Below are 72,089 nucleotides of genomic sequence, written 5' to 3'. Positions count from 1 at the left end.
AGGAAGCACCAAAGAACTAGAGGAAAGTTGTGTGTTTCATCAGTGCTATACTGCACCCTGACTGGCTCATCTCTTCCTTGTGACCCTTCTGTGAGGGGATGTCCAATTGTCTACAGATGGGCATTGGGTCTTCACTCCATGCACCCACCCCGCATTCACATTGGATATGATTTTGTTCTGAGTCTTAGATGCCTGATACCTGATCCCATCGATACCTCATGATCACACAGGCTGGTGTGTTGATAGCCAGGTACCATCAGCTTTCTTTACCATATTTGCTTATGCATCCATTTTGTCTTTGGCAGTTGTGTCAGGAAGGCGAGTGTCACAGAAGGCTGGATTGTTAGAACAAAGTGTTCTTGTGTTGAGGGAGTACTTGAGTTGAGGTCCAATGTCCATCTGAAACCTTTATTCTTAACAAACAGGTATGAGTACATAGTCCTAGTCCCCTCTTAATATGTGTATATATATATATTTACATATGTATATGCCTATATTTAGACATCTATAAATGTGGGATTGGACTCTTCTGACAACATGTTCAAAGTATGCAAAAATAAATATCACCACCCTTACCTCTCAGAGCATCCTGGCCATAATTTAGTCAATGGCATGACATTTTAAATTTTTTAATGGTATAGAATTTAAAACACTGTTGAGAAAAGGAAATTATACAACTATAGGTTAGCTTTTGAGACCAAAATACATAAATCATTGATTTGTACAGATTTAACTCTTAAGTGACTGGAAACTATCTACATGAACAATGGGGGCAGTAGTGATTGGGCAATACTTTCAATAATATTCATTCACAATGGCAGAACCATGTTTATCAGATTAATACATGTCACAAGAAATCAGGAAGGACTTTAAAATAGTAAATACATGGTAGTTCCCTGTCACCATTCATTTTGCACCCTCAAAGCAAGAAATCTGAACCAAAGTCCAATTCCAAATCCTTTGGATAGCCATCAACTGCTTCTTCTCACAGGAGGGCATTTCAGTCTTAATTTGAAGGGAGTATGCCAGTTCCTTAAGTCTGCTACAAACAAATTTGAGGTAAGGACTAGTTTGCTTAGTGGGGTTTCCACATCAAATCCTTCTGGTGTAGCTTATGTAGCTGTGTGCCTCTAAAGGACAGAGTCTAAAGTCCCAATTGTCTGTAGCACATGGCCTGGTCATCAAGGGCTAAATAGACACTAAATCAAAAGTGTTCAATTAATCAATCTAGAGCAGAAAACAATGGGTCCGATGGTTCTGAGGGGAGATGAGTGAGGGGGAAGTAGGGGGAAGGAAGGGGTGTTGATAAACCCAGGGACAAGGGAACAACAAGTGATCCAAAATCGGTGGTGAGGAGGATGTAGGAGGCCTGGTAAAGCTTGATCAAGGGTAATGTAACCGAGAGGAATTACTGAAACCCAAATGAAGGCTGAGTATGATAGTGGGACAAGAGGAAAGTAAAAGGAAATAGAGGAAAGAGCTAGGAGGCAAAGGGCATTTATGGAGGTCTAAATCAGGCATGTAAATATGTAAATATATTTATATATGATGATCTATGTACATGTATTTATAGGTTTGATAGTAGGGTAGCTGATGGACATTGGGCCTCCACTCAAGTACTCACTCAATACAAGAATACTTGTTCTATTAAACTGGCATTCTGTGATGCTCACCTTTCACCATCAGCTTTCTTCACCACGTTTGCTTAGGGACCATCTAGCTCAGAAGCAACAAAGCCCATATAGAAGAAGCACACCAGCCTATGTGATCACGAGGTGTCAAAGGGATCAGGATCAGGCATCAAAGAACAAATATCATATTGTTATAATGAGGGGGAGTGCAGAGTAGAGACCCAAAGCCCATCTGAGGCAACTGGACATCTCCTTACAGTAGGTTTGTGGGGAAGAGACAAGCCAGTCAGGGTGCAGTATAGCAATGATGAAAAATACAACTTTCCTCTAGTTCTTTAATGCTTCTTATACTCCCGCTATCATGATCCCAATTCTACCTTACAAATCTGGCTAGACCAGAGGACGTACACTGGTACAGATAGGAACTGGAAGCACAGGGAATCCAGGACAGATGATCCCTCCAGGACCAGTGATGAGTGTGGCGATACCAGAGGGTGGAGGGAAGGTGGGGTAGAAAGGGGGAACCGATTATAAGGATCTACCTATAACCACCTCCCTGGGGGACACACAACAGAAAAGTACGTGAAGGGAGGGAGATGTTGGACAGTGTGATGAGACATGACAAAATAATAATTTATAAATTTTCAGTGTTTCATGAGCACTGAGGGGGGGGGAATGAGCTAATACCAAGGGCTAAAGTGAAGAGCAAATGGTTTGAGAATGATGAGGGCAATCAAATGTACAATGTGCTTCACACAATGGATGTATGTATGGATTGTGATAAGATGTGTATGAGCCCCCAATAAAATGATTAACAACAACAAAAAGAATGCAGGGGTGGAGTTTAGGCTGTCAATTAGGTCACAGTTTGAGAACCTCAGTTGGAGGCGCTAAGGAGATAAATAGCTCACTGGAGGCAGGACACACATTCACTCACTCCCTGGGAGACATTGCAGCTGACAAGACACATGGAGCTATGCTAGTACCCTGAGCTGAAGGAGCCACGTGGAGACCCCTGCCAGCACTGAGATGCTTATACTGCCACTGAATCTACAAGACTTTCCACACACTGCCCTGTGATCTTCCTGCATTTGGCATCATTGCATGTGTTTTTGAGTCTGAAGAGGACTTTATAGATTGGTATCGGACATAATGGACTAATATCAGACTTATGGACTTGATATGGTCTGGACTGTGACGTTTTTCTCAATATTCAATTGCTCTTGTATATAAAGCTCTTCCCTACACACATATGAGTGCCTATGAATGTTTCTTTAGTCAACCATCTAAAGATGATAGAAGCAAATCTGGAGAGTGCATACTAAAATTTTACAAAACCAGTGACTTGTTTATAGAAAATGCCTTTTCAACAACACAAAAGGTGACTATGCACACGTACTTCTCTAGACAGAATACACAGAAATTAAATTGATTTTATCTGTGGGAAGAAATTATGAGAAGCTTCATATCAGCAGCTAAAACTAGGGCGAGGGGATGACTGTAAAACAGGCCATCAATTGGTCATATGTAAGTCCAGAATAAAGCTGAATAAAATTAAAACAAATCCATCACATCCAAAATACAACGTTGAGTCTATGCCATCTGAATTACAAGAATGTCTAACAAACAGATTTGATGCATTGAGCCTCAGTACGGAAGACCTGATGAGCTGCAGGAGGATGCCAAAACATAAGTCACGAAAAAAGCAAAAGTTCACTAAAGACAGGAAAGAAAGAAAAGATGTGGATAGAGATGCAGTGTGGAGTCTTTGACAGACCGCTATTGGTGAATCACAGCATAGACTGTTGGGATTTTGGAGTAAGTCCTGCCATCCTCTTCAGACAGCCACCTCACTTTGAAAAACAGATGGACACTAACTTCAACAACGGGCTCCAGCAAAGCAACAACTGTGGGGATGCTGAAGGACTGGGAAGTGTTTCATTCTGTTGTGCATAGAGTCACTATGGTAGGAACTGAATCATGGTACCTAAAAGCAACAACGTAAGGCCTCCTATTTTATTCTTTTTGATACATTGCTTGCTGATCTTGGCCCTCTTCCCTCTCCAAATGAAGTTAGGATTTGGATTGGAATTGCAATCTATGTGTAGATTGCTTCTGTAGTATTGACATTTCACAACATTAAATCTTCATTCTGAACATAAGATTTTCTTCCATTTGTGTTGGTTTCTTGAATAATATTCTATAGTTTTCTTTGTACAGGTGTTTTTTCCATTTAATTAGATTTATTCCTATTTAGTTCATCTTTTGTTTGGATATTTTCAAATGATGTTTTTTTTTTTAACACTCTTCACTGGTGTATAGGAATCAGACTGATTCCTGTTTGTTACTTTTGTATCCTTCTATTTTCCCAGATCCTTCAATTATTTCTGACCGTGTTTTTGTGGCGTCCTTGGGGTTCTCTGTATAAAATCATGTCACGTGCAAATAGCGAGAGTTTCACTTATTCTTCTAAGACCTCCAACATGATGTTGACTAAGAGTGGTGATAGTGCATCTTTGTCTGTTTCCCTTTCTCAGGGGAAATGGTTTCAGTTTTCCCCCATTGAGCATGATCCTGACCATTGGCTTTTAAGATAAGACCTTTACTATATGGAGGACTTTCCCATGTGTTGCTATTTTATGGAATTTTTTTCATAAAAAATGAGTATGGGAGGCTGACAAATGCGTTTTCTGCATCTATTGATATGATCATTTGGGTCTTATTCTTTGTTTCATTTACATGGTGGATTATATGAAAGATTTGTAAAATGTTGACCCATCCCTGTTGCATCCCGGGTATAAATCCCACTTGGTCATGATGAATCATTTTCATCATGTTCTTTGACACTATTGGCCAGAATTTTGTTGAGAGTTTTTGCATATAAGTTCATGAGGGTCTGTAATTTTCTCTCTGTGGAGTCTTTGCCTGAGTTTGGTATCAGTGTTATCCTGGCTTCAGAGAATGAGTTTGGGAGTTTACGGTCCTTTTCTATATTCTGGAAGAGTCTGTAGAATTGGCGATAGCTTTTGTCCGCATACTGAGTAGAATTCCCACATGAAGTCATGTGTCCGGAGATTTTCCTTTGTTGGAAGTTTCTTGATGACTGTGTCTCTTTCTTCTTTTATTATGGGTGTGTGGAGATTTCCTACCTCCATCTATGTTAATTTGGGAAAAATGATATATTTCTAGGTACTTGTTCATTTCTTTTGGATTATCGAACTTGTTGGAGTACAGCCTTTTTTCATACTGTTATTATGCTTTTTATTTGATTTGGATTTTTTATGACGTTACCTTTTCTATCTCTAATAGTAGATATATGCATATTCCCTTTCTTTTGCTTTGCTAAGTTTGCCCACTGTTTGTCAATTTTGTTAATCCTTTAAAAAACCCAACTTCTTTTTTTTGTTTCCAGTTAATTTATTTCCACTCCAAATTTAATGATTTTTTCCCCTGTTGTTGGAGAGTTTATGTTATTGCTTTTTTTCTAGTTATTGGAGGTGTTTTGCTAAGGTATTGGTTTAGGATATCTCCTCTTTTTCAAGCATGTGTTAAATGCTATAAATTGCCCTCTGCTTTTGTTGTGTCCCCAGGTTCTGGTATGATATGTTATCATTCTCATATCAAGGTATCTCTTAATTTCATCCGATATTTCATCTGTTACCCAGTTGTTCAGTATGTTGTTCAGTCTTCAGGTGTTTGCCTTTATGGTCCTGTATTTTTAATTGCTTATTTCCAGTTTTAGAGTATTGTGATATAAGAAAATGGATGGTAGGATCTCAATGTTGAGGCTTGCATTGTGGCCTAACATGTGATATATTTGAAGGAATGTACCATGTGTTCTGGAGAAGAATGTTTACTGTGCTGTGTTAAGTGGAGTGTTTTGTATATATTTAGGAGATAGAGATTGAGCTGGTAGATTGTGTTGTTTAGCGTTTTCTTTTTTCTTCTATAATTATTTTCTTTCCTGATGATCTGTTTTTCCTCCAAATGGTGTCTTGAAGTCCTATTATTGTTGAACTGTTTATTTCTGTTTTCACATCTGTGAGACTTTGGTCGATATATTTTTGAGGGCTTTGCTTGGATGTATATATGTTTATTAAGGTTATGTATCCCTGTTAAATTGTTCCTTTAATCATTATGTAGTGTTTTGTCTAATCTATTATTGTATTCACCTTGAAGTGTATTTTATCAGAGATTAGTATTTCGACTCCCACCTTTAAAAAAATCATTTTATTGGGGGCTCTTAGAATTCTTTTCACAATCCATACATCCATCCATTGTGTAAAGCACATTTCTACATTGGTTGCCACCATCATTCACAAAACATTTGCTTTCGACTTCAGTCCTTGGTATCAGCTCCTCAATTTTTCTCCTCCCTCCCTGCTCCCCTTGATAATTTATAAATTATTATTATTTTGTCACATTGCTATCTTTTGATAGCTGAGCACCATTGGCTTTCTTCATTTCTTTTGCTTATGCACCCATTTGTCTTCAGAAATCATATTGGGAAGGTGAGCACACAATGGTATAATTTTTTGTTCTTTGGTGTCTGATACCTGATCCCTTTGACTCCAGCCTTTTTATAGTTGCCATCAGTTTGGTAGACTTTATTTTTTGCCATACCTTTATTTTTAGTCTGTTTTTGTCTTTGAATTCAAGGTGTGTCTCTTGTAGGCAGCATATAGATGGGTCTTCCTTTCTATTTTAAAAAAATGTTTTATTAAGTGTTCATACTACTCTTATCACAATTCATACATACATCGTGTAAAGCACATCTGTACATTGATTGCCCTCATTATTCTTAAAACATTTGCTCTCCACTTAAGCCCTTGGCATCAGGTCCTCATGTTTCCCCCTCCCTCCCCCTCCCCCCTCCCTCATGAACCTTTGATAATTTATAAATTATCATTTTGTCATATCTTGCCCTGTCCGACATCTCCCTTCACCCACTTTTCTGTTGTCCATCCCCCAGGAGGAGGTCACATGTAGATCCTTGTAATTGGTTCCCTCTTTCCAACCCACTCTACCTTTACCCTCCCAGTATCGCTACTCACACTGCTGGTCCTGAAGGTATCATCTGCCCTGGATTCCTTGTGTTTCCAATTCCTGTCTGTACCAGTGTATATCCTCTGGTCTAGCCAGACTTGCAAAGGAGAATTCGGATCACGATAGTGGGGGGTGGGGAGGGGGGAGGAAGCATCTAGGAAGTAGAGGAAAGTTGTATTTTTCATTGTTGCTACATCACCCCTTGACTGGCTCATCTCCTCCTCTAGATCCCTCTGCAAGGGAATCTTCAGTGGCTGACAAATGGGCTTTGGATCTCCATTCTGTACTCCCCACTCAATCACTATGGTAAGATATTTTTTGTTCTGATGATGCCTTATACCTGATCCCTTTGACACCTCGTGGTCACACAGACTGGTATGCTTCTTCCATGTGGGCTTTGTTGCTTCTGAGCTAGATGGCCGCTTGTTTATCTTCAAGCCTTTAAGACCCCAGATGCTATACTTTTTGATAGCTGGGTACCATCATTTTCTTTGCCACATTTTCTTATGCACCCATTTGTCCTCAGTGATCTTATCATGGAGGTGTGCACCCAGTGATATGATTTTTTGTTCTTTGATACCTGATCCCTTCAAAACCTGTGATCACACAGGCTGGTGTGTTCTTCCATGTGGGCTTTGTTGCTTCTGAGCTAGATGGCCACTCATTTACTCTCAAGCTTTTAAGACCTCAGACGCTATATCTTTTGATAGCCGGGTACCATCAGCTTTCTTCACCACATTTGCTTATTCACTCACTTTGTCTTCAGCGGTTGTGTAGGGAAGGTGAGCATCATAGAATGCCAATTTAATAGAAGAAAGTATTCTTGCATTGAGGGAGTACGTGGGTGAAGGTCCAATGTCTTTCTGCCACCTTAATACTAAACCTATAAATATAGGCACATAGATCTATTTCCCCATCCTCATGTATAAATATATTTGCATATGTATATGTCTTTATCTAGACCTCTAGAAATGCTCTTTGCCTCCCAGCTCTTTCTTCTATTTCCCTTGACTTTCCTCCTGTCCAACTATCATGCTCCATTCACACCAGGGTTTCAGCAATAGCTCTTCATTACATTACCCTTGATCATACCCTACCAGGCCTCCCATACCCACCTCACCACCAATTTGGATCACTTGTTGTTCCCTTGTCCCTGGGTTTGTTAACATCACTTCCTTTTCCTCCACCTTCCCTTATCCCGTCTCCCTGGAACTGTCGGCCCCATTGTTTTCTCCTCGAGATTGTTCATCTAGCTTATTTTATTAGACCTGCGGAGATAATAACATGCACAAAAACAAGACAGAGCAAAACCAAGCAACAATATACAACAAAACAACAACAACAACAAACCACTGACAAATAACAAAACAATACACATCAAGAAACAAAAGCTTGTAGTTAGTTCAAGGATTGTTTGTTGGCCTTTAGGATTGTTTTCCAGTCTAGTCTGTTGGGGCACCACGCCCTGGCCCCAAAATCCACCTTCAGCATTCCCTGGGGACCTTGCTGCTCCATTCCCTTGCTGTTCCGCTGCACCGTCCCAGTGCTTTGGCTCGCTGAGTCGTGATCAGGTCCGGCCCAATTCCCTCACTGTGTCTCTGGTGCTGCCCCCCGCAGGGCTATTAGTCAGTGAGGGCCGTCATGTCTCATAGGACGGCTGGTCCTCTCTGTGGACTGGCTCCTCTAATTGGGGTCATTTTCCTCAAGGCCTGGTGGGCGAGGATGTGCTCCACTCTCTCCTACTCCCCATTCATCTGCTCCCATGTGCAATGATCAGATATGTCCCTCTCCCACAGCTGAAGATTCAATGCTGGCCTTTGAAATAAATTCTTCTGGGGGGAGGGGCAGGTGTCCACTCTGTATTTGGTACTGGGCCAGCCCCCCAGGCCTCTCCACTGGTTCCCTACTCCACACCGGAATGTTGCATTCGCATCTTGGGGCACTGGGTTGAAGTCTGCTTCTTTCCCTGTGGAGATATAAACAATAACCTCCCCTTGGGTGTGTTAGCGCTCCGTGACCCGCCACCTATTTATTCATTTTAATTATTTTTTTTCTTTCCCCACCTCCTCCCGAGTTGTCTACTATGTGCATCCCTGAATTTGACCTGCTCCCTGCCATACTACATGGTCCTCACCCCAAGAGTGTTTGTATATAGTAGCTTTTTCCCTATGCCCCTTTTGCATTTTTTTAAATGCTTACCTTAGCGGACTCATGTTGTACTTGTCCTTTTGTGTCTGTCTTACTTCACTTAGCATGATTTCCTCCAGTTCTTCCCATGCAGCCATGTGCTTCCTACGTTCATCAATGCTTTTTAGCTCTGCAAGGTACTGCATTGTATGTATATACCAGTTTTTTAATCCAATCATCAGTTGATGGAAATTTGGGTTGCCTCCAGCTCCTTGCAATTGTGAACTGTGCCGCAATGAACATCGGAGCACAGATGTCTGGCCTTGGTTTGTTTCTTGCCTCTTCTGGGTATATGCCCAGTAGGGGGATTGCTGGGCTGTATGGTAACTCGATTTCCATCTGCTGAAGATATCATCAGATCGATTCCATAGTGCTCAGACATACTTACAATTCCACCAGCAGTGGATGAGAGTTCCTGTCTCCCCACAGCCCCTCCAACACTTGTTGCTTTCTGACTTTTTGAATTGGGCTACCTTTGAGGGTGTTAGGTGGTACCTCAGTGTTGTTTTAATTTGCATTTCTCTTATGGCTAAAGTTCGGGAACATTTTCTCATATGTTTGTTGGCCATTCGGATTTCTGCCCCTGGGAAACTTCTGCTCAAGTCCTTTGCCCACCTCTCAAGTGGGCAAGTAGTTTTTTTATTTTTGAAAGTTGCCGAGTATTGTAAATTTTAGTAATAAGGACTCTGTCTGATGTGTCACTGCTAAAGATGTTTTCCCAGTCTGTGGACTCTCTTATTATCTCTTGGTGAATTCTTTCAATGTACACAAGTGTTTTATCTTCAGTATATTCCATTTGTCAATTTGTGCCTCCTCTGTGTGCGTGTCCTTCCCTATTTCTGATATCCTGTGTATTCCCTGTGCCAAAGTTCTCAAGTTGGTCCCAATTCCCTCATTGATGGCCCTAATACTTTGGGGTTTAACTTCAAGGTATGTGATCCACCTTGAGTTTATTCTTGTGCATGGAGTGAGATAAGGATCTTGCTTCAATTTTCTGCAGGTAAATATCCATTTTTTCCAGCACCACTTGTTAAAGAGGGCACCTGCTTCCCAATTTGATATTTTTCAGGCCCTTATCAAAGATCAGTTGTCTGTATGATGATGACTTTATTTCTGGGTTTTCAGTTCTTTCCCATTGGTCTGAGTATCTGTCATTGTACCAATACCATGCAGTTTTGAGAACTGTGGCTGTATAGTATGTGCTAAAGTCAGGTAAAGCAAGCCCTCCCATGGTGTCCTTCTTGAGGAGTTCTCTGTTAATTCTGGGATTCTTCCCTCTCAACATGAAGTTGGTAATCAGTTTTTCCATTTCTTTGAAGAAAGATGATGGTAATTGTATCGGGATGGCATTAAACTTATATAGTGCTTTTGGCAAAACTGACATCTTAATTATATTGAGTCTTTGAATCCACGAGCATAGGATATTCTTCCATTTGTTGAGGTTGCTCTTGGTTTCTTGTAATAGTGTTCTATAGTTTTCCCTGTATAGATCTTTTATTTTTTCAGTCAGGTATATCCCTAGATATTTCAATTTGTATTTGGCTATTGTGAAGGGTACCACCTTTTTGATTTCTTCTTCTGTGGTCTTATCCAATGTGTATAACAGTCTGATGGACTTCTGTTTGTTGATCTTGTATCCTGCCACTCTGCCAAACTCCTCTATTGTTTTCAGTACTCCCCTTGTGGAACTTTTGGGATCTTCCATATATAAAATCATATCATCTGCAAATAACAATAGTTTCACCTCTTCCTTCCCCAGACAAATACTTTTGATGTCATTTCTTTGCCTTATGCTGTTAGCGAAAACCTCCAGCAAAATATTAAATAAGAGTGGGGACAAGGGGCATCCTTGTCTGGTCCCCTTTTTCAGTGAGATTGTGTTAGTCTTTTCTCCATTGACTACCACATTGGCTGTTGATTTTCATATATAGTTTGTATTGTCTTGAGAAACTTTCCTTCCATTCCTATCTTCTCAAGTGTCTTCAACAGGAATTGGTGTTGGATGTTGTCAAATGCTTTTTTTGCATCTATCGATATTATCATGTGTTTCTTATAGTTTTTCATGTCAATGTGATGAATAATACTAATGGTCTTTCGTATGTTGAACCATCCCTGCATCCCTGGTATGAATCCCACTTGGTCATGGTGAATTATTTGTTTTATATACTTTTGTATTCTGTTGGCTAGTATTTTGTTAAGGATTTTTGCATCGATGTTCATTAGGGATATTGGTCTGTAGTTTTCGATTCTTGTGGGATCCTTGCCCAGTTTTGGTATCAGAGTTATACTCGCTTCATAGAAGGAGCTCGGGAGTTTGCCATCTTTTTCTATGTTATGGATGAGTTGGTGTAGGATTGGTGTCAGTTCTTCCCTAAATTCTTGGTAGAATTCTCCTGTGAAGCCATTTGGTCCAGGAGATTTTCTGTTGGTAATCCCTTGATATAACCTTTTCTATTTCTTCTATTGCTACGGGTCTGTTGAGATTCTTGACACCCACCGAGGATAGTCCAGGGAGGGATTGTTTTCCCAAGAATTTGTCCATGTCTTCCAAATTTTTGAATTCATTGGAGTACAATCCTTCATAATACTGTGTAACTATCCTTCTGATTTTATTAGGGTCTCTTATAATGTCCCCTCTTTCATCCCTTATTCTTGCTATTGAAATTTGTTCCCTCCTTTCTTTGGTTAGGTTTTCCAGTGGTCTATCGATTCTGTTTATCCTTTCAAAGAACCAACTTTTAGCAGCATTATTTTCCCCCCATAATTTTCTTATTTTCCATCTCCTGAATCTCAGCCCTTATTTTTATCATTTCTTTTCTGTTGCTATTAGTAGGATTGTCCTGCTGACTCTGCTCTAGTTTTTGTAAATTTTGTGCCAGCATATCAATCATGAGTCTCTTTTCCTTTCTCAGGTGTGCATGTATTGCTATGAAATGTCCTCTGATGACTGCCTTTGCTGTGTCCCATAAGTTTTGGTACGTTGTGTGCTCATTCTCGTTGGTTTCTAGAAATTTCCTAATTTCATCTCTGATCTGCATCAGTACGCACTACTTTTGCAGTAGAGAGTTATTCATCCTCCAATTGTTTGCTCTTATTTTCTTTGTTTTCCTTTTGTTGATTTCCAGCCTTATGGCACAGTGGTCAGAGAGTGAGGTCTGTATGATTTTGATGTGCTTAAATTTATGTAGATTCGCCTTATGCCCCAGCATGTGGTCTATCTTTGAATAGGTGCCATTTCAACTTGAAAAGAATGTGAATTTCTTTGTATTTGAATGAAAAGCTATGTAAATATCTATCAGGTGAAATTAATGTTTAATTGTGGTGTTTAGGTCTCTAGCCTTCTTGTTAAGTTTCTTTCCCTGTGATCTATCTTTCTCAGAGAGTGGTGTATTGAAGTCACCCACTATAATTGTTGAGGCTGTGATTTCTTTTTTAATCCTTTGGAGTGTTTGGTTGATGTATTCAGCAGATCTCTCATTCAGGGAGTATATGTTTACAATGCCTAGTAGTTCTTTGTCTACCATTCCCTTGAGCATTATATAGTGTCCCTCCTTATCTCTTTTTATGGTTTGCACTTTGAGGTCAATCTTATCCGAGATTAGGATTGCAACCCCTGCTTTTCTTGTATTGCTCTTTGCTTGGTTTGATTTTCTCCAGCTTTTGAGTCTCAGCCTATTTTTGTCTGTAGCCTTGAGATGTGTCTCCTGTAGGCAGCAGATTGATGGTTTGTGTTTTTTAAGCCATTCTGCTAGTTTCAGTCTTTTAATGCCTGAGTTCAGGCCATTGATATTCAGGGTTATTATCTCCATCTGTGGACTCTGTGATGTCATCTTATACCTTTTGTGTTGGGAGTTTTCCTACTTTCCTTTCTCATGAGTGTGTTGCACATGTGTGTGCATCATTCTTGACTTCTTTCCATCCTTAAGCTAATGCTATCTTGGGATCTGTTTTCTCTTTGTTGTCCTTTGGATGAGGTTGTTCTATGTGGTGGTCTCTTATTTCTGCTTGGTAAGTGTTGTTTTTCTGCCCCATACTGAATCGGCAAAGATCTTTGTAGGGCTGGGTTTCTTCTAACATATTCTTTGAATTTTTCCTTGCATGGGAAGACTCTTACTTCTCCATCTATCATGATTGATAATTTGGCTGAGTAGAGTATTCTTGGGTTTGTGTTGTTTTCCTTCAATTTTTGGAATATGTTACTCCATTCTCTCCTTTTCTTCATAGTTTCTGCTCATAGGTCTGAGCATATTGTTATTTGGGAACCTTTATATGTCATTACTTGTTTTTCCCTAGCTGCTCTCATGATTTTCTCCTTTTCCTCAAAGTTGAATAGTTTAACTATTATGTGCCTTGGTGACATCTTCTTGGGATTTAGTCTAGTTGGTGTTCTTTCAGCCTCCTGAATGGTTGCCTGGGTTTCATTCATTACGCTGGGGAAGTTTTCCTCCAAGAATTCTCTCACTATTGTTGCCGATGACTTCTTTGTTGTGTCTTCCTCTGGCAAGCCAATAATTCTAATGTTGTTCCATTTCATAGCATCAGACATAGCTCTTAGGTTTTCTTCAGCTTCTCTGATGATCTTGTTAGATTTTTGTTCACGTTTGTTAAAGTCTGCTTGGCTGTCCTCCAAGTCACTGATGCAGTTCTCTGATTCCTCCAGTTGATTCTCAAGGTCTGTGTTTTTGGTACTGGTTTTTGTTATCCTCCCTAAGCTCCTGTATTTCCCTCTGGTGTATGGCCTTTAACTCCTCTACCATTTCATCCTTTTTCTGTATTGTTTCCCTCATATCCTGTATGACTCCAAGCAGCATTTTGAAAATTTCTTTCTGTGGCAACTCAATGTCTACTATGTATGTTCTTCTATGTATGTTCTGAACATCTTCTGCCATTGACTTTTGTTTCTCCTGTTTTTTAGTTTTGGTCATTGGGGCTGATTGCTGTTTGAGTTGCGTTGTTTTAGAGGAGCCAGGTGCCATTTTCCAGGGAGTCAAAGAACACTGGCTCTCTTTGGGAGACTTGTATAAGTGCTTCTTCGAACTTCCTGCAGCTATTTTACTATGGGATTAACCTACCTCTTTATCCTCCTGTGACTTCTCTATCTGTAAAGTGCCCCAGAAGGCTGGTGGGTTGCCTGCTTTATTGTTTCGGAGGTTGGGCAGAGGTTCCTGCAACAGCTTGGAATGTTGATGAGTGTTGGCTGAGCTGCCTTATGCCCCCAGGTACACATGGAAAAATTCCTCAGTGAGAAGTTGGGCAGAGTATCCCCTGGAGGGAAAGCAGGGCTTTTTCTAGCCTTGGGCTAGCTACACAGGGTAGAGCTCACCTAGCTGTGTGTGGTGAAGGTGTAAATGCCCTAGCCTAAGGGGAATGGTCTGGAGGTCAGCAGTGGAGCGTGAGAGAACAGAAAGTGACAAAGAGGATGAAAAAATTATAAAGTAAGACCATTTAGACTGTTCTGGAATATAGGGAAGAGAGGGAAACAAAAGCAACTATGTAGCTGAGTTCCTTCCCAACCCCCTGCCTGTGGAGCTGCAAAGGTTTAGTCCCTGCCCTTAGGCAGCGGAGGTAAGCCCCAGCAGAGCTAAGAAAAAGCCCCTGCACAACCCAAGCTGTGGCTGTCCTGAGAAAAAGCCCCTGCACAGCCTTCCAGGGCTGTGGGGGAACAGAGAGCAGAGATGTAAACAGAAGCAACAATGTAGCTGAACCCCGATCCCTGCCCATGGAGTTGTAAGGGTCCTGTCCCTGTCCTGAGGCAGGCAGGGGCAAACTGTGGCTGTGTTGAGACCAAGCCCCCCTATGGGCTCTAAATGTTCCCCACTCCGGGGAGATAGTGGCAGGGCCAAGGTCAAGCCCCAGCCAGCTTCCACTGAGGTAAACCAAAAGCCCCCAGACCCTCAACACCCCATGGGTCTGTGCCTACTTATCTTTATGATACTCCTCCTGTGTTCCAGCAGTGTTGAATTTCCCTCTAAGAAGCTCTCCTGGGCTGGATTCTGCGTAGTCCCTCTGGTATGTGTCACTCCGTTGCCATCTTCCAGGAAGATCCGGGTCTTGTTTTCTAATCTAATTTACTACACTTCTTCTTTAGATTAATGCATTTAATGCATGACATTCTTTTTTTTTAATATGTCAGTTTGTTGTTGCCATGTTGCCTAGTTTATGTTTGTTTTCTTTTTTCCCCTTTGTTGTGGTTATGTTGGTGTCTTTTTTTCCTCCTATATTTTTATGTTGTTTTGAGTATTGTTTTCGTTGTACTGGTTTCTGGGTGGTGGTTTGTTGTGTGATGTTCTCAGGGTTGTCTGCTGTCATTTTTGATTATCTGACCATAGTGATCCAGTTATTATATTTTAAAGTATTGGCCTTATTTTCATGAATTCCTTTTATTCTGGTCTGGAAATACCTTTATTTACTCCTCAGATTTGTGTAGTGGTTTTGCTGAATATAGGATTCTTGGTTAGCAGTTTTTTCTTTCAGAATTTTGTATATTTCACTCCATTGTATTCTTGCTTGCATAGTTTCTACTGAGAAGTCTAGGCTTCTCCTTATTGAATTTCCCTAGCTGCCCTAAGAATTCTTTCCTTTTCCTTGAAATTTGAGTTGGACTACAATATGCTGTATTGTGTCGTTTTACTTTTGGGATTGATCCTATTTGGGGCTCTCTCAGATTCTTGAGTATTTATTTTATCCTTATTTGTGATGTTGACGGAATTTTCTTCCCTGATTTCTTGTACCATTTTCTCTGTAGTATTTTAAAATTTAGTCTTGTTCCAGGATCCCAATGAGACATAGATTGTCTCTTTTGAAAGTGTCCCACACCAGTTTTAGGCTTTCTTTGTATTCCTTCACTTCTTTGTTGCCGATTATTTCTCTTGTTGGTTATAGTCAGAGTGATTTTTTTGAACTCACTGATTCAATCTTCGTTTTCTATCATTCTGTTCCTCTAGTTTTTAACTATATCCCAATTTTATTATTTCATCGTTTATCTTCTGGGATTCCATTTGGTTTACGTATCTTATTTTTTTTCAGTTTTTAAAAATATTATTATTCTCATGAGTGTTCCTCAAAGTTCTTGAAGGGATCTAAGAATCGTTCTTCTGAATTATGTTTCTTATAGTTCCAGGGTCTCTTCTTCAGAGGCCTCTTACTCCATTGTATTTAGATTGTTTTCAGTTGTTTGTGTTTTTATCGACTTTTTGTCAAGACTCTGCTTGACTACTATTTCCACAGCATTTTAGTGCATGCATTAGTTGTGTGTGAGTTTCTGGGTCATGTAGAGGCACTTTTAGGATTATCTAGCTACGTCAGATGACATGGTCGAGGTTTAATAAGAGTCTAAAAACATGTGACAGTGAAATAGAAAAAGGGGGAAATAGATGGATATGTTCAGAAAGTGGAGAGAAGAGAGAGCGAACAAAATAAAAGTAATGATATTAGGAATAAATGGCTTTCTGGATAGGTAAAACTAATGGCAAAATATTTTAAATGGCATAATAAATATTAATAAGTTTCATTGACATGCATTTTATGAAAAAAAGAGAGCATAATGTGATAATACAAGGTAGGAGCAGTTTATGCAAATATTCAGACTAGAAGGAAAGGATATGTGTGTGTGTATAAGTATAACTGATGAAAATAAGAGAGAGAAGGAAAGAAGTAGAAGGAAAAGAAAATAAAATAGAAGAAAAATACAAGGAGAAAACATGGACAAAAATGTGTCGATGTACAAAGAAAAGAAGGAATGTGGTTTGGGTGTGGGTGCTGTAGTTCTATTGCTGTGAAAGTTTGCATGGGTGGATTTGTATATTCAGAGGGAGAAAAATACAGTCTTTGTTTGGAAAGGTTTGTCTGAATTAGCAGGCTTGCCTGTTTAGGCTTAGAAGGAATGAGTATTCTCTGGAGGGTGTATTTACGCCAGAAGAGGAAGTGAGAGAGAGGGAACTAGAAAAAAAAATCATGAAAGTACTGTAATAGAATAAAATCACAAAGCTGAATAAAATAAATTAAAAAGTTAAACCACTTAGTGTGTAGGTATTTCTGCCCCTCTGGTAGTGTTATTGTGTGTGTGTATGTCTGTACCACACAGGTGAAGGGAGGGTGTGTTGCGCAGGTTGACTAAGGAAACAAATCCAGCAATACTCATATTTGTAAGAAAGAGCTTTATTCAAAGAGCAATTGTACATTGAGAAAACATCCCAGCCTAGTCCAGAAGTCTAATTTGCTCCATAAGTCCAATACTAGTCCATGAATCCCTCTTCAGACTTATGTAGTCACAAGCAATGATGCAGGAGGCTCAAAGGCCAGTAGGTGAGAAGTTTGTGGATCCAATGGCAGTGAAGCATCTTGACATTGGCATGGGTTTCCACATGGCTCCTACAGCTCCATGTGTGGGTCTTCAACATGAAGGTGAAGCAGAGAGAGAGATGCTCTCATAGAGCTTAGCAAGTCTCTGTGGCTTGTCAATAGGAGGGTTAAAGAAGAGAGAAAGAGGAAGTTCCAAGAATCCTTATGAGAAGGTCAAACCCACAATGAGACATCGTCAGGCTGTGAGCTGATTGATAGGCTAAACTCCACTCCTTCATCTTATTTATCAAGTTGACATGGAATTATGTAACCACCACAGAGGGGCACTTGGATGAGGATGGCATGAGGGAAAAGTTAGGAAAGAAGGAGGAAGAAAAAAAATTGGGTAAAATAGTGCTTGGGTACCGAGAATGTCTCCATCAAGCTGTCCACACAGTCTGCTATCCATGGAGGGTCCCTAAAGGCCACCAAAGTAAGAGATTTGGCTAACTGGGTTTTCTCAGAGGCTATGAAAAATAGGCTGTCCTGGGGAGGAACCAGGTGCACAGAAGTGATTAGTATCACAGGGCACTGGTAAAGGGGAATCTTTCAGCAGGTGTTGCTTCCGACTTTAAGAAACTTTGACCTATTTAGCTTTTAAGTCGACTTCTCTGGAAGCCCGGTGATGGGTAGTGTAGGACAGCTTGCCTAGTAGAGTCTCTCCAGCAATTGCTGTGGCGATCTTACAGGGTTTGTAATCTGGTGGCCATATTCTCCCATACTTGACCTCTGTTGTATTTTTTTCCTATATAATTTTATTTAAATCATTTCATTGGATGCTCTTACAGCTCTTATAGCATTCCATACATCAATTGTATCAACCATATTTGTACATATGTTGCCATCATCATTTCCAAATATTTTCTATCCCCCTCCCCATGATATTGCCACTCCTACTACTGTTCCTGGGGGATTCATCTGTCCTGAATTCCATGCATCAAAAGCTCTCATCTGTTCTAATGTTTGTTCTCCAGTCTAGCCAGATTTGTAAGGTAGAACTGGGTCATGATAGTGGTGGGGAGGAAGCACCTAGGAACTAGAGCAATGATGTGCGTTTCTTCATGATGTATGTTTCAGCTAGAGGAATGATGTATGCTATACTGCACCTTGGTTGAAGCATCCCTTCCTTATAACCTTTCTGTCAGGGGATATCCAATCGTCTACAGATGGGCTTTGGGTCTCCACCCTAAACCCTCACATTTGCACTGATATAGTTGTTTGTTTTGGATCTTTTGGTACTGGATACCTGATCCTGTTGACACCTCATGATCACACAGGCTGGTGTGCTTCTTCTATGTGGGCTTATTTGCTTCCCTGCTGGTTGTCTGCTTGTTTAACTTCAAGCCTTTAAAATCCCAGATGCTATATCTTTTGATAACTAGGCACCATCAGCTCTCTTCACCATATTTGCTTATGCACCCATTTTGTCTTCAGTAATCATGTCGGGAGGGTAAGAATCACAGAATGCAAGGTTATTAGAAGAAAGTGTCCTTGTGGTAAGGGAGACCTTGAGTAGAGATCCAAAGTTCATCTACTATGTTAATACTTAACATATAAATATTTGTACATTGGTCTTGATGCCTGATTTTTGATAAAACACCTTAAGTGGGGAAGAGACAGCCTTTAAAAAATGGTGCGGGAAAATTTGAATCTCCACCTGAAAAAGAGTGAAGCAAGGTCTATACCCCAAACCATATTAAAAATGAATTCAAGATATATTAAACACCTAAATAGAGGGATCATCAATGAAAAAACACAGACAAACTTGAGGGTCTTAATACAAGGCTGTAATATACTACCAAACAGAATAAAAACACATGACGGAAGCCAAAATAGAGGACTGGGATTATCTGAAAATTCAGCATTTTTGTACATAAAAAGACTTCATCAAGGGAGTAAAATAGAATCCACAGATTGGGGAAAAATACTTGACAATGATATATCTAATAAAGGGCTAATTTCAAAAATCTCTAGCAAACTGAAACATCTGAATAAGAAAAACACAAATAAGTAAAAAATGGACATAAGATATGAATAGGAAATTTACTATGGATGACATCCTTGGGGCCAATAATCATATGCAGAAATGTTTGCATTTACTAGCTCTCAGGAGAAATAGAAATGGAACCAATAATGAGGTACTACATCACACAGAAACTCTTAGCAAACTTAAAAATAAAAACAACCCAGAAAATAATGAATGTTTGTTGGAGAGGATGTAGAGAGATTGGAACACTCAAACATTGCTAGTGGGATTGCAGAATAGGGCAGCCACTAGAGACAATAGTATGGATCTTTCTTAAACAAATACAAATACCGTATGATCCTGCAATACCTCTACTAGGAATATAACTGTGGCAACTACATAATCTCCTCTCAAATTGTCAATAAGGTCACAGCTTGATGACCTCATTTGGAGGCTCAAAGAATTTCACTGGAGGCCAGATACACTCTTTGCCTCGTCTTCCTGCTGACAAGACACAAGGAGCTATGCTAGAGCCCTGGAGCTGGAAGAGTCACAGTGGAGACCCATGGCAGCACTGTGATGCTTCCACACCACTGATCCACAAGACTTTACACCCACTGGCCTGTGATCTTCCTGCATTCAGTGTCATTGCATGTGTTTCATGAGTCTGAAGAGGAATTTATAGACTGGTATCAGACATATGGGCTAATATCAGACTTATGGACTTGATCTTGACTGGGCTGGAATGTTTTCTTAGTATACAATTGCTGTAATTAGAGGGCAAATGTTTTGAGAATTATGAGGGCAATGAATGTACAAATGTGCTTTACACAATTGATGTATGTATGGATTGTGATAAGAATTGCATGAGCCCCTAAAATGATTAAAAAGAGAAAGTGGAAAACATGATAAAATATATAAAAATCTTTCTTTAAAAAATATGACACATATGAGTGCCTATGAATTTGTTTTTCTAGTCAACCCAGACAATAAACTTAAAGAAATAAAGGACAAAATACAAACAGATAGGCACACCCATATTTATGCCAGCAATATCTATAATAGCAAAAGGATAGAAACACACAAAAAAACCTGTCTGTGGAGTAGTGGGTAAAGGTAAACAAACTCTGGTACCCACACACAATGAAGTATTATGCATCCTTAAACACAGTGATGAGTCTGTCAGACAAAATTAGAGGACATTATGCTCAGCAAAGTCGGTTAGTTGCATAAGGATAAATATTTCATGATACCATTATTGTAAAGGGATAAAATGGCTTCATCCTGAGGGAAAAGTTTTGAAGACTGTAGGCCAGAGATGGAGGCTCCGGGGAGAGGGAAAGGGTAGAATGGTCAGAGGAAAGGGTGGGTGGGATAAGTAAGGAAGGGCAGAAGTGTCAAAACTGCATGCATGGGAGGTTTACTGGAACATGCGTGGGCTTGCCATGATGGGCTGTGCCAACTACATACAATACGTTCTTCTTTGTATTACATTCCACAAGTAAAGGGTGTGTGTGTGTGTGTCTTCATGAATAAAACCAACTTAATTTCAAAAAGAGAGAGAAAGGTGACAGTCTGAAAAACCATCCAGATTCCTCACCTATCATACCTGAACCCTGATCTGAGTGGTGATGGAAAGAGAAAATGTAAGATCAAAACAGACTAAAATTTTTTTGTGACACACAAATTAGTTTCAAATGAAATGAAAAATAAATGGTTTAGAGTTATGAATGAGTACTTGAGATTAGAGAAAACAAAAAAATATTAACATGATATCCTTGTTTAATCTCATTGATTAAACAGCCTTACTGATCAGAATTCCTCTTGCTTCACTGACAAGCTTAGTTAAGAGAATGCACCTGTCTTGGCTCTATGTGGGCTTTCATATAGAGTTGGGAGCTGGGAACCTGTGAGGTTAGTGCCACATGAATGTGCTCACTCTGATGTTTTTAGGGTTATTTTGCTTACATTTATTATCTGAGATCAAACCTAACACCAGAAGACAAATATGCTTTCCGACGTTCCCACACACTCCTCCTCCTCCTGCTCCTCCTCCCAAGAGGGGGAAACTGCAATAGTCCTGGGGCATGGGGCGACTACCTCTGGGTTCTGCGACCCCACCTGAAGGTACTTACCGCTTTCTGTAGTACAGAGAAGTTTTCATAGGAAAGAGGGCAACTAGGGATTAGAGAAAATCCATCTGCTAAAACCCACTGCGGCATCCACAGCAACATCGGTCTATGCTGTCCTCTGGTGGCCATGTATATTACTACACTCAGCTCGCATTTGTAATATTAAAATTATTTCCTTAGTAGTCCAACACCTTTTTCTATTACATGACACGAAGATCTAGAGAGATGGTGAGTTGATACAGGTATTTCAAGGACAAAGAGAGCAACTATGTATCTTCTAAAGCTTCCCTTGGAGTTGAAGATTAATCTTTTAATGTGGAAGCCACTCAGTCTTTATTTGGTACTCGTACTCCTCACTACGACCTAGTTGATGTGGACTCTCAGCGACCTTACAGGACAGGGTAGACCACCCCTGTGAGTTTCTGAGATTCTAATTCTTTACGTGAGCAGAAAGCTTCATTTTTTCTCCCGCAGAATGGCTGGTGGTCTTGAACTGCTGATCCTGTGGTGGGCAGCGCAATAGGTAACGTTATGCTACAGGGTTCTGGGTCGTTATCTGGTAGTGAGTACAAATTACTTATAGATAGCATATGTATAAAACCAACAAACTTAATAGACTTAAATGGTCTTTTAAAATTAGAGGGGTTCAAATTGACCACAGCAACTTGAAAGCTTAGGAGGTTGTAATTTTATCTTAATGGTGGTGAAATAATCAAGGAAAGGTAAGCAAGAATTACTGTATAGCTTGAAGAATGCAATCATTACCATTGAATTGTACATATGGGAATTGTTGAATTGGTGTACGAGGGGTACCCCCCCAAACCAGGATTTTTTCAAAGCTATGTTATACACACACACACACACACACACACACACACACACACACACACACACACAAAACAACCTTATCACCTTTGAAGTACTTTCTATTACACTTAATACATTTGTAAGATCTGTGATTCTATTCTTGGAGCTATTTTTCAAACTCATCTGTTTAGATGGTTGACAGCACTTCCCTTGTTTATTCTTCACCTCTTCCATGTCATCAAATGCTGTCCTTTCATGTCCCTCTTCATTTGTGGAAACAAAAAGAAGTAGCATGGAGTGAGGTCAGGTGAGTAAATTTTGCAGGGCAGGAGAGGCATGCTGTTTTAGGCCAAAAATTGGCCCACTGAGATGGTTGTATGAGCAGGTGCCACAAATCTGGCTTTTTTTAGTCATATACTGTTATGCTATATTTTCAGAACCTCTAAATAGAAAGTTTCTTTAATAGTCTGACCTGGTAGAATGAATTTTAAATGTGCTGTGAGTCAACCTTTTTGTCCGTTTGGGAAGTTGGACATCCAGAACGAGGTTTGTCATTAATTAACATTTCATCTGTTTTGAAAGGAGAAAACTACTCATACACTTGAGTGTTTCTCATAGTGCTGTCCTTGTAATCTGTATTCAATGTCTCAATAGTTTCTGTGGTATTTTTCGTTACCAGGAAACAAAATTTTATAGCCATACGCTATTCTCTTAAACCAGCCATCACAAAAACAAGGTTCGAAGGAAACTGCTTTTATGAAAAAATTCACTGTGACTAGAGAAAACCTTCTCAGGTGATGTCACTAGTGCACTAACTCAGAGAAAGTTGCTTGATGGTTGCCTAGCAGGATAAATGTATACTAAGAAAGTTCCACCCAGCAGAGATTTTTAGGTTTTTTTTTTTTTATTCCTTAGCATGTTTACTGTGTCATCAGAAAAAAATGTTAGAATTCTATTTATTTAATATATTTTGACTTTTGATAAAGCTTGTTTTAAGGTTTCACCCCACTACCACCACTCACCTTCACAACAGTTTGGGCGACAGAGGAAGAGAATGATAGGTTTTTGTTCTTGTTTCATGTGCATAGAAATGGATGCAGGGGAGTAAAACCTCATCAGCATCAGTAGAAGACTTGTTTCAGATGTCTAGTTCAAAAGTAAAAAGTCAGATGTGTTGAAGGCATTGTGGAGCAGCGCTGGAGTGCTTTACTTTTGGAGTAGTGTTTTTTCATGTCTCGTCTCTTTCTCCAAAGATGGCAAGCATACTAGGGACCTTTCCAGTCATCTGTGTTTGCTGTGCCGGGCATTCCAAATATGTTTCTGGAAGTGGTCAGAGCTGTTCTCTATTAAACGTGAAGGCAAAATGCAATGTTTGTAGTAATTGAGCTCCTAAAACCATAGCACCCATTAAGAGGGTATCACAGAGAAAAGATTGACTAAGGTAGCTGCTGGTTTTTTAAACAGTCAAAGATGAGGAAAGAGAGATGCTGCCTAATTGGCTAGGCTCTATTGCTGTTTTGTGACCTTTCATCAGTTTTAACTCCTCAAAACCCCACAGAACAAAGTGGAACTACCCTATAAAATTTCCTAGATTGCAATCATTATTGGAGGACATTGATAGGTGTTTGTCCCCATGGAGATGCTTGTGGGTTCACACTGTTCACACTGTGGACCACTGCACCACCAGAAAGCCATTGGCTGTTGTTAGTGTTAGAAGCCATTGAGTCGATTCTGACTCAGTGACTCTATGCACAACAGAATGAAACACTGCCCCATTCTATGCCATTCTCACCATTGTTCTGTTTGAGCTCATTGTTATTGCCATTGGGTCCATCCATTTCTGTGAGGGTCTGCTTTCTCACTATCCCTCTACTTTACCAAGCAACATGTCTGTGTCTAGAAACTGGTCTCTACTGCTAATATGTCCCAAGTACATGAGATGAAGTCTCGCCATCCTTGCCTCTAGGGAGCATGCTGACTTTAATTCTTCCAAGACAGATATGTTTGTTCTTGTGGTAATCCATGGCATTTTCAATGTTTTTTTTTCTGTGTGCCAACACTGTAATTCAAGTGCATCAATTCTTCTTTTTTCTTCCTTATTCATTGTCCAGCTTTCACATGCATAGAAGATGATTGAAAATGTAATGGCATGGGTCAGATCCACCTTAGTCCTCAAAGTGACATCCTTGCCTTTCAACACGTTTAAGAGGTCTTGTGTAGTAGATTTGTCCAATGCACAACTTCAGTTGATTTCTTTCTTTCTTATCTTTTTTTTGCAAAAGGCATTTTATTGAATATAGGAACAAACCATTCTCTCTGACATTAATTTACTAGTGAAGTAGGATTTCTTGCCATGCGATTATAGAAGAAAATGAAATAGAGATAAATATTGGAGCAGACATGACAAAATAACCATTACTTAAAATGATAGGAATATCTGGATAGAAAATCTCACAGAATCAACTTAAAGCTATTAGATGTAGTCCATGAGAGTCTACCACTTGGGATGCAGTATATTTCTTTTATTTGTTTATTATTCTTAAAAAATACTTTTATTGGGGGTTCTTACGTCTCTTATCACAATCCATACATTCCTCCAGTGTGTCGAGCACATTTGCACATATGCCACCATCATCATTTTCAAAGCCTTCTCTTTCCACTTGAGCCCCTGATTCTGCTCCCCATTTCTTCCCCTTCCCTCCCCATCCACCCTCCTTCCGGAACCCTTGATAAGTTATAGATTATATTTTCCATATCTTACATTGTCCTCCATCGCCCCTCATCCACTTTTCCATTATTCATCCCCCTTGGAGGGAATTCTAGGTTGATACTTGTGATCTGTTCCCCCTTTTCTCCCTCCACCATCCCCTAATCCTCCTGGTATCTCTATTCTCCTTGCTATCCTGGATTCCCTATGTTGCGGGCGCTTATCTGTAGCAGTGTGCATGTTTCTGGTCTAATCTGATTTGTAAAGTAGAATTGAGGTCATGATAGTGGGGGGAAGGAAGCACCAAAGAACTAGAGGAAAGTTGTGTGCTTCATTGGTGCTATACGGCACCATGACTAGCTCATCTCTTCCCTGTGACCACTCTGTGAGGGGATGTCCAATTGGATCTCCACTCCATTGCCCCCACCCTATTCACATCGGATATGATTTTATTATGGGTATTAGATGTCTGATATCTGATCCCATTGACACCTCATGATCACACAGGCTGGTGTGCTTCTTCCATGTGGGCTTTGTTGCATCTGAGCTAGGTGGCCGCTTCCTTATCTTCAAACTTTTAAGACCCCAGACGCTATATCTTTTGATAGTGGGCACCATCAGCTTTCTTCACCACATTTGCTTATGCACTCATTTGTCTTCAGTGATCATGTTGGGAAGGTGACCACCTAGAATGCCGGATTGTTAGAACAAAGTGTTCTGATGTTAAGGGAGTACTTGAGTTGAAGCCCAATGTCCATCTGTTACCTTAATTCTTAACATATAGATATGAGTACATAGTTCTATTCCCCTCTTTACATATGTACATGCCTGTATTTAGGCCTCTATAAATGTCCTTTGCCTCCTGGTTCTTTCCTCTACTTCCTTTTTACTTCCTTCTTGTCCCACCATTATGTTTTCATTCGGGTTTAGTAATTTCTTGCTGCTACATTGCCCTTGATTGAGCTCCACTAGTCTTCCTATGACCTTCCTTCCATTGATTTTAATTTCCTGTTGTTTCCTCATCCCTTGGTTGGTCACCCCTCCCCTTCCTTTCTCCCACCTCTCCTTACATCATTTGATTTCTTGACTGCTGCTTAGCAATTTAAATCTTTTCACCATTTGTCATGGTGCTGTCCATTGTTCTAGTTGTGAGGATTTTGATTTTCTTTATATTGAGTTGTAATCCATACTAAAGGCTACAATCTTTGATTTTCATCAGTAAGTGCTTCAAGTTGCCCTTGCTTTCAACAGCAAAAGTAGTGTTATCTGCATATTGCAAGTTGTTAATAAGCCTTCCTCCAATCCTGGTGCTGCATCCTTCTTCATATAGTTCAGCTTCTAGGATTATCTGCTCTGCATACAGATTAATAAGAATGCTGAAAGGATACAACCCTGATACACACCTTTCCTTATTTAAACCATTAAATGTTCCCTTGTTCTGTTTGAGCAACTGCTTCTAATTCCATGTACAGCTTCCACATATGCACAATGAAATGTTTTGAAATATCTTTTTCTTCTCAACATTATCCATGGCTTGTTATGATCCACACATTTAAATGATTTTGCATAGTCAATAAAAAACAAGTAAACATCTTTCTGATATTCTCTACTTTCAGTCAAGATCCATCTGAAATGAACCTTTTTACATCATCTTTTGACTTAAATTCCTGGCAACTCCCTGTCAATGTACTGATGCAACTAATTTTGAATTATCTTCAATGAAATTATATTTTAATGTGATATTAATGATATTGCTTGAAAATGTCTACATTCTGTTGGGTCATCCTTTTTTGTAATAAGTGCAAATATGGATCTCGTCCAGACTGTTGATCAGATAGCTTTCCCCCCAAATTTCTTGCCACATAGGTGGGTGGTCTTTCAGTTGGTACTCTGTCAATTCCTAGAGCCTTGTTTTTTGGCTACTGGCTCCAGTGCAGCTTGGGCCCCTCCCTTCAGTAACATTGGTTCTTGCTCAGATGAGGTGGTACCTTAAAAAACTGGATATTTTCCTAAAGCTAGCATTTAATTTTTTTTAACAAAATAACTTTATCACCTTCAAAGTACTCTCCATTACACTTAATACATTTGTCAAATCTGCAATACAATTCTTGGAAACATTTTTCAAACTCCTCTGTTTGGATGTCTGGCAGCAACTCCCTCGTTTTTCTTCACCTCGTCTACATCTCATCTCAGTTCACGGTCCTTTCACCTCCCTTTTCATTCATAGAAACAAACAGAAGTCACATGGAGTGAGGTCAAGGTGAATAAAGTGCATGGGGCAAGAGAGGCATGCTGTTTTTTACCCCCAAAATGGCATATTGAGATAGCTACTTGAGAAGGTGCATTGTCATGGTGGAACCTCTAAATAGAAAGCTTGATTAACAGTCTGACCTGGTGGAGCAAACTCCAAGTGCACTATGCTCCTCACATCATAAAAACAAGTGAGCAACGTCTTGATCATTGATTTCACTTAACAACCTCTTTTTGGAGGGAGGTGACGATGGCATCTTCCACTGGCTTGATTGATACTTGCTTTCATGATCATAAGAATAGCATGATGTCTTGTCACCAGTAATGACCTTGGGGGAAAAGTCTGGGTCGCTTGGAGCTGTTCTTTCAAAGCATGGCATGTTTCCTCTCCACTCTTTTTTACCTGGTCATTCAGAACCTGAGGACAGATTTCTCAGCTAGCCTAATTCCCGATTCTTCTGTTAAAATTCACTGAACTGAGCTTCAAGATAGTCCAATAACTTTCCCATCTGTTCAGTGGTTCATTGTCACCTCTGAGCACATGTGCACACATTTTGTCAACACAAAGTTAATGGCCATTCAGAATGAGGTTGTCATTAACCTTCTTGAAAGTTGACATTCCACCTTTTTGAAATGAGAAAGCCACTAGTACAATGAATTTTCTCCATAGCACTGTCCTTATAAGCTCTGTTCGATATCACAACAGTTTCTGCAGCATGTTTCCTGCTCCGGAAACAAAATTTTATAGCCACATGCTGTTCTCTTAAATCGACCATCACAAAAAACAAGGTTCAAGTGAAACTGCTTTTATGGAAGAATTCACTGAGACTAGAGAGAACCTTCCCAGGCAACATCACTGGGTGCACTAACTCAGCGAGTTGATGCTCCCCTAGTGGGAACAATACGTCCTACAAAAGCTCCACTCAGCAGAACTTTTTTTTTTTTAAACTTCTTTTGGGTGGGGAGGAAACCTCTCACATGATACCTCTTGAAATGTTTCAACATTGAATAGTTCTTTTTGGTAAGGTGACTCTAGTCTTTCTGGGTTTAGGATTGGAGAAAGTACTTTAATCTGTGGTTGATAGAAGACTACAGAAACACCTTTGGGTGTTTATTGGCAGCCTCCTCTGAAAGCTCGGTTTTGTTGCACGAGCAAGGAATGCCAAGGCTAGGTCAAGGCAGAGGCTAGGTCAAGAGGCTGAGGTCCACAGAGAGGCCTGTTTGCAGGCACCATAGAGATTGTCCTTTGGGAGCAATGATAATCTGTGCATTTCTCACCTGAATTGTAACTTGTTTACTTTCCTAATAAACTCTATAATCATGAGAATTTCCATGCATTCTGTGTGGCCATTTCAATACGTTATTGACTCTAGCAGAATAATAGACCGAGGGAAAAGTAGAATGCATTGGAAAAACTGTTGGCGTCAGACTATGCACCACAATGCAGTTATCATAGGGAGTTGCAGAAGCCAGTAGCATTTTGTTCCATTGTGCAGTGGGTCGCCATGAGTGGGGCTTACTCAATAGCAGCCTACAACAACAAACAAAAATAACTTACTCACATCGCAGGCCTGCTGAGCCCCAAGCTAAGCATGTTTTTATTCGCAAGCATCAGTAAGAAGATCCCCGAAAGTTCAAGTTGTAAAGGGCTCAAATGTGTCATTGGATTCAGATAACATGTTAACATTTTTTCATTTAAAATTATTCAAGACTTAGAGAAAATGTGTAAAATAAGTACAAATAAGGATTGCATATGCCTCTCTAGTTGATAACCCTTCCCACATTTGCTTGATCATTCTTTTGATTTTCGAAGATGCCCTTGAGTAAGCTGCAGACATGATACCTCTGACTTCAAATACTTCAGAGCATCCTCCCTAAAAACAAAGAATCACAGTGAACTTATGAAACCAATATGGATGATTCTAATATATATATATATATAATGATAAAACGTATTCATTTTGTATTAATAAATAACTTATTTGAGTTGGGTGGGAATTTTCATCTCAGATCATGACTTTTATATTCAACAATTTAAACAACGTATCAAACCACTCAGTAGTTTATTCTGTCCCTTGCCATTCCCACTGTCACACTTTGCATTTTTCTCTTCTTCCTGTAGTAGGATATTACTTCCCACTTCCTGGATTTAACTAGTCCACCCGTTCTCAACCTGTGGGTTGCAGCCCCTTGGCGGGTCAAACAACCCTTTCATGGGGGTAGCCCAATTCATAATAGTAGCAAAATTACAGTTATTAAGTAGCAACCAAAATACTTTTATAGTTGGTGGGGGACACAAACATGAGGAAGTGGATTAAAGGGTTGCAGCATTAGGAAGGTTGAGAATCACTGCTCTAGCCTATTGTTTCCTGTCCTCTCCAGTCCCCGCCCTCTTCTGGTAACCATCAAATTCTGTTTGTTTTGGTATAAAAACACTTATCTTGATTTATTCTTTTATAACAGTGGTCTCACACAATATTTGGCCTATTTGCTTGACTAGCTTTGCTCAGCATAATGGACTCTAAATCCTCAGTAGTGTTCACTGACGTATAGTATTCCATTATGTGTGTGCACCAAAGTTCATTTATCCATTCTTCCACTGAGGGGAAAGTAGATTGTTTCCATCTTCTTACTCTTGGGAATTATGCCCGTTTTAGACAAAGAAAACAATTCTTTTTTTCTGGACCAGGATCCAATCCAGGGCCATACATACATGCAATCATCATTCCTTCTTAGTGTTTTAAAATATTGAAAGTCTTATTTTCTGGTCACTCATGACCGTGGTAATTTTAGACTGCTGTTGCTATTGTTAAGAGCTGTTAGAGGGGGGAGTGGGGAGGGAGGGAAAAAAATAAAACCTGATGCAAAGGGCTTAAGTGAAGAGCAAATGCTTTGAAAATGATTAGGGCAAGGAATGTGCAGATGTGCTTTATACAATTGATGTAGGTATATGTATGGATTGTGATAAGAGTTGTATGAGCCCCTAATAAAATGTTTTAAAAAAAAAGAGCTGTTAGATCAGTTCCCGCTCCTAGCGACCCTCTGTGCAATAGAGCAAAAGGTGATCCAGTCCATGCCAACCTCACGGTGGTTTAGATCTCTCCATGGTTGCAGTCACTGGGTCAATCTACCTTGTCAAGTATCTTCTTCTCTTTCTCTGCCTGTCTACTTTACCAAGCATGATGGCCTTTCCCAGGGACTGGTCTCTCCTGACAACATATTCAAAGTATGTGAAACGAAGTCTTGCCATACTTGCTTCTAATGAGCATTCTGGTTGTACATCTTTCAAGGTAGATTTTTTTGATTTTTGACAGTTCAGTGTACTTTCAATATTTTTTGCCAGGACCATAATTCAATTAATCAATTCTTCCTCATCCTCCCTTATTACATACACATGAGGCAATTGAAAATACCATGCTGGTGTCCTCAAAGTAATTTAGTCCTCAAAGTAATATGCTCGCTTTTTAACACATTAAGGAAGTATGTGTAGCAGATTTACCCAATGCAATGTCTTTTAGTCTCTTGATTTTATGATTATTTGATCAGCATACAGATTGAATAAGTATGGTGGGAGGATACAACCATGACGCACACTTTTCTTGATTTTAAACCATGCGGCATTCACTTGCCCCCTCGCCCCCCAGCTGTCTCATGATCCATGTACAGATTCTGCATAAGCACAATGAAGTGTCCTGGAGTGACCATGCTTCTCCAGGCCATCCATAGTTTGTTAGGGTCTGCACAGTCTAATGCCTTTTGCACAGTCAATAGAATAAAATTCACATCTTTCTGGTATTCTCTTCCTGGTAACAGAGAATTCTAGAATACAGGCATTTATTTTGTATACTGCTGTATACAAATTGAAACACATTGCTTTTATCATGTAGTTTCAGGAAATAAATCACTTTACTCAAAGAAGGGAAACATTATGGGAAATATAGGATATCATAACAGATACCAGATGGAGATATTTTTAGTGAGATACATATCCCAATTGCACTTATAGTGAACTATATTGAATTTGATAGAAAGGTTTCAACTCAATTAGTTGTCTCATATATAAAATTATGACTTTGATTTATATACTTTCTCTACTGTTATGGGCAGCCCTGAAAGTCTTCTAACATGACATTCTGATACATTGTTAATGAACACACTCCCTTTCCATAGTAAGGTTAACTGTACATATAACATTCTAGTTCATATTATTAATCACCAACTTTTTCTTTTACATTTTATTAGGGGCTCATACAACTCTTATCACAATCCATACGTATATATACATCAATTGTATAAAGCACATCCGTACATTCTTTGCCCTAATCATTTTCAAAGCACTTGCTCTCCACTTAAGCCCTTTGCATCAGGTCCTCTTTTTTTTCCCCTCCCTCCTTCCTCCCCCCTCCCTCATGAGTCCTCGATAATTTATAGATTGTTATTTTGTCATATCTTGCCCTATCCGGAGTCTCCCTTCCCCCCTTTCTCTGCCGTCCGTCACCCAGGGAGGAGGTCACATGTGGATCCTTACAATCAGTTCCCTCTTTCCGACCCACTCACCCTCCACTCTCCCAGCATCGCCCCTCACACCCTTGGTCCTGACGGTATCGTCCACCCTGGATTCCCTGTGCCTCCAGCTCCCATATGCACCAGTGTACAACCTCTGCCCTATCCAGTCCTGCAAGGTAGAATTCGGATCATGGTAGTTGGGGGAAGAAGCATCCAGGATCTGGGGGAAAGCTGTGTTCTTCATTGGTACTATATCGCACCCTGACTGACCCATCTCCTCTCCTAAACCCCTCTGTGAGGGGATCTCCAGTGGCTGACAAGTGGGCCCTGGGTCTCCACTCTGCACTTCCCCCTTCATTCACTATGGTGTGTGTGTGTATTCTTTTTTTTCTTTTTTGCATGATGCCTTATACCTGGTCCCGTTGGCACCTCGTGATCACAGAGGCTGGTGTGCTTCTTCTATGTGGGTTTTATTGCTTCTGAGCTAGATGGCCACTTGTTCACCTTCAAGCCTTTAAGACCCCAGACACAATTTCTTTCGATAGCCGGACACCATCAGCTTTCTTTGCCACATTTGCTTATGCACCTGTTTGTCTTCGGCGATCGTATCCACCCCATAGGATTTTTAACGACTCAATTTTTGGAAATAGATTTTCAGGGGAATCTCTGAGTGGACTGGAATGTCCAACCTTTCAGTTAGTCAAGTGCTTAACCATTTACATGACCACACTCTATCCTACTGCTATGTTTTCAAATTCTAATGATAACCATGTAAGACAATGTTCCCACAAAAGTTGTGTCTATTTCAGGAGGTGCTTTTAAATACAATGTTCTAATCTCATCTGCAATCCTAGGGTCTATTTAGACTATATATTTTCTGTTACTTTTTATAGTTACGTTATATGATCACATTGGAGATCCAATGGAGGCATGTTAAGGATGTCTGGGGTACTGGAAATATTCAGTTTTTTTAAAACTTTTAAACATAATCATGGATATTGATTACATGATGTTCATGTTGTGTAAATCCATTAAGTTGTTTACTTACAACTTGCATGCTTTTCAGTGAATATATTATACTTCAGGAAAAAGTTTACTTAAAAAGTGAATGAATAATTATAGGAATGAAGCTATGGCAGCCTACAGGAAGAGACTGCCTTCACTTTACTGTTAGGCAAGAATCCTCACAGGATGACTCCCATTATCTGGCCTATGTTTAGCCAAGTCCAGCCACCTCAGCAGAACACAGAGTCACCCGTGTGCAGAACCTCAGCAGGCAGTGGGAATGGCACTTTCAGAGTTTCCTGACTGTTGTGCATTGATAGTTCCCCTCACAGCGTTGCATGAATCCAGTTTCTTAGACTGAATGAAGCCATTGGCAACTGTCTGATTTGTTTTTCAGCCTGAGCTGAGGCTGGTAAATAAGGCAGGAATTCCCAAGCTTTCCCAGGCAACTGTGGAGAAACAGTGGGTTGCTCTTCTCCTTTCCTTCCTCCATCTGCAGGCCAAGTGTGCATCTGTCAAGGGAAAACTCTGAATTGAACTTTGTACAAGTCTATGGAGCGACACCCAAGATCATATGACAGTGAAAAGTGACAGTGGTAGGGGCAGCGACATCTGCGGAGCCAGCCCCATCCCTAGCTGTAACAGAAATGCACATGGATAGAATGGTAGAATGGGGCTTTTGACATCAGCCAAGACCCAGGCTGTCTTACAATAAAAGCCTTGTTGGTCAAAAGAAAGACTGTTTAATGAAATGAGAACCAGAAGCCAGCTCTGACCATCTGTACTTAGGGTAATTAGATTAACTCCTTACTGTAACTAGCTACAGTTAGACATGTGGCCATTCAAAGAAAGCAATTGTACTAATGCAGTCATTTTTAAAAATTGTGACCTTATCATTGGGATTGTGTGTATGCGTGTGTTATGAAAGACATTGAATCAATGTTCAATAAGGTAGACCCCAGGTTACAAACATCCGATTTATGTGCAATCCATAGTTACAAATCAACCCTGTAAAGTAATAACAATTCCTGGATCATTAAATGAACTAGAACCATAATTCTACTAAGCACAAGGTAAATATATAAATATTTCAGTGTCTACGTTTGAGTTCTAATTTACTTCCCTCAGACTGCCATCCCATGTGTCAGATGATTTTATGTCAATTTGAAGATGTATGAAAATGTTGGGATGGAATCCAACCTGCTTCCTTGGGGATGTGGGCGTCCCTCTCTTGCTCTGCCATTTGCTTCCTGCCTGCTGGGATTCTGCCTCTAAACCTGAGAAAAGCTGCCAGAGCCCTGCCATGTTTCCATCGACCTTAGCTCACATGACTCTGCACCCACTGGCATGTGTTCTTCCTGCATTATTGTATGTGGCTGCATGAGTCTGCAGAGGAAGTCATGGACTAGTATCGGGCTTATGAACTTGATTTGGACTGGATTGGGATGCTTTCTTGATATTGAACTACTTCTTAATAGAAAGCTCTTTCTTATACATATATGAGTGTCACTGTGCTGGTTTCCCTATCAACCCAGCCTAACAAACTATGTAAAACAGAAAAGACAAAAGAATTAGGTAAAGTGATATTTACTGAGTGCAAATCTTCGCAGACACCTCACAGATAGCAACAAGAAATTAGAAGAGACAATCTCATCAGTGGAATTAAAACCCAACTAAGTCCCCCGCCCAAGTGCTGGTTAGTCATACCTAGATTTTCAGTACCTGATATCCACGTCATGCCTCTTACCTGCGGTAAATTTCCAGGTGGCAGTGCTTGAGTAGCATGACCATATATATTTTTCTTTTTCTTCTTAAAAAAATCATTTTATTAGGGGCTCATACAACTCTTATCACAATCTATATGTACATCAATTGTGTAAAGCACATTTGTGCATTCTTTGCCCTCATCATTCTCAAAACATTTGCTCTCCACTTAAGCCCTTGGCATCAGCTCCTCATTTTTCCCTGTCCCGCCCCATACCCCCTCCTTCATGAACCCTTGATAATTTATAAATTCTTATTTTGTCATATTTTACACTGCCTGATGTCTCCCTTCACCCACTTTTCTCTTGTCTGTCCCCCAAGGAGGAGGCTATATGTAGATCCTTGTAATCAGTACCCCCTTTCCATTCCACACCCCCCCCCTCCACCTTCCTGATATAGCTACTCTCAGCACTGGTCCTGAGGGGATCATCAGTCCAGCATTCCCTGTGTTTAGCATGGCCGTGTTTTAATGACAATCTCCATTGGCATCAGGCACTATCTGAGTATCACAGTGAAATTCACACACAAAATCAATTTATTCCAAAATTCTCCTAGCAGTCTTCATCTATAGTTATGTTGCAGAGAAATCTCTAATAAGTAACTGAGTACTTCTGGGTTTGAACAACCGTGGCTTATCGGGACATAGGAGAGCATTGTTTTCCAAGTGCTTTTCAGAAAGTATCACCTTTGATTAGTTTCCACTCTGTTCTAGTAGAATGACTTGCAGCTGGCTACAGCCACCAGCATCCTACCAGCATGAGGTACATAGAATAGTCAATGGCAAACGAGTGCTTTGTAACACATGAAAACATTATAAAAAGATGTTTCAGTGTATATGGAGTTATTTCTTTAATGTTTAAAAATTTTTTTAAATTTTTATTATTTTTTTCTTTAATGTTTTTAATGCATAAAACGTACGCTCTATACTATGTATTAAGGCAAACATTGTAGGAGCTCTGGTGACATAGTAGTTTATGGGGGTTGGGCTGTTAATTGCAAAGTTGGAAACCATCAGCTATTCATGGAAGCAGGGTAAGACCGTCTACTCCGTTAAAAAGGATACTTTCAGAAATCCATCAGGGGCAATTCTACTCTGTCCTATAGGGTCACTATAGGTTGGAATTAACTTATTGGCAGTGAGATTGGATTTTTTTTGAAGAGAAACATTTGACTATGTTATGTCAGAGATGAACTCTTTGGATGTACATACCTAATTGTTAGAATTTACGTACAAATTTGACTTACAGACAGATTTAGGACTGGAACTTGTTTGTAACCAGAGACCACCTGTACTTCACATTTCGTTAGTCAATAAGCCTGAAAATGTTTCCTTCTCGTCTCAGAGGGTTTTTGTTGCATGGAGTAGGAATACCCTGTCAAAACTAGCAGAGTACTTTATGAAAATACATTCATCAATGTTCTTAATAATCAGGCGAAGAAGCAGATGATAAATATTGCCACCAGGTGGAAATACCAAGACTTAGAAGGCTCCATCCAACCAATGGTCATTGGCAAGTGGGAGGTGGAGCTGACATTGAATTGTACCCTTCAGCTGCTGAAACTCGGGAAGGACATGCAAGCCTTGTATGGATTTTTTCCTAGAAAGGTTCTTATTCACATTCAGAACACAGGTGGCAGTGTTGTGATTCCCAGCATAAACTTTAATGTTCTTATAGTAATCTCTGTCAGTGCCCAGCACTAGCTGAGTGTCACAGTGCAACTCACACATGAAAGCAATTCATTCCAAGGTTCTCCTAGTAAGTTCCTACTTAGTAAGTTTGTTGGAAAGAAATCTCTAATACATAACTGGGTAAATCTGGATTTCAATAGCTGCAGTTTATAGAAATGTAGGAGGGATTATTTTCAATCTTTCTTTCAGAAAGTATCACCATTGATTAATTTACAGTTTGTTCCAGTAGAATAACTTAACACTTTTATGCCCAGGAAATCAACCATACAGGAAAAAAACAGGTTATATTTGCATACATACAACTTATTTTTGGTAAGTGTGCCTTCATATATCCCTGCCTTCTTGAGTATTTTGTGCATTTCCACTTCTGTGCATTTTCTTCCCTCCTGTCTTATATTACTAATAGACTATTTGGTGAAGAACTAATGTGTTTTATGATCAATATTGCTTATCTTTGATGGTATTTTGCAAATATATGATTACATGGTTGGGGTGTTGGAGAGTGAGGTAGTTAAAGTCTATTGTGCCAACTTGGCCAATAAACACATGTGGGGTTAATTGAAGGGTGGAGGGATAAATAGCTCAGTGAACCTCACCTTTCCAGTTCCCGGGTCTCTTGCTTTGTGATGGTGAGACCAGGGTGCAGCTCCCTTAGCCAGTTCCCTGCTTCAGCTGGCAAGGCTCACTTCCTGCAAGACATCCCTGAGGAGAAGCCTCATAAACCTACTCCAATGCAGCCCTGGGTGCTTGGGCAGCCATATGGAAACCCCTGCCAGCGCTGAGATGCTTACACATTCACTGACTTGGCTTTCCTCCTGCAGTTGGCATCATTGCGTCTGTTTTGTGAGATGAAGGAGAACTTTGTGGATTGGTGTTGGACATATGGGTTAATGTTGGACTTGTGGTCTTGGCCAGCACTGGGTTGGGATGTTTACTTGATGTGCACTTACCCTTTATATAAAACTCTCTTATACATATGAGCTTCTGTGGATTTGTTTCTCTAATGTACCCAGACTAACACAGAGTCATGGATGGACTATAGGACTTCAAATTCCCTCTAGTCAGAGATGTTAGGATTTTTGAACTAATCAGACTTTATTAAAAAAAATGAAATGATAACATTCTTATTAGTCTGTCTGTGCTACAGACTAAAACATCCCCAGCCTTATGCCATCTACATGATCAGTGGTGTGTTTTAGTTCATTGTGGAAGCAATGTGTCAAAACATCTGTGTTAGTTCAGGTTGACTAGAGAAACAAATACAGAGACACTCATATATGTGTAAGAGAGAACTTTATATCAAAGAGCAATTTCACATTAAGAAAACATCCCAGCCCAGTCCAGATCAAGTCCATAACTCCAATATTAGCTCATATGTCCGATACCAGTCTATAATTTCCTCTTCAGACTCACACAACACATAAAATGACACCAAATGCAGGAAGATCACAGGCCAGTAGGTGGAAAGTCTTGTAGATCCAGTGGTGGTGGAAGCATCTCAGCACTGGCATGGGTCTCTATGTGGTTCCTCCAGTTCCAGGGCTCTGGCTCCCATCAGTGTAGCTCCATGTGTTTTATTCACAGGAAAATCTAACAGAGACTGAGAGTGTGTCCACCTCCGGTGAGCTATTTATCTCCTTAGCATCTCCAAATGCGGGTATCAAGCTGTGACCTGATTAACTGGCTGAACTCCACCCCTTGACTCAATAGTCTCAAGGTGACAACAGATTATGTAACTCTGACACCATCTCATTGAGGCTTCCCGTATTATCACGTAGCTCCCTATTGCCTATGAAAAGTCAAATTCGGTGATTTACCTGACCTAACTCGTTGGGTCTCGGAACCACCTGGGGGCTCGTGTCCTCCCCCTTTCCCCCGTTTCTTTCTCTGCTCTCCCTTCCCTCCCAGGAGTTCCTTTCCCTGCCTCAATAAAATCTTTCTCAACTCCACACACAAAAAAGAAAAGGCAAATTCACTGCTTCGAGTCAATTCTGACTCATAGTGGCCCTTTACGGAAGAGTTGAACTGCTCTTGTGGGTTTCGGAGACTGTAACTCTTTACAGGGGTAGAAAGCCAAGTCTTTCTACTGTGGAAAAGCTGGTGTATTAGAACTGCTAACTGCGTGGTTAGCGGTCCAATGTATAACCACTGCACCATTTGATTTTATGTCAACTTGGATGGGCCAGCATTCTTCCATGAGATGAACCAACAGACTGTGGTCAACTCCATGATGAGATTGTTGCGAAGCGGCCAAGTAGTTAATCGAGTCACAGCTTTGATACAATTGAGGGAGGTTCAATTCAGAATGTGTCCTACTCTTAGTATAGACTGAAAGCGTGTGGTTGGAAGTTTGGTCGCTTCTACTGCTGGATCCTGTATCTGGTTCACTGATCCAGGAAGCCATCAGCAGAATGCTAACTTGGGACTCATTCAGTCAATCTTGGATTCTTTTAGCTGGGCACACACAAGTCTGTGGTCTTCCTGCTTCATCTTCCTGCATCCTGTTCATCAACCCCTGGAGCTACAGGAGAAGCCCTTAGCTTACATCTGACCCATGATCTGGACTGGACTTATCCACGTCTTTAATTGTCTGAGCCATTTCTTAATGTAAAATTCTTCCGATATACATACCCACACAAGAGTCACTGATTTTGCTTCACTAGAGAACCCAGCATAACATGAACCATGATGTAATTTTATAGTGATTGGTTTTTTAGAATTTTTTTATGAAGTGTCCAAAGTAGGCAAGTCAAAGCCTCACCACTTTAAATTCTAACAAACTTTGTGGTTATATTTCTTCAACATTGAATTGCACACCCATGTAGCAAGCCATTTTGTGTTCACTATTCTTCTCCAACACCACAGCTTAAACATCAATTGCTAGGTCTTCCTTTTTCATTGTTCAGATTTCCCATGCAGCTGAGGCAAAGACCATGGTTTGCATCCAGGACACTTTAGTAATTCAGCTGATATCTTTGCTTTTTAACAATAATTACCATATATTATTTTCTGTGTTCTATCTACCAGGATAAGTTCTTAACCTCAGTTAAGACCAATGTTAACCAAAATCGTTAGCACTGCACAATATTGGTAAATGAGGAGACCTTGGCTTGGGAAAATGCTAATCTAGCCAAATGACAAAGATTTAAGATTTAGGAAGTGACAACTACCTGGAAATTGATTCCAGATCAGCCGGATTCTATGCTCTCGGCTCATGGTGAAATCTAGACACCTTGTGGTTGTCCTCTTATCAGATTAATCCCTGCTTTCCAAGCCCATTATTAGTTTTCTCAGTGGGTTATTAATTTTATTGACCCTTTGAAGGACCAACTTCCGGTTCTGTTTATTTTTTCTGGTTAATTAATTTTGCTCTAATTTTTTTGTCTTTATGATGCATTTATTCAACCAAAAGAAACGAAGATGGCAATTCTGCTATTTTATTTAATGAGGGATTGATTCACTAATTTGATTCTTTACTATTTGATAACTGTGTTATCCTGGGTAGACTAGAGAAATAAGTTCATAGACACTCATATGTGTATAAGAAAGAACTTTATATACAAGAGCAATTGAATATTGAGAGAACATCCAGGCCCAGTCTAGATCAAGTCCATAAGTCCGATATTAGCCCATATGTTCAATACTAGTTCATAAAATTCTTCTTTAGATGCATGCAGCCATGCAATAAGGCCAAATGAAGAAAGATCACAGGCCAGTGGGTGGAAAGCCTTGTGAATCCAGTGGTCATAGAAGCATCTCAGTGTTGGCAGGGTGTTGATGTGGCACTTCCTGCTCCAAGGGCTCTAGAATAAGGTGACCAGACATCCCACGTTTGGCGGGACAGTCCCGATTTTTAACAATTTGTCCTGAGTCCCGCGACGTTTTAAAAAAGTCCCAATTTCTGGAAAGAATGCATGACAAGCTAGGGAACAGTGGGAGAACGGGAAGGGAATATACGGTTTTTGGCTACCATGTGGCTTTTTTGCCAGGATATGAGTTTTATATTACTTTTGTTAATTTTATAATGTTAAACTTTAATAATAACAAATAATTGTTGAGAACCGATTATTGACAACTGCTTAGCAAAGTTCGCATTGTTGATCAGTTGTTAGTATTTGACCACCATTGTTTGGACTTAATGAACAATGGAAGTTTTGGCATTGGCAACGACGAAGACATTTTGTAACTCTCTCAGACGATACACATTGTACTGCGTGCTAGTGCTAGTTAAACAAGTGATGTCAACAAATCAGCTATTCAGTTAATTTAGGCAAGTTATTTATTTATTTATTTCATAAATAAATAAATTTTCTTGAATTCAGCAGACAGTACTCATATTATTTTTATTCTATAGTGGCGACAAAAAGTCTAGCACTGGCCTTGAAAGTGATACAACTTACATTACAGCAAATTCAGAGAAAAGATAATACAAATTAGTATTGTTGTTATTTAGAAATAAATATAGGATTACAATTAAAATAATTTAAAAAATATACTTTATAACAATCAAATTAATTTATAAACTAACAATAAAATATGTTCATGTAATTATGTACCTACTTGCTGTTTTTAAGCAATATGTATATAATAATTTATCATTTTAAGTGATTTTTTTAAGATTTTAACATAATGAGTAAGAAAAGAGGATGCAAATTCAACAATGATCTAAGAAGTGAATTTCCTTTTATTAAAAAAACCAAAAGCGATTACATGGTAAAATGTGAGAAATGTAATGGTGAAGTTTCTATTTCGCACGACGGGAAGAATGATATTTCAAAGCAGTTGGAGACACAGAAATATAAAAGATATTTAAATACTGCTGCATCTTCCTCCAAAATACAGGGATTTTTTTCGGAAAACAGCTTATGGAGATGAGGAAAAGAAATTAGCATTAGCAGAAGTACTTATGTCTTTTCATGCCATTAATCACAATCATTCCTTCAGATCTATGGACATCATCACAAGTTGTCAAAAAGTTAATCAACAAAAAATTTGCCTGTGCTAGAACAAAATCCAAGGCAATTACGTGTAATGTGCTTTCCCCATACATATTTTCAGAATTAAACAAAAATCTAGAAAAAATTAATTTTATATCCATATATTCTGACACATCTAATCATAAGGATATAAAATTATTTCCAACCATTATTAGATTTTTTGATTCAGAAACTGCAATAAAAATTAGAATTTTAGATTTAGTTTCTGAGCCTGGCGAAACTTCTGAAATAATTTTCAGTTCCATTATTAATATTTTTGAAAAAAACAATTTAAAACATAAAATGATTGCATATTGTGCAGCCAACATGAACACAAATTTTGGAGGAAAAGCAAGAAGAGGTACAAATAATATATTTTATAAATTAAACAAAAACCTTAATGAAAACATTATTGGTGCTGGCTGTGCAGCACACATAATACATAACACCAGTCAAACAACTGCTGATTTGTTGCCCGTAGATGTGGAAAATATTGTTATTAAAATATTTTCTCATTTCTGTATATACACTGTACGTGTTAAATGCCTAAAGAATTTTGTGGAACTGCAGAAGTTGAATATCAGAGAATACTTGGATACAGTAAAATGCACTGATTAGCTCTTTTGCCAGCTGTCTAAAGAATTTTGAAAATACATGATCCTTTGAAATCCAACTTTCTATTACAGGATAAATGTACTTGAATTTTAGAAGAGTTTTTTGAAAAAGAATCTTCAAAATTTGCCTAGTGTTTGTACACAATCAAGCAGCTCTTTTTCAAAATTTTATAAAACTTATTGAAGGGGACATAATTTCGGTAATTGAAGAAGCAAATGAAGTTAATAATTTAAATTTCAGTGTCAAGAGTGGTTAGAAAACAAATTTCTTCCGTTAACTATCCGTAATACTATAAGCCAGCTAGAAGAACTAGGTGCAATAAATTGTGTAGATATCAGGAATCATGTTTAAAAGTTCTATAGTAACCATAGATTATTTAGAAGAGTGGACGGTACATTACAATGATATTGTACATTTTCATTGGGTTACATTAAAACAAGAACTTAATTGGAATGATGTGCAAAAATCATTCGATCATATTACTCAAAATTTCCCATATAGTAATATTTCTGAAAATTATCTTTTTAATGAGGTATCATTATTAAAAATATATTGATAAGGAAAAGGTTAAATCTTGGGCATCAGCAAAAATCACAATAGAGAACAAATGGTTAGAAATATTTCATCATTTTGAAAAAAACCATGTTCCATACAATAATGCACTAAAAATTGTGGAGTACACGCTGCCCTTTCCAGGAACTAATGCTGCGACTGAGTGCATCTTTTCTATGCTAAATAAAGTGTGGACATCAGAAAAATCACAATTCAGTGTTGAGACTTTGAAAGCCATTTTATGTATGAAATATAATTTAACAAATTCTTGTGAAAAATTTCATGACCTTTTAAACGATGACAGCAATCTACTAAATAAAAATCACTCAAATGAGAAATATGCCAAAGAAGAAAATAATACTATACATAATTTTTGATGTATTATATTTATAAATTGTACTTATGTTGAAATTAAAAAATATATATTACAATATTATTTTTGTGGTCTATGAAAATTTTTGTTGCTCCATATAGACCAAATTTTTAATAAAGAACCCATCCCCTGGTCAATGGTGTCCCGCTTTACTAATGTTAAAATCTGGTCACCTTACTCTAGCACAGTTCCTTACCCACAAGAAAGTCCAGCAGGGAGTGAGTGTGTGCTCGCTTTCAGTGAGCTATTTATCCCCTTAGCGCCTCCAAATGAGGAGATCAAGCTGTGACCTGATTGACAGGCTAAACTCCACTGCTTTACTCATAAATCTCAAAAATGAAAACAGATTATGTAACAATCACAGACCATCCCTTGTCAATTTGACACTTTCTCACAACTCTTTAGCCATGTATAATTTTCAAGCAAAAAACAATAAAAATATATCATACCTAATAGTATAAAATTAAATGCATACAATTCAATATGTGCCACACTCATTTAAACATAACATTCTATATTTGAACAAAACAAAAAATCCTATGCCTAACAATTGTTGTTAAGTAATACACCTACACCATAATCCTATGAACATATTCCTATGAATATAATCTCCCACCTATGAAAGTTTGTAAGCCAGCCATTTCATGCTTTTATCTGTACAATTTTGGGTATCTAATTTCTGTACTGCCCACTTAAATCAACTCAGGATATGAGGAGATAATCATATCCTTTGATGTGAAGGAGCCTTGTGAAATCTGCATCCATAGGCAAAGTCAAATCAGGAGAGGACATCCATAAAGCCAGCAGCAGTATGCATAAGTTCACAAGCTCAAAAATCTTCTTTTCATCTGGTTGATTTCTGGTCAACTCAATGTGGGCTGCCTTACTTGGTCTCACCGGGTTCCCATTGGTTGCCTTGCCTTTAGACCATGGGCAGTGTCACAAATTCTCAACAACCCAACCCTCCTTGTGCTAGGCCATAAACTTCAGACCAGTCAACTGGCTCTCCTCTTATCCTCTAGTTCCTGTAAACCAGACTCAACCCCTTTCTCTATTACTGCTTTTCTCCCACTTCTACTCAACAAGTGGATTCAGGTAGTCACCTAGCAAGCATTTCAGGCTTCTCCAGGCTCCCTTTAATGTTGAGTCCTAGAGAGGAGTTTTCTTCATGGTTCCAGATTTTTTTCAGCTTCTGACAAAAACCACTAGTTCAAAATTAAAAAAATACAAAGAATCCCCCTTTTTCTTCAATCTGTCAACAATCCCCTAGGAAGGTCTTTTGGAATGCAAGTATCCTGAGTACTCCAAAGCACCGGGAGGGGCTTATATTTTCAAAGCCTTCTTTGCAGGCCTGTCCTAAACCTATTTAATGATCAAATTTTAATGGCTCAAGGCAACTGGGTTTATGAGCTCTCTATTTTCATACTTCCAAAAATCAATTCTATCAACCATTATATCAACAATAATAAGCAGAAAGAATCAGTATAAACAAAGTAGAATCAGATATTAATCTCAATTCTTAAAACAGTCAAGTTTAATCCTTATTAGCTTATCTTATTTCTTTATCTAAACTATTCTATTGAAACAAAAACATGGGATTAGGCCTCTGACAGCATTGCTCCCAGCCAGGGCCAGGCCTTCTGTCAGTCATTTTGACCTCTGTCAGCCATTTTCTCTAACCAGCATGGTCTCTGAGAAATACAAGAGACGATTTCTATACCTGAGTTCAAAATGTACATTTTTTTGTCATTTCAAACAGGAATAACCAAAACAACAATCAAAGAAAATAATAAAAACTGGAACTTCCCATATTCTTTCCAGAAAATAACCCAGTAAACTACATGGATATATGTGAACTCTGGCTAGCCAAAGAAGAAAAACTACCAGGAGGCAGAGGTCGAACAAGCATTTACTCCTCACTCTTATGATTTGTTTCTCTAGTACTCTACCCCCAAGGTACCATAATGTGTTAGTCTGGGTAGACTAGAGAAACAAATTCATAGACACTCATCTTTGTATAACAAAGTGCTTTATATACAGAGCAATTGAATATTGAGAAAACATCCCAGACCAGTCCAGATCAAGTCCATAAGTCCAATATTAGCCCATATGTCCAAGACTAGTCTATAAATTACTCTTTAGACTCACGCAGCTGTGCAATAATGCCGAATGCAGGAATATCACAGGTCAGTGGGTGGAAAGTCTTATGGATACAGTGACAGTAGAAGTATCTCACTGCTGGCAGGGGCCTTTGTGTGGCTCCTCCAGCTCCCAGGGCTCTAACATAGCTCCATGTGTCTTATCCACATGGAAAATCTAGCAGGGAGTGAGCGTGTATCCTGCTTCCAGCAAACTAGTTATCTCCTTAGCACCTCCAATGGAGGTCATCAAGCTGTGACCTGATTAACAGGCTAAACACTCTTTCACGCCTAAGTCTCAACAGATTGTGTAACTACCACAACAACATTTCCTTCCTCTGAACAAAGGCATAGAGATGAGAGCAGCTTACATGGTCTGCCACCTCCCTTTAAGAAAAAGTATTATGGATTTTAGCTGTTAACATTATCTTACTCCTATTGAAATCCCACCTCCATTGAAATGAGAGAATCTAAAACAACAGTTCTGCTCAAGACTAGAGATTCAAATCTCAAATTAAATATTTCATGGCAATAAGTCATGTTATAACACCTGTTCCATCTTTGTATTATACATTATTACTGAAAATAAGTGAAGATACTAATAGTGTCCTCATCAACCTTATTACTAATCATCACATAATATTGTTTTATATCCAAATATATGCATATAAATCATTGATACAGATAAATTAATGTTTGGGATTTAAAACTCACAGTAGCATCTACAAACATCCTTTCTATGATCTGAGCCCTATAAATTGGGGCTAACATTCAAGACTGAAAACCTGAATATGCCAACATGTCTGAATATACCTAGATTACAGGTAGTTTCAGAATCGACCATATTATGATAGCTAAAACAAAAACTCAGTGCTTTTCTTATCACCTAACCCTCTATTTAGATTTGAAAGGAGATAACTGAATGTCAAGGTCATGTATTTAAGAAATAGTGATGATTTCTACTACCAATTTAGCTCAAATACACCGACAGTTGAGCTGGGAGAGTCTTTCTCAGCTCACTGTCTATTTAAGAATTGGAAACATTTTCAGTTAAAGTCTTAATTTTTCTTGTAGATGTGTCCCCCAAACAACAGTTTTTCTGAGATGGACTCTAGTTCAGATCTTTAAATTACTTTCCAAGCTTGCTTAGATACTGAAATGAAGATTTGTTTTTTATCGTCTTTGCAATGAGGGCAATAGGGTCAGTCAGGTCCACTGGCTTGGGCTTGACATCTTGCTCTGACCTCTTCACTGAATGAAGTTTTACACTATTCATAATTTAAGAATTTCTAGCATATTTGGCATGTATAAGTTTCTTTGGTTGTTAACAAAAGTCTATCCAGCACTGGTTGTTTGCTCTCTTTGTTCTCTAATTAGATCAATGGTAGATCTACATTGGTGGTGTCCTGCTGAAGGGAGTTGGGGAGGAGGTCATGGTAGTGTCAGTGGTGGTGTAAGGAACAGAGGGTGGTACAGTGGTAACAGATATGACAGAAAGTAAGTCATCTGAGCTGAGTTTGCTGCTCCTGCAGGGTCATGATTTTGGCAATTTGTGTTTGAAGGGCAGCAAGCTCAATATTTGGAACACAGATCACCTGCATTGCTTCTTTGTTCATCAGTGATACAGTCTTTAGTGGAGTGTCTTTTAGAGACAGGTATGGTAATGAGACCTATCTGCTTAGGGGTTTATCAGAAACAAGAAGATTTATCAGAAACAAGAAGGGATGCTTTTACCAGATTTCAGTCATTAGCCACACTGAACACTCTTCTTCTTTGACTGCCCACCCAATATCAACAAAAGATGCCATTCCATTCTGTTTTATGATTGGTAAGCTCAATCTGAACTCTTGGACACTGAATCAGAGATAAATTTGTACCAATTTTCTTGATCATACTTCAAGATGAACCATATAGCTTCCCAGACCAAAGTACCAATTGAATGACCTGCTTACTCCAACTTGTTGAAACATCATTATAACTAGGCACTTAATGGAACCATGTATTTAGATGGCCCAGTCTCTCCAATTTTGCATTTCAAATATTGGAGCCATACATAGGAGCACATGGTCCATAAAGCACACTGGTACTGTGTGGCAGCTGGTTCCTTCTAATACTTATAGTTTTTTTCTGGTAGCTAAAACCTTATTTTGCTTGCTTTATTTTAACTATTCATATATTTGGCTAAGGTGTTTATTTTGGTTCTTTTTTTTTTTTAGTTTTTTTTCTTTTCGTTTGGTTCTTCTTTTTTAATGTGAATGCATATTGCTATAACTTTCCTTCTAAGAACTGATTTTGCTCTTTCTCAAACTCAATCTATGTAGTCAGGATAATCTTGATACCAAAACCAAGAGCTAATAGATTAGGTAACAGAAGCAAAACACAAGATCACGGATCTCAGGAACACACTAGAAGAGGCAGAGAATCATGCCAGAGATCTTGAGGACAATCACTCAGACTTCAACAAATGGAAAAGACAAACAAGATAATCAAAGAGACAAGAAAACCTGAGATCAACGACAGATGCTATGAAGAGGAACAATATTCCAATAATTGGTCTACCAGAACAAGACACAACGAAGAAGTCAACAGCTAAACTAATGAGTGAATTTTTGGAAGCAAACTTCCCTACCTTAATGAATGAGAATCAGACACTCATAACAGGGAAAACATCACCAAGGCAAATAATAGTTAAATTATCCAACTTTGAGGGAAAAGAGAAAAATTTAAGAGCAGCAAGAGACAAAAAGGCAGTCATTATTAATAGTGTTCAGGTAAGAACATGCTCAGACCTATCAGCAGAAACCATGAAGAGGAGTAAAATCTTCTGAAAGCTGAAAGAAAAACAAATGCTTGTCTGAGAATCCTTTACCCTGACAAACTATTATGATAGATGGTGAGGTGAGAGTCTTCCCAGGACAAGGAAAAATTCAAAGAATACACTGTAAGACATCCAACCCTGCAGAAAATCCTGAAGAAGTGGGCAAAAGACCTGAAAAGAAGGTCCACTAGGGAGGAGACCTGACTTGGCTAATAAACTCATGAGAAAATGCTCCAGATTATTATCCATCAGAGAAGTGCAAATTAAAACAACCATGAGATACCATCTAACACCCTTGAAGCTAGCCCAAATCAGAAAATCAGAGAGCAACAAATCTTGGACGGGATGTGGTGAGATAGGAACTCTCCTCCACTGTTGGTGTTTGTGTAGATATATACAGCCTCTGTGGAAAGTGATCTGGTGATATTTAAAGCAAATGGAAATTGAGCTACCTTATGACTCAGCATATACCTAGAAGAGGTAAGAAATAAAACACAGTCAGTCATCTGTGTTCCAATGTTTATTGTGGCACAATAGCAAAGAGCTGGAAAAAACCTAAATTTCCATCAATAGAGGAGTGGGTTAGTAAATTCTGGTACATACACACAATGGAGTACTACGCATCACTAAAAAAGCATTGATGATCACATGAAGCACGTTGTTTCAGGGGAAGAGTTGGAAGAAGTTATGGTAAGAGAAGTTAGCCAGTCACAAAAGGACAAGAACATGAGTCCCCTGAGGTAATTATAATCAGCACAGTAGGTATAGAAGAAAAGTCACTGATTTCACACTATATGGGTTGAGGTACAGGCAAACCCAAGGAGATACATGTTATTCCAATACAAAGAAGGGAAAAGGGGGAAAGGGGAAGGAAAAAAAGGCAGGGGGAGATGATGACACATGTGGAGTGGGGCACTAACCCACCCAAGGGGAGAGTATTGGTTATGTCTCCACAGAAATGGGAGTGCATATATAGACTCCATCATGGAGCACCAAACCTTGAGGGCAATGTGACCACATGGAGAAATGCATGAAAAGATTGGGCTACAGGGCTGACCCAAGTCAGAGTCAAACTGACCCCTGCCCTAGAAGTGTGTGCTACAGAGAACAACACTAAACCTACAGGTTGGAGATTGAGGATGGCATGCCATAACCACACGGAAGCAAACCAAGAAGAAAAAAGAGAAAGAGAAAATCCAGACCCCATATTGGCACAGTAAGCCTGGAGGAAGATGTGCCTGTAGGGAGCTGCTAAGGCATAGAGATGATTGTAGGGCTGACAACAGTTCAAGACATGTTATACCTTCATTGGAGTATGCCTTGAAAGAGGTCAAAACTGGGGACACACGGTGGGTTGTTAGTCCAGTTTGAACCCCTTGAAGTGGGATGACCCAAGAAGAGAACATAATAGATCAGCAATGGGAGCAAAGTCAATCCACAAAGCCCCTGAAGAGCCCACCAATTAGACTTCAGGCTAGAAGGGGAAGCTCCCGGAATTCCCCCAGGACCAGTGGGGAGATAGTCATAAAGGTCAGCGGACAGACCTATAATTATGTATGTTTTTTCTTCTCTCTCTCTTTTTTAATCTTTTTGTTTGATCTCTGTTATTGCTTATACTAATAAAAGATAGGTAGCATGGGAAGCAAGCTCAAGGAGAAAGCAATGGTACCAATGGTCCCAGCAGGGCTTGGAGGAAAAAGAGGTGGGGGAAGGGAGTGGTGAGAAAACAATGCTGTATACAGGGGAATAACTAGGGAATTAAAATAAAAAATGGGGGAATGTAGAGATCCTGGTGGTGTTGGAGAAGCAGCAATCAAGCTGAGAGGAATTACTAAGAGGTTGAAGTAGGGCAAGCATGATGGTGGGCCAGGAAGAAGGAAAAAGGAACGATTTAGGATGCAAAACTATGGATAGAGGTATAAGCACAAGTGTGTACATGTTAATACATTAATTTCTAAAAATAGAGGTATTGGCCTAGGTACATATATTTATATGGCAAATCACTGAGGTAGTGGATGGGCTTTAATCCTCTGCTGATACTCTCCTTCAATGTAAGAACATTTTGTTCTAACAAACTGACATTCTGTGATGCTCACCCTCTGGGCATAATCACTGAAGATAAAATGGGTGCATAAGCTTATGTGGTGAAGAAAGTGGATGGTGCCTGGCTAACAAAAGATATAGTGTCTGGGGTCTTAAAGGCTTGAAGATAAGCAAGCAGCCATTTAGCAGAGAAGCAACAAGCCCACATGGATGAAGCACATCAGCCTGTGCAATCATGAGGTGTTATTGGGACTTGGTAACAGGCATCAGAAGACCGAAAACAATTAATCAAACAAACAACCCATATTGTTGAGAATGAGGGGGGTTGGAGCAGAGACCCAAAACTCATCTGTAGACAATGGGACACCCCCTCACAGAAGGGTCACAAAGAAGGAATGAGTCAACCAGAGTGCAGTATAATAACAATGAAACACACAATAGTCCTCTGTTTCCTTAAGGCTTCCTCAGTCCCCGCTATCATGATCCCAGGACCACCTCTCACTGTGGGCTATACCGGAGCATGTGCACAGGTACAGATGAGTGAGAAGAGCTCAGGACACATGGAATCCAGGAGTAGGAATGGAAGTAGCAATATCAGGAGGGTAGGCAGAAGGTGGGGACAGGAGGTGAGGAAGGGTGAGCCAATCATAATGATTGAAACATAACCACTACCAACCCCTCCCTCCCTTCTAGGGGGATGAACAGAAACTGTGGGAGAAGGGAAACAGCAGTTGGTGTAAGATATGAAAATAATAGTAACTTATAATTTATCAATGGGTCATGAAGAAAGCAAAAGGTCATTCAAAAGATAGGAAAGAATGAAGTGGATGTCAGAAAAGACTGAAACTTGTTATTAATTGCATAGAAGCTAAAGCAATTGAAAGAAAGGATGAAGTCAAAGAACAGAATAGAAAATTGCAAAGGGAAGCTCAAGAAAGCAAAGTGAAATACTGTAACAACATGGGAAACTCCTAGAGTTAGAAAATTAAAATGGAAGAACATTCTCAGTATATCTTAAACTGAAATAACTGAAGAAAAAAATTAAAGATTGAAAGACGCTATGGGCAAAATATTGAATGATGCAGGAAGCATCAAAAGAGGATGGAAGGAACACACAGAGTCTCAGTACTAAAAATAACTAGTGGATATTTCACTGTAGAGGTAGCATATGAACAAGAACCAATGGTGCTGAATGAAGCTTCATTGAAAGCATTAGCCAAAAACTAGGCTCCTGGAATTGATAGTTTATCAATGGAAAACACTTACTTGTGTTAGTTTGGGTAGACTAAGAGAAACAAATTTAGAGACACTCATATGTGTTTCAGAAAGAGCTTTATATACAAGAACAATTGAATATTGAGAAAATATGACAACCCAGTCCAGATCAAGTCCTTAAATCCGATACTAGCCCATATGTCCAATATCAATCTATAAATTCCTTTTCAGACTCATGAAACACATGCAATGATGCCAAATGCAGGAGTATCACAGGCCAGTGAATGGGAAGTCCTGTGGATCCAGTGGCTATGTAAGCATCTCAGCACTGGCATGGGTCTTTACATGGCTCCTCCAGCTCCAGGGTTCTAGCATTGCTCCATGTGTCTTGTCATCAGGAATACAAAGCAGAGCATGTAGTGTCCTGCCTCCAGTGTGCTATTTATCTCTGTAGGGTCTCCAAAGGAGGCCACCAAGCAGCGACCTGATGGGCTAAACTCCACCTCTTCACTCTTAATAGTCTCAAGTTGGCACCAGATTATATAACTACCACACTAGTTTATGCCAGAAAATTGGGAAGACAGCTACTTGGTCAACTGACTGGAAGAGATCCATATTTGTATCCATTCCAAAGAAAGCAAACTCAACAGAATGCTCAAATTATAGAACAATATCATTGATAACATAAGCAAGCACAACTTTACATAAGGTCATTTAACAACTGTTGCAGAAGTACATTGACTGGGAGCTGCTGGAATTTCAGTTGGGATTTCAAAGAGGACGTGGAATAAGGTTTATCATTACTGATATCAGATAGATATTTGCCAAAAGCAGAGAATACTGTAAAGGTGTTTACTTGTGTTTTTATTGATTATGGCAAGACTTTCCACTCTGTGGATTATAGCAAACTATGGATAATCTCGAGAAGAATGGGAATTCAAGAACACTTCATTGTACTCATGAAGAACATATGCATGGAGGAAGAGGCAATTGTGCAAATAGAACAAAGGAATATTGCATGATGTAAAGTCAGGAAATGTGTGTGTCAGGATTATATCCTCTCACCATACTAGTTAAATCTGTATGCTGAGCAAATCTTCAGGGAATATGGCTTATAGGAAGAAGAATAAGGTGTCAGGATTGGTGAAAGGCTTATTAACAACCTGTGATATGCGGATGACACAACCTTGCTTGCTGAAAGTGAGGACTTGAAGCACTTACTGATGAAGATCAAGGATTGCAGTATTCAATATGAACACCCAAATCCTCGTAATTGGTGCCATAGGTAACATCATGATACATGGAGGTATGGTTGAAGTTGTGCTTTTCATGCTGGTAGCATCCCTGAAAGCATGGTGAAGATTCCTATAACCCACTGGACTTCTTGTAAGCAATGCGGCAAGCCCCAGCCTCACAAAGCGACATAATATATGAAGGCAGACACTTCCTCTGTATGCCCCAGAGAAAGCGATGATATAACAGGAAGCAAAGTAGCTATGGTGGCTAGCCTAAGCCAATTTTCCAGAAGAGGCTAAAACAGGGAAGAAATTTATGTTGAGGCTTGAATGTGTTGAGCCCAATTGTAGATCTAAGATAATTTGGGCTATTAAGAGATGCAAGCATTTTGATCTAGGAGGAGAGAAGTAGACAAGGAGCCAGGTGATCCAGTTATAATCTTCAGTGTTTTAGTGAAAAAGCAATAACAATTTGATGTTACATTAAAAAAGGTTGAAGTTGTCAAGAATTTTGTCTTACTTGGATCCACAATCAGTGATAATGAAGCAGCATCCAAGAAATCAAAAGAGGGATTGCAATAGGTAAACCTGCTGCACAGGACCTCTTTAAAATATTGAAAATCAAGGATGTTACTTTGAGGACTAAGGTGTGCCTGACCACAGTATTTTCATTTGCCTCATATGCATGTAAAAGTTGGACATTGAATACAGAAGACCAAAGAAGAATCAATGCATTTGAATTGTGTTTCTGGAAAAGAAAATTGAAAGTATTACGCACTACTAAAAGGACCTGTTTTGGAAGAAGTACAATAAGCGTGCTCCTTAGAGACAAGGATGGCGAGGAGACTTTGTCGTACATATTTTGAACGTGTTGTCAAGAGACACCAATGCCTGGAGAAGGAGATCATCTTTGGTGAAGTAGAGGGCAGCACAAAAGAGTAAGGACCTCGCGGAGATGGAGTGACATCGTGGCTGCAGCAATGAGCTCAAGCATAGGGACAATTGTGAGGATGGTGCAGGACCAGGCGGTGTTTTGTTCTGTTGTGCACAGGGGCACTGACTGGTCAGAACTGACTCAGTGGAACCTAACAACAACAACAACATCTGCCATAATGGACTTTACAATGCTTTCTGTCTGATAACAAGGCTATCACATCCCTCACCAGAAGGAATTCACTGGAAACTTTATCCATGTGTGGACCCTGTAAATGGCAGAGATAGTTAGGCTAAAATGTACTACCTTATCATTTGATCTCCCTTCCAGCCCAATTTAAACAGGGAATCCAGGACAGATGACTCCTCCAGGACAAGTGGTGAGAGTGGCGATGCTTAGAGGGTGGAGAGAATGTGGGTAGAATGGGGGAACTGATTACGAGAATCTAAGTATAGCCTCCTCCCTGGGGGAGGGACAGCAGAGAAGAAGGTGGGGGGAGACGTTGGAGAGTGTAATATATGACAAAATAATACTAATTTATGAATGATGAAGGGTTCATGAGGTGGGGGAGTGGGGAGGGAGGGGGAAAATGAGCAGCAGATATTAAGGGCTCAAGCAGAAGGCAAATGTTTTGAGAACGATGATGGCAACAAATGTACATATGTTCTTGACACAATGGATGTATGTATGGATTGTGATAAGAATTGTATGAGCTCCCAATAAAATGATTTTAAAAAGTTGTTTTAATAAAAAAAAAATAGTGAAGGGGAGATACATGTGAATTAAGCCTCTGGAGAATACCCTCTGACCATAGATGAAGGATGTAAATAACATCACTATCATTCAGAGTGCATTGGGAAGTATAATATTATAGATGCAGTTAGGTGGATATTTAACACCTTAAAAATCTCCTTTGAACCACTTGAAAATTACTTTATTTTTCATATATTCTGATTTTTTTTCTGTTGAGATTTTTCTGTTTTGTTATTGTTGGTTTTTTTTAGGTATGTCTTTCTGTATATGAAATCCAGGATGGGTAAATGTACAGAGAGAGCAACTTAATTAATGGTTTCTTGGGCTAATAGGCTTGGGAGAATCAGTGGGGAAAGAAGACCCTGTTGCTCTTAACTCTAGTCTCTCACAGTCAAAAGACTTGATGAGGAGATGTGAGAGGAGTAGAATAAGTGGGATATCTCTGCGGCCTTCAGTCCTGGACAGAGGGTTGGACTGTGTCGGAGACTGCTAGTGAAATATCGCTAATCGTTGTTATTGTTGTTTTCATTGACCTGGGGAGGCAGTGGATGGGAAACGGAAGGAGCAAGTCTTGAAGGGATCTTGCAGCACTAGGTCCTGAACAGAGGAGTTTCTTGTAGTGGTGTTTCTCAAGCATTGACAGAGCACATTATAGCACCACGATGAGTCTGGTTCAGTTTTCTCCAAGATTACTCCCATTCCACTCAAGTACTCCCTCAATGCAAGAACACTTTTGTTCTACTAACCCAGCACTCTGTGATGCTCACCTTCCCTGACACGATCACTGAATATAAAATGCGTGCATAAGTAAATGTGGTGAAGAAAGCTGATGGTGCCCAGCTACCAAAAGATATAGCATCCGAGGTCTTAAAGGCTTGAAGATAAACAAGCAACCATCTAGCTCAGAAGTAACAAAACCCACATAGAGGAACCACACCATCCTCTGTGATCATGAGGTGTCTATGGGACTAGGTATCAGGCATCAAAGACTCAAAATAAAACAAACAAAAAAAATCATATCGATGTGAATGAAGGGGAGTGTGCAGTGGAGACCCAAAGTTTATCAGTAGTCAAATGAACATTCCCTGTCAGAAGGGCCACAAGGAAGAGATGAACAAATCAGGGTGTGTTGTAGCATGGACAAAACACTAAACTTTCCTCTAGCTCTTTAGTGCTTCCTCCCATAATCCCACCCCCCACTATCATAATCCCAATTCAAATAAATCCCTCAGGGCCAATAATGAGTGTAGTGATATTAGGAGGGTAAGGGAAGGAGGGAAGAAGGGAGGAACTGTAAGAGGAACTGATCACAATGATTAACATATAACCTTCTCCCAGGGGGACAGACAACAGAAAAGTGGGTGAAGGCAGAGAGTGGTTGGTGTTAGACATGAAAAAATATTTAAATGATCAAGGGTTCATGAGGGAGGGGAAAAAATGAGGAACTGATACCAAGGGCTCCAGTAGAAAGAAAATGTTGATGGAAACAAATGTACAGATGTGCTGGACTCAATGGATGTATGTATGGATTGTGATAAGAGCTGTAAGAGCCCCCAGTAAAATGATAAAGAAAAAAAATCACCCTCATTTTGTTCTGGTGTGGAAAATAGGCTGAAACGGCTGAGTCTACAATGGAAAGATAAAAGGATCCTCTTTATAAACTCCTCCTTGGTGATGTAAGCTTTGACACCACAGAAGAAAGCTTTAGGAACTACCATGAGCAAAGGAACCAACTTACAGACTTTACGGTGATGAGAGATCCCACAAACAAAAGAGGCATGCAGGTTTGTAACTTGTCATCTATGTCTGAGGTTGATGCTGCTACGACTGCAAGGTCCAGTTCAATCGATGGGCAAGTGACTGAACCAAACGTGCTGCATGTAGTAGGAGAGGAATATGGAAAACCAAGGATTCACCATAACTGCAGAAGCTGTTTGTTGGTAGAATTATGGAAGATACTGTGGAATTTCACCTTATAGGTTACTTTGAGGACTATAGAAAAATGATACTATTGTGATCATTGCGCTGATTATCTAGAAAGAAAAAGAGATTTTGGCTTTGTTACTTTTGATGTCCTTGATGCTGTGGATAAAATTGTCTTATAGAACTACCACACTATCAATGGGCATAATGCAGAAGTAAAGATTTTGTCAGACAAGAAATGTGGGAGATCCAAAGTTTTAGGAGTGGAAAAGAAAGCAACCTTGGTTTTGGGGATTCTCACGGTGGTGGAAGATCTTTTGGATCAGAACCAGGAAGTAGCTTTAGAGGATTATCTGATGGATATGCAAGTGGTTATGGATTGGGTAATGGCCCAAGACTGGGCTTTTTTACTCGAGTAAAGAGTTACAGTTCTACCCTATCTTGGCATCAATTTGACGGCAGTGAGTTTTGTATTTTGGTTTGAAATACAGGATATGGAAGAGGATCTGGAGGTGGTAATTTTGGAGGTAGCTCTAGTTAGGGAGGAGGAAGAGGAAGGTATGGTGGCAGAGGACATAAGTATGGCAATCATCATGGGGGATGGAGAAATAAATTATGGAAGGGAAATTACAATGATTTTTCACATTATAGCCAGCAACTATCTCACTATGGTCCAATGAAGAGTGAAAACTGGTGGTAGCAGGAACATGGAACATGACTGGCCCATATGGTAGGAAACTAGGAGGGAGGAGCTGATATTCCTTATTCCAATTTGTAATGGGTTTCACTCTATAAATAGGAGAAGATGAGAGTGCAAAGGTAATAGAATGGTTTTCAGGTTATTGAGATAATAACCATAAGAGATGTGTAATCCCAGCCATGCATAAATATGCAGTGATACGGCAGAGGACACAACAGAGCAGATGTGCAGAGAGACATTTTGGTGAATGGATTGTATTATTTTATAACATACTTTACTGGGGAGAAAGAATTGTGAAAAATGCTTTTGAGATAGTTTCTTAGATGTTTAATTGTTGTTTCTTTCTAGTGGCCTTGTGAAAGTGTAGGAACATTCCTTCTTTGACAGTGTTAAATGTGTCAGTTTTAAGTGATCTAGGAAACCTCTTTAAAAAAATTTCCTCAAAGATTTGTAAAGATTTTTAGGCAGGCATATGGCGTAATAATATAGGTGAGGACATGCTGGCCCACCAGTCCCCGAGGACGATATTCCTGCTCAGAGCAGACAATGCCCAGAGAGGACCAAAGACCTGACTCCACCACGAGACATGATGTCCCTCACTAAACTATAGCACTGTGGAGACAACACTGGAGACATAGTGCAGTAATTATGTATAATCTGACCCCATCATGCTGGGGCAAAACACTAAAGGCATTCACAGAGCAGCCAGGAGAGCAAAGTGATGAAATCCCCTGTGAATACAAAAAATAGACGTTGGACACAAAGTGTGGCACCCCATCAGACTTGATTGGAAAGCGCTCCTAAAGGCCAATAAACAGACCCATTTGTAGGCCTTTCCATTTTTGTCAGTGGCTTTCTTTTTGTTGTTATTGTTTTATTGGTTTCAACTTCCTTTGTTGTTTTGCTTGGCTTTGCATGAATTTTGTGCTTATTAGTGTCTCCGCATATATATCTAGATGAGATAGGCAAGATAAACATTTTGGAGATGAAAAGAATGGGACCAATGGTTCTAGGGGGGTACGGAAGAAGGGGAGGATGGAGAAAGGAAGGGTGGGGTGGGGAGGGAACCAACCCAGGACCAAGGGAACAACAAATGAACTAAAATCAGTGGAGAGAAGGGTGTAGGATGCCTAGTGGGGCTTGTTAAAGGGCAATGTAGCAGTGAGGAATTACTAAACCAGAATGGAGGCTGAACATGATGGTGGGACAAGAGGAGAGTAAAAGGAAATAGAGGAAAGAACCAGGAGGCAAAGGACATTTGTAAAGGTCTAAATATAGGCATGTACATATATAAATATATTTATATATAACAAGTGTTGGATAGAACTATGTACTCATATCTATATGTCAAGAATTAAGGTTGCAGATGCACATTGGACCTCGAATCAAGTACTTTCTCAACACTTTGTTCTAATAATCAGGCATTCTGTGATGCTCACCTTCCTGACACTATCGCTGAAGTCAAATTGGGTGCATAAGCAAATGTAGTGAGGAATGCTGATGGTGCCTGGCTATCAAAAGATATAGTGTCTGGGGTCTTAAAGGCTTGAAGGTAAGCAAGCGTCCATCTAGCTGAGAAGCAATAAAGCCCACATGGAAAAAACACACCAGCCTGTGTGATCATGAGGTGCCGATGGGGTCAGGTATCAGGCATCTAAGACCCAGAATAAAACCATACCCAAGGTGAATTGGGAGGGACATGGGGTGGAGACCCAATGCCCATCTGTAGACAATTGGACATCCCCTCACAGAGGTGTTACAGGGAAGAGATGAGCCAGTTAGTGTACAATATAGCACCAATGAAACACACAACTTTCCTCTAGTTCTTTGGTGCTTCCTTCCCCTGCTGTTATGACCTCAATTCTACCTTACAAATTGCATTGGACCAGAACATCAACACTGCTACAGATAAGTTCCTGAAACACAGGGAATCCAGGATAGATAAATCCCTCATGGCCAACAATGAGAGTAGAGATATGAGGAGGATTAGAGAAGGGTGGGGGGAGAAAGAGGGAACAGATCATAAGGATCAACCTAGAAATCCCTCCCAGGAGGGAGCGGATGTCAGGGGATTAAATGGGAATTGAATACCTTGAAATTGATGATGGCAGCATATGTGCAAATGTGCTTGACAGTCGATGAATGTATGGATTGTGATGAGAGATGTAAGAGCCCCCAATAAAAGTATTTAATAAAAAAGATGAGAAAAAAATTCAGTGCATGTCTAGAGTTAAGCTGTTGTACATCAATTTTTTTAAATTAATAAATCTTTTTATTAGGGTTCATACAACTTTTATCACAATCCATACATACATCAATTGAGCAAAGCACCCTTATACATTTGTTGCACTCATCATTCTCAAAATTCGCCTTCCACTTGGGTTCCTGGAATCAGCTCTGTTTCCCTTTTTTTCCCCCGTCCCCCTCCCTCCCCGATCCCACCTCTGGTCCCTTGATAGTTTATAAATAATTATTATATCTTATCTTACACTCCCCGGCGTTTCCCCTCATCCGCCTCCCCATTGCCCATCTCCCAGATGATTGACTAATTGTACTTGATAGTGTTCTCCAGGTTGACCCTACTATTATAAACCAACCAAACAAACAAAACAAGACATAGACTTTCATACCACAGAGAAGGGACTTTTCAGATTCCCGAGGTGAGTAGGGCACAGGAGTGAAGAGGACGCATTTGGTGGTGGGTTCACAGGCATTAACTTCATGAAATTGAAGTAGTAATCTACAGGAGGGAGAAGAGAAATCAAAGGAGTGGGGTAGGGAACGATGTTGAGATGTTTATTTAGTGTAACATATTGAATGCAAAACGGATGATCTGAAATGTAAAGCCCCACCTAAATCACAATTAAAAGAAAAAGAAAATGAGAAGCAATCAAAATATAAGCAGCTTCATTATATACATATAGATAATTTTGAAGGAGGTCTATTTGAAATTTAATTATTTAAGTTCTTTGAGAATTAGTACACTCTTCTATTTACATATACAAATCCACTGTACTATCAGTTGAGTATCTTTAACACTGACATTTCATCCAAGCATTAGTCTTGTATTTCAAGGCTTATTATGGTTTTTGTTTTGTTTTTATTATCATATCTTGTCATGGTAATGGTGTAAGTCTTCTAAAATTCTTTAGAAATTAAATAGGCAAGTTCTAAATTAATGAGATAGTGCACATTTCCTCTTATAGGTATAACACATCAAACTAAAGAATCCCTAAAATGAACTTAGCTACCTACTCTCAGCTCAATTATGATTTATTTGCTCAACTCATCTAATCATATCCACAGATACATTATTCTACTCTTTTCTTAGTTATAATATTAAAAAAACCAAGGTGAAACAATTCATACACATTCTGATTTAACTCATCCACTGCACTCCCCTCAATGTACAGTCTTGTCATGTATCCAACTTCCTAGCAGTGTCTTCTGTTTCTATTCTACCTTCTGTCTTAGTGCTCCAGAACTTGCCCGAAGGAAAATCTGCCCTTGTGATGACAAGCACTACAAATCCCCATGTATAGTTTCTATTTTAACACCATTTGCTATTACATTGACTTCAAATCATGCCTCCACATGTGTGACAAACTTGGACTCTAGTCCACAGGGCTTTCGGTGATGACTGTTCAGAAGAGATCACAATGTCTCTCCTCTAAGGCGCCTTTGGGCTGATCAGAATCCTAACCTTTCAGTTAGCCGCCAAGGGTGTTAATCATTTGCCAGAACCAGAACCAACACTCATTGCCATTGAGTCTATGCTGACTCCCAGTGACCCTATGGGACAGGGTTGAACTGCTGCCTGTGTACTTCTGAACCTGTAGCTCTTCACAGGAATAGAAAGAACCATCTATCTTCTTGAAAATGGCTAGTGTTTTCAAACTGCTGGCTGCAGTTAGCAGCCCAGTGTATACCCCAGGAAATCCCTCAGTGGGGTAGAAAGTCATTAAACATAAATTTTATATTGCGTAGTGATTAATGCTAAGAACAATAACAGGAAGAGGGAGAATAAAATTTTTATTTTTAATTTGCAGTTGAATGTTTAGGAAAGGGCTTTTAAAAGTGACATTTATATAAATGTGTGAGATAAGTGGACAAGAACCAGACTTCTGAAGAAGGGCATCCTGGAGTGGGGAAGGCCTATATGGAGGCCTGGCTTATTGAGCAGAGAGGCCAGGGTGTGCAGAGCTTCATAAGCCATGATTGACATTGATGGGAGAACAAGAAATGACACAAACCAACCTGATTTCTGTTTAACAATCCGATGCTGACTGCCGCAGAACAACTAGATGGAGTGGGCAAGGCAGAACCAAGGAGACCTGGACAAAATAGGCAGAAATGATCCAAGGCAGAGCAACCACACAACTACCATGGAGGTGTGAGAAGGACTTCAATTATGGATGTGCTTTAAAGATATTGCTGGTGAGATTTGCTTGGGGTTCAGATATACCCCATGAAGTGAAAAGACCAGTCAAAGGGAAATCCACATTGGGGGCAATTGGAAAAATAAGGTTGGCCTTTACTGGTGGGGATACTTAAGGTATCAGAAGGTTGGTTGTGCCCATGAGGAACTCAAGGTGCCCCCTGGTTATTTGGCTAGAAATGCCAATCTGGATACAAGTAGGGCTGTATGTATTTCCATATCAACACTGACACCTGGGCTATGACTGAATGACGTCACCAGGAATGGAAGGAAAAGAGAAATGGTTCAAGGCCGTGTCTGAGGACACTTGGTGCTTGAATAAGGAACCAGGGCAACAGAAGAGAGGGTACACAGGTGGACAGAGAGGTGATGTTTTTGGAGATAATGAAGAACATTTTTGGTTTTCATTTCACCCTATTCTTCATTGAGATAACCCCTATGAATCCAGGACAGATAAATCCCTCCGAACCAGTAATGAGGATAGCGGTACCAGGAGGTTAGGGGGAAGGTGGGGACAGAAACAGGGAACTGATCACAATGGTTGACATTTAACCCTCACCTCCAGGGGAGCAAACAACAGAAAAGTGGGTGAAGGGATACAGTGGTTGGTGTAAGATATGATGATAATAATTTATAAATTATCAAGTGTTCAAGAGGGAGGGAGAGTGGGAAAGGGAGGGAAAAATGAGCTGATACCAAGGGCTCAAGTAGAAAAAAAATGTTTTGAAAATGATGATGGCAACAAATGTACAAATGTGCTTGACACAATGTACGGATGTATGGACTGTGATAAGAGCTGTATGAGCCCCCAATAATATGATTAAATTTAAATAGGTAAGTAAGTTCAGGGAGAGGGCAGAGATAACCATTATGCTGCCATTTATTCTTTTCAATAATTTATTGCTACTCATCAGTACTTTTTATTTCTGTTATCCTTCCATTTTAATTACCTTGATTTAGGGCTATAGTATTTGTGTTATTCCAGGTTGACTAGAGAAACAAATTCATAGATATTCATATGTATGTGTGTAAGAAAGAGCTTTATATATAAGAGCAGTTGAATATTAAGAAAACATGCCAGCCATGTCCAGATCGAGTCCATAAGTCCAATATTAGCCCATATAGCTGATACCAATCTGTAAACTCAGACTCACGAAACACATGCAATGCAGCCAAATGCAGTACATCACAGGTCAGTGGATAAAAGGTCTTGTGGATCCAGTGGTAGTGTAAACATCTCAGCACTGGCAGGAGTCTACACATGGTTCCCTCAGTTTCAGGGCTCTAGCATAGCTCCATGTGTCTTGTCAATGGAAATGTCTCACAGGGAGTAAGCCTGTGTCTTTCATTCAACGAGCATTTATCTTCTGAGCACCTCCAAATGAGCTCATCAAGCTGCAACCTGATTGACAGGCTTAATTCTACCCCTTCACTCTTAAGTCTCAAATTGACAACTGATTATGTAACCACCACAATATTATAACCAATTGGAGGCGAATGAGCTCATGTCCTGGCCTCCTGGTTCATAGGTCTAGCTGCATGGGGGGACACGGAGTTCACGATGGGTCAGCTACAACCTAGGTGCAAAGTGAAAATGGACAGCTTTGCTCAGGCTGCCAGAAAGTCGGATGTCAGGGAAGCACGCATGCAGTGAATCATCTCCCTAGCATCTAATGAGAAGCAGCCTGAGGACAAGAATTTGTGAGTATCTGGGCACAAGGCTTGTCAGGCTTGTCAGAATCCTGCAGAGAACCCTGCATGATCAAGACCAGCAGTTCTCTCCTAGAGAGCTTTACCAAGGAGGATGAGGCGCTAAGCAAGCAGTGGGAGAGAATGGAGCACCTGGCAAAAACCAGCCTGCCTCATCATTGGCCACCTAGAGCTGGCCCAGCTGCCCAAGCCACCAGGATGACAGTCACAGAAGTGATGCATGGACCCGGAGTAGGCCTCCTGCTGCCACGGCTACTGCTGTTTCAGCTCGCCCAGCTGTAATGAGCCTCTGTGGGGAGGCTTGAGAATATTGGACCCTTTTACATTTGTATCTCCAATGAATTTCTCCCTCTACCGAGTGAGGATCCCTACCCTCCCTTACGGGCATATTTTGAGAGCTCACTCTCAGTAAATATCCTACATGCTAATATCTATTTCAAATATCTTCTTCTTGGAGAACCTGAGCTCAGACCTGAAGAAAGAGACAGAAAGAGACAGAAAGAGGCACAGAAAAGCAGAAAAATGAATATGGTGGCACCGATTGATATGCAGGATGCTTCCCACATATATTTGTGCCTCTCTGCGTCTCTCGGTGACGCTCTTGTCCTCTCTTGTACTTCTCAAAATAACCACGAGGTGGCAAACTTGCACTAATTTTACAGCCCAGAGGGTGCTGCCCAGTAGAACACTGTCTTCTGACAATAAAGGGATTTATGGCTTTCTTTAATAGCATAAGCTTTTCAGACATTATGCACCTGAAAACATTACATAGACTTACCTTTCTTTTGTGACTGACAGTTTCTATTAGGTTAACTGTGTGAAGACAAAGCTAAAATTTCTGCATAAAATTTTTTTATTGCTGTATTATGATTTAAGCTCTTTTAAACTTGCAAAAGTCATGTTTTTTAACTTGTGGAAGTGAGTATAGAATTAAATATAACAATATGTTAAGAAAACAATTTTGTTCTTTAAAAAGCCTTTTTTTGCAGTTTATTTTTCACACACTGGGCAGAAGAATTGATTTTCATATGAATTTTTATTCTGGACGATTATGAGGTCTTAGAGTGTAGGCTAATAGAAGTTAGTGTCCTCTGCTTTTCTGGTTGCTGACTCCAAGCAGCAGGAAGATAGTCCCCATCCCAGGGTCAGCCAGCCTTGCCATGAGAACCGTGTACCAGAGCCTGTACTGAGGCCGCTCTTCTAGCTGCTCCTGCCACCAGCATCAGTAGTCCCATTGGCTCAGGGTAGTCAGTCCCAGTAGGACATCCCTGAAATGATCTGTTCCTATTAGCTGTTGTTGACTTGTTCCCAAGATGATCCCATACACAAAAGAAGTCAGCATCACCAGGTTCTGTGCCACCCCCAAGAAGGAGCCATTGAAATGCTTAGATTTTTATTGGCTAATTTTCAGAAGTAGGCCCTCACATATTTCGTTGTAGTCCATCTTAGTCTGGAAGTTCTGCTGCAACCGATTCCCCATCATTGCAAATGACACATTTCTACCGAGTGATGGGGTGGGGGCTGGAATCAAACCTGAAACTTTCACTTGGAAGGGGAAAGTTCTACCACTGAACTACTTCTTCCCCCGGAAGACAGTCTACATGGGTTTCTCCCTCCTGATGTGCTTCAGAGTAGGAGCTGAGCAGGCCAAGTCCAGTCCATTGCCCGTATGCTTACGGCTAACAACTACCAATAGCATTGTGGTGACAGAGAACTCTAACTTTGAAGCACACATAAGCAAAATATTCCCCCTTCCTCTCTCCCCAAATTCCATTCTTCTCATTCCAATGCATTATGTATTACACAAAGATAGCACTCAACTATTATGATTATATTTGAATTGTATTTATTGAAACTTACCAATACTTATTTGCTAGCTTGTTATATACACAAACAAAATCTAGTTGCCACTGAACAGATTTCAATTTAGGACAGCCCCATGTGTAAAAAGTTGAATTGCATGGGAGACGGGGAGGCGGGGGTAAGGAGGTGGTGTGGACCAACCCAGGGACAGGGGAGCAACAAGTGATCCAAAATCAGTGGCAAGGAGGGTGTGAGAGGCCTGGTAGGGATTCAGCAAGGGCAATGCAACTGAGAGAAATTACTGAAACCCAAATGAAGGCTGAGCATGATAGTGGGCCAAGAGGAAAGTAAAAGGAAATAGAGGAAAGAACTAGGTGACAAAGGGTATTTATAGAGGTCTAAATACAGGCATGTACATATGTAAATGTATTTATATAGGATGGTGGGGAAACAGATTTATGTGCACATATTTATAAGCTTAGTATTAAGGCAGCAGATGGACATTGGGCCTCCACTCAAGTACTTATTCAATGCAAGAAGACGTTCTATTAAATGGCATTCTATGATGCATACCTTCCCGACACGATCGCTGAAGACAAATGCATGCATAAACAAATGTGGCAAAGAAAACTGATGGTGCCCAGCTATCAAAAGATGTATCTTAAAAGCCTGCAGATAAACAAGTGGCCATCTAACTGAGAAGCATGAAAGCCCACATGGAAGAAGCACACCTGCCTGTGTGACCATGAGGTGTAGAAGGGACCAGTTATCAGTCATCAAAGAACAAGAAATCATACCAGTGGGTGTCCACCTTCCTGATATGATCACTGAAGACAAATTTGTGCATAAGCAAATGCGAAGAAAGCTGATGGTGCCCAGCTATCAAAAGATACAGCGTGTAGGTTTTTAAAGGTTTGAAGATAAGCAAGTGGCTATCTAGCTCAGAAGCACCAAAGCTCACATGGAAGAAGCACACCAGCCTGTGTGACTACGAGCTGTTGAAAGGATCAGGTATCAAGCATCAAAGAACAATAAGTCATATCATTGTAAATGAGGGTGAGTGCAGAGTGGAGACTCAAAGCTCATTGGTAGGCAACTGGGCACCCTCTTACTTAAGAATTGTGGGGAGGAGATGAGCCAGTCAGGGTGCATGGTAGCAACGATGAAACATATACCTTTCCTTTAGTTCTTAAATTCTTCCTCCCACCTCCCTCTCACAATCATGATCCCAATTCTACCTTATAAAACTGGCTAGACCAGAGGATGTACATTGGTACAGATAGGAACTGGAAACACAGGGAATCCAGGACAGATGACCCCTTCAGGACCAGTGGTGAGAGTGGCGATACCTGGAGGGTGGAGGGAATGAGGGGTGGAAAGGGTGAACTGATTACAAGAATCTATGTATAGCCTCCTCCCTGGGGGATGGACAGCAGAGAAGTGGGCGGAAGGAGACATCGGACAGTGTAACATATGACAAAATAATAATGACTTATGAATTATGAAGGGTTCATGAGGGAGTGGGGAGGGAGGGGGAAAATGAGGAGCTGATGTTAAGGGCTCAAGTAGAAAGCAAATGTTTTGAGAATGATGATGGCAGCAAATGTACGAATGTGCTTGACACAATGGATGTATGCATGGATTGTGGTAAGAATTGTACGAGCCCCCAATACATGATTTTTTAAAAAAGATAAGAGCACTTCAAAAAACACAAACAAAAATGAAAAAGTTCAGTTGTGCTCTGTGAGTTTTCAATGACTGTTTTCTCTAAGAAGACCAGGCCTGTCTTCTGAGGCACCTCTGTGTGGACTTGAATCTCGAGTCTTTCAGTAAGTGGCCAAGTGCATTACTCTTCGCACCACCCAGCACTTCTTGTGAAAAATAGGAGTGCTCTCTTATGATTTACTCAAGGAAATCAGTGCAGACGCCACTGAAGAGCCATTTACCTTTTGCCCATGCCAAAAATAGAGACCCACGTGAACACAAGTAGCAAAATATTTAAAGACAGGGTACTATCAAGTGCACATTATTAGAGTTAATGAAAAGGGTCTCTGGTGACACCAATGGCTACATGTTTAACTACTAGGCAAGCGGTTGGAGGTTCAAACCCATGTAGAAATGCCTCAGCAGACAGAACTGGCAATCAACTTCTGAAAGTCATGGCCTTGAACACTCTGGAAAAGCCTTGAAAACTGAAAGCAGTTCCACGCTTCAGACCATGAGTCGGGATTCATTCATTAATAACAAAAAATAGACCAGGGTTAATGAAATGATTTAGTTTTATAGATTTGAAGTTAGCCTAACCAGAATGGTATCGAGAAGGAGTAGAGATAAAAAACAATGTTTTCTTCAGGACTTACTACTCTACTGTAGCAATGAGGGGCTGGGGAACAGGAGAGGGTGCAGAAAGCCTATGGAGGACCTGCGGTGATTTCTTGGTGCACACCTTCAGCATCTTCGTCTTGTTCAGGTAAAATTTATGGGAAAGCTGAGTCTACTCTAAAGCCTTTTCAGGTTGCACTTATGTGAGTTTTCAAATAGACTAAGCAAGTCTTGGTCACACCACATATACCATTCATATCTGGGGCGAGCTTGGATTTATCTTTTCAGCGCAGGTGGATGGAGGTCCATGGCATTTGTACCATCTACCCACTGGGAACAACTAGCAGTGCTTCTCGATCTTCCCCATGCTGCGGCCCTTTCATACTCTTCCTCATGTGGTGGTGATCCCCCACCATAAAAGTATTTTTGTTGCTACTTCAGCACTGTGTATTTGCTACTGTTATGAATCGTGCAACCCCCATGCAAGGGTCGTTGAACCCTCAAAGGGTTTGTGTCCCACAGACTGAGAACCGCTGAACTAAAGGAAGAAAGGACAGAGATGAGAGTATCACCTGGGGTGAAGATGGATGTGCTCTCTGTGTAGCAGTCAGGAAAGTGTTGTCTCAAATTAGTGTCCTTGATCTTCTGTTTTATAAAAAGCGAGATGTGCACACCTTCTCCTGAGATAAAGTTGTTTATGTTGCTGTGATTTTCTGACAAATGTCTCTGAGGACTTTGCTGAGTGGCTTGGATACAACATCCCTGACAACCCCACTGTAAGTCGCTTTCACGAGATGGCATGAAGACAAAGCATCTGCAGACAGGTGCAGCCACACCTGGTTCTAATGCTCTCATCTGAGTTCCACTAGGCGATGTCCTTTCAAATCCTTGGATGCTCTGCTGTGCTCACAGTCTAGGAAGGGACAGCAAGAGCAGGAGTTGTGGGATACACTTAGAATTCCATCTAGCAAACATTTACTGAGCACCTTGGTGTGTCAGACTTAGGCCAGGTTCTGGGGAAACAAAGATGATGAAGAGATGTTTCCAAAGGTAAAGGAGGTAACATTTTAGAGTGAGAGAAGCATGACCACATGAATAATGAAATAGAATGGATGGGGGAGATGGGTACATGTTAAATGATACAGAGATGTTAGTAGGCAGAGAAGGGGCAGGTGTACATCCTAGATAGAGGAAGCAGCATAAACAAAGGTATGAAGGAATGAAAGTCCAGGGTGAGACTTGAATGGTCCAGTGAGGCTAGAATAGAATTTGTCAGTCCATCTTGTTGAGGGTCTTCTTATTTTTTTTATTGCCCACTTACTTTAGGAAGAATGATGTCCTTTCCCAAGAACTGTACTCTCCTGATAACATGTCCAAAGTACATGAGACGTTGAAAGCGAGAGTATTGTATTCTGTGAGCTCTCTTCTTAAAAATGGAGAAAAGTCCAAAAGTAAGTAATTCAATATGATCCAGATATATTTTGAGACTGATAAATTGTCGCAATGATTAAGCACTTGGCTTCTAAACAAAAGGCTGGCTTTTGAACCCATTATCAACTCCACAGGGAAATGATCTGGTGATATATACTTTTATACAAAGTTACAGCCTAGAAACCCCCGGGACAGTCCTACTGTGCGCTACGGGATGGCAGGGAGTGGAGACTGCCTTGTTGGCACACAACCACACAATTACACGTATCAGGACAAGCACGGAGCTACTGCTTTCTTAATTGGAACATAAACTTTGCAATAGGAGTGCCAGTGGGGCGTAATTTCCCAGGCAGCAATTAGCTATGCTGGGTGCCCAACAAAAGCACATCCTTCGTCATGTTTCCAGTTGAATTATGTGCCTAGTTCTGAATCCTTTCGTGTTCGTTCCTTCTGTCACTGTCAAAATTCAGTCCTAAATCACAACCAGCTTTATCTATGAGCATAGTTTTTTTTCAGTAACATTTTTTAACTTCTAGTCTTTCCTCTTTACGTCCTTCTAGACGGTTATTAAAATATGCCCCAAATGTTCTCTCTGCAATTTGAAATTGATGACAGACACCACTGTTCTCTTTGGAAACCCTCCACCGAGCCTTGTTGTCTTAGCGAAGAAGCCAGATGCCTCCTGGGCCAGCCCTGACCTGCCGCTCTGAACCTCAACTTCTTTACCTTGTTCCCCTGCTCCTCAGGTACTGTCTCATTATTCAGTCTTTCACGTCAAGATGGAAAAAAACCTTTCTTATTATGAATTAGGTCAAGGGTGTCAAACTGGTGGCCCCTGGTCTGCATGCGGTCCCCAAGGTAATTTTTTGTGGCCCGCGAGGCTCTGAAATAAGATGAAAATAGAAAAAATTGTTATGAAGAAAATAGCGCTTAGGGGAGGTCGAGGTAATACCGTACACACAATTCCCTTGTTAACCCTTTAACTACTGAAGACTAGTATACACGTGGCCAGTGCCTTTCCAGGGGGCCTGTGGACATGTATACACGTGCTGACTCAGTGCTGGCGACATTTGGAAGTGATACATCTGTCACTCGCAGTGTCACGTAATGTAAGCATATCCCAAAGCAAAAGGTTAAAAAGAGCACTCTGGGTTGTGCTCTTATGGATCATACCTAGCAGTAGTGCTGATTAACAGTTTTACAGGGAAGCCATTATGATTGTGCATCATGTTTGTGTCAGCTGTCCAACATTTTGTGTTTTTTATTAGTTGCTTTGTTATATTTTCCGGTCATAACATAAGAGGGAAGTGAAAACTAGTAGGAGGAAAGCGCTGACAAGTTTCGGGTAAAAACGAATAATTTTAGTTTTATAAATACATTAAATAAAATAAATGTTGAAATAACAGCAATTAAATAGTGTTTTAATTATCCTATCTATATTCCCGAATCCTCATTCAAAATATAAATTTAACAGAAGTTGTAAATGTGCTGTGGCCCGCGTGAATCTTGCCAGTTGCAGCAAATGGCCCGCGTTTTCATTGAGTCTGACAGCCCTGACTTAGGTGAAGGTTTACAGCGTAAGTTTGCCATTAAACAATCATACGAACTTGGCGGCATCATGTCACAGACTGCGACCCCTGCAAGGAGAGCAGACATCTCACTTCCACTCTATTTTGTTTCCATTCCTCCTCCTTTCCCAGCCGTTTGCTATTTTGTCCTTGGGAAAATGCTGTCTTAAAGCAATAGTATCATTGTTATATGATTAACGGATCAAACAATTCAGTCCTTCAGTCATATTCAGGAGGGTGGTGCACTCATCACCGCAATCAGTTTCAGAACATTCTTCCTCCTTGTACCCATTGCTGCTGACTACCCATTTCCCCTAACAACCTCCTCCTCCTCCTCCTTCTCCTCCTCCTCCTCCTCCTCCTCCTCCTCCTCCTCCTCCTCCTCCTCCTCCTCCTCCTCCTCCTCCTCCTTCTTCTTCTTCTTCTTCTTCTTCTTCTTCTTCTTCTTCTTCTTCTTCTTCTTCTTCTTCTTCCCCCCATTTTATTGGGGGCTCTTACAACTCTTGTTACAAACCATACATCAATAGTATCCGACATATTCGCACATATATTCCATCATTCTTTTCTAGATATTTGCTTTCCATTGAGCCCTCCGAGCCTCTTCTTTTGTGTCCGTGGGTAATGATTAATCCTGGTGCTCTCCTCAGAGACCACCCCCCACACCCCCCACATCGCCCACAGAGAAAAACAAGCAAAACAAAAAAATTATTAAAGGACCTAGCACCATGGATCATAAAAAACAGAGAAAAACCTCAATAGAAAAGGAAGAAGATATATTTGAAAAACAGAAAAAATGCAGAATGGCTGAAAAGAGAGATCTGGGTGACGAAGTGTTGCATTGCCCCACCCCCGTTACAATGCTGTCTGTCCGATATCAAGGCGATGCACATTCCTGTGGCCAGCGGTGGTTTCCCAGAGAATCAATCCATGCAGGGACCTTGCAAATGGATTTCGGGCTTTCACTACCATCCATAAGGTTCCACAAACCAAGTATTTAGCATGTAGGCTCTGGTACTAGTCTCTTTTTGGATCACACAGGCTGGTGTGCTTCTTCTGTGTTCACTTAGCTGATTCCTCATTTTGATGACTGCTTGTTTGGAAATAAGTGTTTAAAACCCCAGACACTATTTCTTCTTCTTTTTTTCTGATAGCTGGGCATCATCTGGTTTCTTCACTAAACTTTTCTATAGCACCTATATCTTCAGTAATCTCCTCATGAGGGTGAGCACTGATCAGGGCCATGTCACAAGAACGGATGGTTCTTATATTAGGGCTGGAATCAAATGCGAGCTCCAAATGCATTCATGTATCTATGGTTGATATATATCTTTGGTTCACTTTATCATTTGGTCGGAGTACGTCATAAATCATCCCCATGGGGTAATGTTATTCAGAGTATTATTTTATTCAATGGTATATAATTTATAACATGGTTGGGAAAAGAAATTTATACATGTGTAGGACATCTTTTTAGTTTATACTACATGGCAAAAGCTGCCCTTTTAATCTTGAAAGTCTGATTGCTCTAAAGCATGCTATATTCTTAGTATTATTGTTCACCTTAGTGTTTGATTGAAAACTGAGCCACTGTGGTGAGTTCAGGCCCAGGCCTGAGGGTGGCTGAGATCCATAACCTAGGAATGTCCATCAGTATTTACCCAACCAATAAGCCTTTGTTTGTTTGTTTTTTGAAATTTTGAAGTCTGGTCTACATTTTTCTCTCACTTTATCTAGGACTTCCAAAGTGATTTCCTTTGGAGTAATTGGTAGTGGTAGCTGGGCATCCTCTCATTTCTCTGGTCTCAGGGTTGTGGAGGATGAGATTCATGTGGTTCATTGAAATATTTTTTACCAATAAATTTTCAAATTTCTCCACTCCTCTTTCCTCAAAACTGTGAGAAACCAATAATCGTGCTTTACCTGGTTGCTCGCCATCTTTTAAGGACTCTCTTTCTACTTACCAAAGTAGGATACGCATCATTGTTGTTGTAGACCTTGTTGTGCCCTTTGATCTTGGTGTCCCCCGAGACTATGATCCTGAGCTGCCAGGCCTGATAACTCATTCCCTCAAGGTGTTTGGCTATGAGCATTTATGACAACATCGAGACAATTCTCAGGCGGGGCCTCCAAAAGTGTAGCTCCATGTGGGGCCACAGTTGGCCCCTGGGCACTTTTATAGGCCACCATGAATGATGTACCTGAGGCCCTGGCAAACAACTTGGCCACATTAGAGCTTGAGACCCACGTGCCATGAGAAGCCTCCCTTCCTCCCTCTGATCATTCATGAAGTTTCAGGGCAGGCCTGGCAAGGGTGCAGTGGTGGCAGGGCGATGGTGAGGAAAGGTCAGAAGAAGAAACTTCATGGGTCTGTGGAACAAGGGCAGATGAGGACAAGTGGGGTCTCTCCCACTGTGGGCAGTGAGTGACAGGCAGCCTCTGATCACCACCACCTCTCCTAACTCTGGTGGGCTTTGAGGTGGTGGGGAAGGTGTAGCAGGAAGGGGCCCATTG

General features: G+C 40.1%; 2 pseudogenes; one reads left to right on the top strand and one right to left on the bottom strand.

Moving 5' to 3' along the window:
* Positions 1 to 45,712: 45,712 nt before the first annotated feature.
* On the bottom strand, positions 45,713 to 46,685 carry LOC142449156 (mitochondrial fission regulator 1 pseudogene; annotated as a pseudogene).
* Positions 46,686 to 55,314: 8,629 nt separating this feature from the next.
* Positions 55,315 to 68,720, top strand: LOC142449155 (heterogeneous nuclear ribonucleoproteins A2/B1-like; annotated as a pseudogene).
* Positions 68,721 to 72,089: the final 3,369 nt, after the last annotated feature.

This window comes from Tenrec ecaudatus, chromosome 5 (genome assembly GCF_050624435.1).
Source record: "Tenrec ecaudatus isolate mTenEca1 chromosome 5, mTenEca1.hap1, whole genome shotgun sequence".
In the NCBI taxonomy this organism is placed as follows: domain Eukaryota; kingdom Metazoa; phylum Chordata; class Mammalia; order Afrosoricida; family Tenrecidae; genus Tenrec; species Tenrec ecaudatus.
The sequence above is the reverse complement of the archived record's forward strand: the minus strand, read 5'-3'. Positions and strand labels throughout refer to the sequence as shown.